The sequence below is a fragment of the Azolla caroliniana genome, unplaced genomic scaffold, assembly GCF_043228905.1.
Source record: "Azolla caroliniana isolate FFs.n. ecotype wild unplaced genomic scaffold, voAzoCaro1.0.p SCAF_3, whole genome shotgun sequence".
Classification (NCBI taxonomy): domain Eukaryota; kingdom Viridiplantae; phylum Streptophyta; class Polypodiopsida; order Salviniales; family Salviniaceae; genus Azolla; species Azolla caroliniana.
In genome coordinates this window covers 961,126-1,022,073 of record NW_028230438.1, presented here as the reverse complement: position 1 = coordinate 1,022,073, position 60,948 = coordinate 961,126, and the positions used below count along the sequence as shown (strand labels likewise).

The 60,948-nt window shown below is 37.5% G+C and overlaps 6 protein-coding genes and 1 long non-coding RNA gene across 13 annotated transcripts; 4 read left to right on the top strand and 3 right to left on the bottom strand.

The window, feature by feature from the left end:
* Positions 1–846: 846 nt before the first annotated feature.
* LOC147865754 (E3 ubiquitin-protein ligase UPL5-like) lies at positions 847–11,555 on the top strand. The gene is made up of 4 exons (XM_087316112.1): positions 847–1,295; positions 1,911–4,642; positions 7,252–7,838; positions 11,023–11,555. Exons 2-4 carry the CDS (start codon positions 2,080–2,082, stop codon positions 11,284–11,286), a joined length of 3,414 nt encoding a protein of 1,137 aa, XP_087172238.1. The 5' UTR covers positions 847–1,295; positions 1,911–2,079; the 3' UTR covers positions 11,287–11,555.
* A 2,448-nt stretch (positions 11,556–14,003) lies between these two features.
* Positions 14,004–14,780, bottom strand: LOC147865753 (uncharacterized). Of its 2 annotated transcripts, none has more exons than XR_015529543.1 (3): positions 14,685–14,780; positions 14,417–14,554; positions 14,004–14,306 (listed from the first exon to the last, which is right to left on the bottom strand). It is a non-coding gene; the product is annotated as an uncharacterized LOC147865753 (long non-coding RNA). The 2 variants fall into 2 exon arrangements; XR_015529542.1 differs by having other exon boundaries at positions 14,004–14,255.
* Positions 14,781–14,860: 80 nt separating this feature from the next.
* Positions 14,861–16,554, bottom strand: LOC147865752 (pentatricopeptide repeat-containing protein At2g22410, mitochondrial-like). 3 transcript variants are annotated; one of them, XM_087316111.1, is made up of 2 exons: positions 16,278–16,402; positions 14,861–16,165 (listed from the first exon to the last, which is right to left on the bottom strand). In XM_087316111.1, the coding sequence occupies exon 2, from the start codon at positions 16,059–16,061 to the stop codon at positions 14,982–14,984; it is 1,080 nt and encodes a 359-aa protein (XP_087172237.1). In that variant the 5' UTR covers positions 16,062–16,165; positions 16,278–16,402; the 3' UTR covers positions 14,861–14,981. The 3 variants fall into 3 exon arrangements, with proteins under 3 accessions (XP_087172237.1, XP_087172236.1, XP_087172235.1); XM_087316110.1 differs by having other exon boundaries at positions 14,861–16,185; positions 16,278–16,373; XM_087316109.1 differs by having other exon boundaries at positions 14,861–16,554.
* Positions 16,555–23,479: 6,925 nt separating this feature from the next.
* LOC147865751 (uncharacterized) lies at positions 23,480–25,881 on the top strand. Its single transcript, XM_087316108.1, has one exon. It carries the CDS (start codon positions 23,594–23,596, stop codon positions 25,613–25,615), a length of 2,022 nt encoding a protein of 673 aa, XP_087172234.1. The 5' UTR covers positions 23,480–23,593; the 3' UTR covers positions 25,616–25,881.
* A 7,227-nt stretch (positions 25,882–33,108) lies between these two features.
* LOC147865750 (uncharacterized) lies at positions 33,109–35,795 on the top strand. Its single transcript, XM_087316107.1, has one exon. The coding sequence runs from the start codon at positions 33,198–33,200 to the stop codon at positions 35,412–35,414; it is 2,217 nt and encodes a 738-aa protein (XP_087172233.1). The 5' UTR covers positions 33,109–33,197; the 3' UTR covers positions 35,415–35,795.
* Positions 35,796–39,942: 4,147 nt separating this feature from the next.
* LOC147865749 (protein NARROW LEAF 1-like) lies at positions 39,943–45,324 on the bottom strand. Of its 4 annotated transcripts, none has more exons than XR_015529437.1 (6): positions 43,935–45,166; positions 42,413–42,556; positions 42,052–42,292; positions 41,303–41,806; positions 40,437–40,888; positions 39,943–40,378 (listed from the first exon to the last, which is right to left on the bottom strand). XR_015529437.1 is itself a non-coding variant. In XM_087316105.1 (6 exons), the coding sequence occupies exons 2-6, from the start codon at positions 44,448–44,450 to the stop codon at positions 40,641–40,643; spliced, it is 1,653 nt and encodes a 550-aa protein (XP_087172231.1). In that variant the 5' UTR covers positions 44,451–44,452; positions 45,167–45,324; the 3' UTR covers positions 39,943–40,640. The 4 variants fall into 4 exon arrangements, 3 of the variants coding, with proteins under 3 accessions (XP_087172231.1, XP_087172232.1, XP_087172229.1); XM_087316105.1 differs by adding an exon at positions 45,167–45,324 and having other exon boundaries at positions 39,943–40,888; positions 43,935–44,452; XM_087316106.1 differs by adding an exon at positions 42,625–42,886 and having other exon boundaries at positions 39,943–40,888; positions 43,935–44,070.
* A 6,452-nt stretch (positions 45,325–51,776) lies between these two features.
* Positions 51,777–60,024, top strand: LOC147865748 (putative sphingolipid transporter spinster homolog 2). Its single transcript, XM_087316102.1, has 14 exons — positions 51,777–51,943; positions 53,524–53,661; positions 53,733–53,834; positions 56,025–56,129; positions 56,424–56,499; positions 56,595–56,669; positions 56,754–56,856; positions 58,379–58,510; positions 58,609–58,685; positions 58,762–58,875; positions 59,032–59,151; positions 59,232–59,360; positions 59,644–59,722; positions 59,884–60,024. The coding sequence occupies exons 1-14, from the start codon at positions 51,885–51,887 to the stop codon at positions 59,985–59,987; spliced, it is 1,413 nt and encodes a 470-aa protein (XP_087172228.1). The 5' UTR covers positions 51,777–51,884; the 3' UTR covers positions 59,988–60,024.
* The last annotated feature ends 924 nt before the right edge of the window (positions 60,025–60,948 follow it).

The window sequence follows — 60,948 nt, the reverse complement described above, 5'->3', positions numbered from 1 at the left end:
CATTTCAACAATACATCATACACATACGAGGGGCATTTGTCGTCCAAATGATGGCCAAACTCACAAGATTTGCTAGAGTATTTCTTTAGCTCTAGGGGGGATGAAGTTGAGATTGTGCTTATGAAGCAATATGGTGCGAGATCATGTCATCGTAGAAGTGTTATAGTGAATACTCCTCCGCATCATGTTATAATGAAGACTTTACGAGGTCACGATGTGGGAAGGAACGTGGCGAACAATCGGGTTCAAGTTATGTTGCTAGTTTTCGAGGGCATTAGTTTTACCAGCAGGAGGCACGAGTTTGAAATTTGACTCGCAAGTTCAGATTCCTATCGGGTGGTTGTCCCCATTATGTGAAGCAGAGCAATGAGCATAACCTGAATCGATTGTTCGAAAGGCAAAGGAATGGTTTGATACATCGAATTATATCTAACGAGGAGATTATGATCGAGAAGAGTTGTTTGTGTTACGGGGGCGGCTCGGCCGAGAGGCCGGAAGCTTCCGGAGACCAATCAGAAGCTTCTGGAGACTAATCGGAAGCTTCCGGCAACGAGTTGGAAGTTTCCGGAGATCGATGGAATGAACGAATTAAACGCAAGTCTCCCGCATCCACCCGCCGGTTGCCACGTGGCAGGACAGGTGGCAGGGGCTTTTTAGAGTAGGGTCTTCGAGAAGAGAGGAGGGGCGCTGAAGTCTGCCGAGCTGGCAGGTCGGCGATGTTCCACGTAGGCAGCCACGTCAGATATCGCTCCTGCCCCCTCCCCCCCCTTCGCCTTCTTGTTTTTTTTCTGCAGGTCTGCTCCTCCTGCTCCTTCTTTTTTCTTTCTTTCTGCTTCTTCTTCTTCGCCATCGCTGATCAGTTCATCCTCTCTCTCTCTCTCTCTCTCTCTCTCTCTCTCTCTCTGTGCATGCATCCTCTTGGCCATCGATGATCAGTTCATCTTCTGTTCCTCTCTCTGCGAGAACCTGCTTCGCCATCGCTGATCAGTCCGTCGAATCGTCTTCTCTCTTTCTCTGTCTACACTCCCTCTGATCAGTTTATCTTCTCTGCTTTCGCGCTGGCATCTTCTTCAACGCCTCCGAGTTTTGTCTGCTCTCGGACATCTCTTCGATTTGTTCCCTGCACAGGTCAAGGTCCAATCCTTCTTTGCTTTTTCACCTGCACAAGTTTAAGGCCTAATCCCTCTCCGATCTCTCTTCGATTTCTTCCCGGCATTGGCTAAGTGCTAATCCATCCTTGCCATCAAAATCTCGCTCCAAAACGCAGGCCTTTTGCATGTGGTTTCGGAATCTCTGTAAGTATATTCTCTTCCATCTCCCTGTCTCTCGCTGTGCAAGTATTTTTTTTGTTCCATGCATTCTTTCATCTCCTTAATTTTGTACATTGATTTAAACTGGTATTTTCTTCGTAATTTGTTATCCGTATGACAACATAACTGAGATTCTATCCGCAGTGACTCTCCCCCCATCTCTTCTTTTTCTTTCGCGCACATTAACAATATTTATTTCTCTGCATATGTAGCCATAGTACCAGAAATATATCCTTCAGAATGCAATTACAGTGCCTCCTCTACCATTGCTGCATTCATTTGCTCTCTCTCTCTCTCTCATATGAAGTAAAAAACGCAATTCTTTTATATAAAGTATAGAAAAGTATATCGAGCACATCCCTTTTTCAGTCTTGTTTTCTCTGCTCTACTCTCTCCGTGATATTTCATCTTGATTGCACACCCTCTCTCTCTTGTTTATTTGCTGCACAGTATACCTTTATCAGATCTTTCTGGATCTGCTGTCATGTCTGTTTAATCCTTTCGTTTGAGTTCATGTGCTTATTTCTTTCTCTTTCCCCTGTTGATTTACTCGTTTGTTGACTGATATTTTCTCCACCTGTTCTTCCATAACACACAAAGACGCAGGTCCTTGCGATGCAGGTTCAGAATTATCACATTCTTTTAGTCAATCTTCTCCTTGTGCCATGAAACCTGCAATGGTGGATTTTCCATGCATCTTGTGGTTGTAGCCATGCTGTGGGATTCTGGGAGGAAATCGGATGTGACTACGTGGGTCGGTACAATATAGATGGTTCTTTCAGGTCTGGCTGATTCTCTGCGAATGCTTATAAGCCATATTGGTCAATCTACATTGAAAACCCTTATCAGAAGGGAGGAAACGATGGAGAACATTTCTGCTGACCATATACAAAGTATTCTTCCACAGGATGATTCTATGATTGTTGAGAATGAAAATGCAGTAGTAGATGTCTCAGATTTGCAGGAAGAACTTTTAATGCACAGTAGGAACACAGGTAATAGGATCGTCCCTATCAAACGGAAGCTAGAGGATCTTGAGCTTGATATAACTTCTCCATCTAGACATAGACGAGAAACTAGAGAAGAGTGCATGGAAGAAGTTGTAACTAATGATTTCAGTATAATGCATAGAGATTGTAATGTTTCTGTTTCTTTCTCTTCTGACTTTAGCGTGGTTGATCTTGCGGACAAAGATGAAGATTTTACCGAGGTAAAATGTAACATTGATTGTGATATACAGCATGATGATAACAAGATTTTCAGTGATGGTAAAAGTTCTCATACATCAAGGGCAGCAAACAAGGTTATTGATACAGGTGATTATATGTCTATGAATGTAGTAACAGAAGATTCTAAGAGTGGTAGGATCGAAAGCTTTGCTAAAGATTCAGATCATGGTGTATCATTGGCCAATAAAGCTAGTACAGATCATCGTGAGATCGAAAGAAGTCATGAGGTGGCAAGGGCAAGTGTAGATTATTCTTCGGAAAGGGAAAATGGCTTAAATGAACGTGATAATAGTAAGAGAAAATTAGAAACAGATTCTGATTCCGTATGCCATGATACGAAGAAAAGTTTTATAGAAAGTACCAGCTCAAGTTCAATGGGACAATGTTTTTGTGATGAAAAATTCTTAAGTATAAGTAGCTCTCACATGCCTCTTCAATTCTTTGTAAAGACTTACATTGATGGTCGTACCATTGTTCTTCATGGAAATGCATTTGATACAATAGAATCTGTTCACAGACAAATTTTCCTAAAGACGGGCTTACCCTTATCTGAACAGAGGTTGATTTACTTTGGAAAACAGTTGCAGAATGACCAAACTCTTGCTCAATGTCAAGTAGTGAATGATGCTACTCTGCATTTAGTTGCAAGAATGCGTAGCACTGCCCTTCCTCATTCATGGCAACTCATCAATAATCTTGTTGCTATGATCAGAATAACATGTGCTATTGAGTATGACGAAGGTCGAGATTCGAAGTATAGAATGCTCCAGGCTCAGATAAACATAAAATCTGGAGTTAAAGATTACCTGAAGCTAGCGATGAAATCTGCACCATTTTCAGAGCACATGCAAGTATTTCAACTTGCAGGGGCTACATCTGCATTGGTTATGTTGCTACTTTCTCCGATTGAGTTAAATTCTGAATGTGCAGAAGAGTCAATAAGACTATTCTTTTGTTCTAATGAAGATTGTTTACCTAGTCATTTACATAGCCATTGTGCACCTGTTCTATTGGACTTTTGCAAATTGTTGGGTAAAAGTGCTCCTTTCCACCCTCTTTATTCTTCATGCCGTAACGCCCTTGCATGTTTGCTTGATACAACTGTTAATGAGGGCTCTTATTTCCATGATGCAAAATCCGAAACTATTATTCAAGATTTTGCCCCATTTGTCCATGAACTCGCAATAAACCTTTGTTCCAATTTGCAATCTGTTGCACATGATCTTAGAATGAAAGAGAGACCAGCACAGTGCTCTGATGTGAAAGATGGACAGGATTTCACAGCTTTTGCGTCAATCTTATGCAAGGCTATGGAAGCTCGGAATGGTGAAAGTGTTTATACCCCACCTTCCAGTGCATTTTGGGTGTTTTTTTCACAGAATAGAAGTGTAAGAAATTCAAGTAAAGCACAATTTGATATGGGTAGTTTTGTGAAGTTAGATGAAGCAGAAGATGAATCAGGATTAGAGATTGGTTTATCAGAATTGGAGATGGGGTCTCATAGATGGCTCAAATGTCTCTTTCATCAACTTTTGCAAGCAGTAGATGGTTGTTTGGCTGCTATTCAGCAATACGAAGGATTTCAAGACTCATTGCAGTTGTCAGCATCTGATGAAGGGCTTTGGGTGCATTTTTTAGTTGTTCTAAAAGGTCTTCATGTTATTGCACAACTGTCTGAACAGTCTTTGAAAGGTTTGATAAGAATGTTACAAACACGGCATTCTGCATTGAACTTCCTAATCAAGCATTCACGGTGGCATGATGACCATTCATGGCTACTTGATTACAAGTTCCTCTTGAATTTTGAATCAAGGAGGAGACTTGTAATGGCAACACTTCCAGAGCCACAGGATGATCATGATGAAAGACAAGAAATCGTAGTGTCAAGGTCTAAAGTACTATCAGATTCTTTTGAAGTTTTGGCATATGCCGATCCAGATGCCTTACAAGGGGGCATTTCGGTAGAATTCATATCAGAGGAAGCGACAGGTCCTGGGGTTTTAAGAGAATGGTTTTCATTGATTTGTCGGGAGATATTCAATCCACAGAATGCTCTTTTCAAATCTTGTCCATGTGATCAACGCAGGGTCTTTCCTAGTTATGGTAAGTAATATTCTATCTTCAGGGTTTAATTGATTGTAGTCATCAATAAGAAATTCCATAGAAATTTTGATTTGGTTTTACCCATGTCATAGTTATGCATTTCACGAACTTTTTCTGATGCAATTTTCTATACTATCATCCATTTTCTATGTATGTAAAATACTGGCTATTTTTTGAAATGCATGTCATTTATTGTATTAGTGCTAGTCTTTCTTATGCCTAATTCTATTTTGAGAGGTGAGAATAACACAGTGCTTTGGTCTAGTACCAGTTATAATGCTAAATGGCCTTAGTCTACACTGGGAACTCATAATGTGAAAAGGAACATCATAACATCAAAGATTTTAGTATGCTTAAAATAGATGAAAATAGATCTATTTATGCATCTTCAGTTGAACTTCACACAGTAGTCAGGGAACTTTCAAGGGCCATGATCAACTAAGGAACTTCAGGAAACAAATTGGGAAAGCCCAACAGTGCGATGCGTATGCTCATGCTTACATGGATCTAAGGGATTGGCACATGGTCCGTAAGCCCCAAGGTTGATGATGCCTCAAACCAAACATGTTGGACTATCAAACTAGTTCTATATGTAGTCCTAATAAACCAAAGGCCATCTGTGGTTCTAAGACACCATTGCTCATTGTCAGATATTGATGGACATTGACAAAGTTAGATGAACTCCAACAGAACCAATACTGTTACTATCTCCATATACTTCTAGCAGCAATCATGCATGCACCTATCTATCACGTTAGAACCTCCACTGTCAGCCATAATATGAAGTAATTGAAATTGGTATCAGCACCCATTCTCGTAGACTAATGGATGTTGATGGCTGCATTGTTAGATCTCTCCTTTATCAGTGCCAGCCTGTTGAAATTGAGAAAGCATGGTTCAATTTCTTCCAGTGTGTTCACTCCCTCCACATATTTAGAGCTGGTGCGACAATGTGATCATAGGGCCATTAGGGCCAAGTGCTTCATGTTCAATATAATGTTGAGGCACATGATATCATAATTGTTTGTTCTATGCATGTCTTGTAAATTTGGCTTCTATCTACATGTGTCTTTTAGTGAATTTGTGGAGTCAATTTTCTCTATGTAATAAGATCAAGTAACCTTGTACTTATTGGTATACAATTAAGTGAATATTGTCAAATCGCTTGACATAGAAAGAGATGATGAAAGAAGAGCTTCATCAATGTGAACTGTTTCCTCTTCTCAACTTATTCTTTTATCAAAGAAGATGCTATAATTTATCTAGTTGTAGCCAGTAGTGTGAATATTCCTTTCAATGACCAAGGAGCTGCCAGTATTTAAAAGCATGAGGTAACTTTTGAAGATGGAATATAGATTTGCCTCTTTTTACTGTCGCTCATTTGAAATGCTTTTTTTCTGTGCCCAGATCTGCCCCCTTCTTTTTCTTCCTTTCTAGTCCTACCTTTAAGATTCATCATCCATGTACTTGCAGCCAGTATCTGGTCCTAATTGTGAGTGCTCAAAATTATTTTTCTCTAATGTTTTTCCTTACAATTTCGAGTTCCTAATATTTGTGATTCCTGGATAACTCATCAATATGTCTAGTTCAAGTTATTATCTTTCATTATGTAATACATGAGTAGCTACAATGTAATTCTTTTCTACAATCTCATTATACAGTTTCTGTTATAAAAATGTGTGGATTGATTGTGCAAAGGTCTATCCTACTAAATAAATATTGAGAATCGACTGGATGGGCATGGGTATATAGAGTTGCACTCTCAAAGATATATATGTGTCAATATGTACTCTCTAATACATATGAGAATAGCTTACATCGGTAGTCCTCCTGTGCAGTCACATCTTAGAGCTTAGGTGGAATCTGGGCTAGTCGACTACAGAGTTAGTTGACACAGATAATAGACACAGCAGCTAGGTGTAGGAGAAAGAGGGTGGATATTTATGTTGTATTTGGTCTTTTTGTCACATTAAATGTGCAAGTCAGTTGATAGTAGCAGGGATACACACCAATGCAAGACAGTACTTAGCAAGTCAATGGTACAAAGATAAAGTACATCTTAACCTGGAAACTGAGAATATTCTTCTAATTGACCTGACTAGTCGATCCCATTACCCTACTTCCCTCTTTCCTAAATATATTTTTTTCGACTGATTGGGTTGCATGGTAGCTTCTTCTCATTTGGGGTGCTACCACATGCACTCTTAAGAATACATGTAGGGATGAACTGACAATTTGGGGGTGATCATTGACTATATCTAACAGTTTCACCCTGTGTTTTCCTGTTCACTACTGTGAACCAGCCTTGTATCCCTGTTCATAACTGTAAACTGTCCTCGTTTCCCTGTTTTCAAGTTGTGGTCTGCACTACTATTTCTCCAAGAAACATCGAGTCTAATTGTTTATGAAGCCAATTATTAACTTAAGGAAATCAAATGTCCTCAATTTCAAGTGAGTATTCTCTGGTGGTTGATCTAATCACACTGTTCATGTATATCTACACTGCACAAAGACTTCGCCATTCAAACTTCATCTAATTTGATTCTTTATTGCTTCTTTTAGATGTCTTTCTTTATCAGTAATAGAGCAAATGATTTCTAATTTTGCAGCTTCAGGTGTTAATCCCGGTCACCTCACCTACTTTCGGTTTTGTGGACGTGTTATTGCATTGGCCCTGATGCATCGAGTGCAAATAAATGTTCTGTTTTCTTTGGCATTTTTTAAGCAGCTTGCTGGACTCTCTGTGTCATGGAATGATATCAGAGATGCAGATCCAGAACTATATGAGAGTTGCAGGAAAATTTTGCTTATGGATGATGAAGAAATAGACTCAGATGTTTTAGGTCTCACTTTCATTTATGAAGAGGAGCAGTTGGGTATTATGAAAACTATAGAACTTTGCCCTGGAGGGAAAGATATAATGGTTGACAGCAAAAATAGATCAATTTATGTAGAGTATATGGTTCAGCAGCGCTTTGTCACATGTGTAATCGAACAAGTTAAATCCTTTGCTCAGGGTTTCTCTGAGCTGATGACATCTGGAAATATTGAGCATTTTTTGAAAGGGTTAGATCCTGAAGATTTTGATTCAGTTTTACATGGGAATAATCAGGATATTGGACTTGAAGATTGGAAATTGCATACAGAGTACCATGAGTATGATCAGTCAGATGAACAAATTATCTGGTTTTGGCAGGTATCTAATTGATTTTGACATTACCGTTTGCTCTTTGTTCTGTATTATCTATAGGAAATTTAGTTAAATTTAGTAAATGGGTTTGATTCAAGCCCAATTTTACACACTAATAAGAAGAGAAAAAGAATATTGAGAAGAAGGGATATTCTCATATTTAATTTATCATAAAGTCAGATAAATATCTGATTTTGTGCCAAATTAATTACTAAAATACCCCTTCTTCTGAATATACTTAAATTAATCTAATTATGATGCAAGCACGTCAGAGTTAATGGGATCTCAGAATATTTAGACCATTCCATAATCGTATTGGGAGTCTTATTTGATTATGGCATCATTTAAGTATTTTTACTGCCCATATGCATTATTAAGCCTCCAGAATATCAGATTATGCTCAAACTTTTTGTGATTTAAATCAAAGCATAAGATGTAATCCTAATAGTTCATTTTTATTGTTAATTTAATTTAAGCTCTCAGAAAAATCAGACTCTTCCATAATCGTATTAGGAGTCTTATCTGATTATTAGATTATTTCTAGTGCATGTATATATTATTAAGCCTCCAGAATATTAGATTATGCCCATAAATTCATTGAGAGTTAAAATTAAAGCATAAGATGTAATCTTGATAGTCAAATTTCATTGTTAATTTGAGTCAATTAAAAAGTAGGATTTTCAGATAATTTATTTAGAAGTTGGGTGTATTTTTTAACTGATCTGATAAATGAGTGCCATTCTTAGACATCTTTTATATGGGTCTGGCCAAACACATCGAACAGAAAAGCCAGATTTCACCATTTAAAACAGTGCACTTGTAACCCCTCTTCATTTCACATGATGGCTGCTCCCTATCTTGGTAAAGTAATGATCAAAATCAGAAGGCGCCCCAAACCTCTCCAGAAATCGTATATTGCATCCTAAATTTTGACCCATAGAGGACACTTTGTGCAAGTGTATCTAGCAATCACTATTTTGTTTATGGTTGTAATAAGGACATTGTTTAGCAACTGTTCTTTTATTTGCTCTGCAAGACGTTTGAACCTGAGCTAGATTGCATTGAATAAGAAGTGTGGAATGGCCAAGGGTCAATGGTGTAGAGGAGGTAACACTGTTAGACACTTGGATTGGTCTCTATATCACATGGTTCTTATGTGTTTGGAGATGTGTACTAATCATAATAGTTTTACCCAAGTGACTTTAGATCAGGCCCTATCTAAGGACACAGGGATATTACACTAACTGATATAGTAGGATTAAGCAAATCATTGTCTAGAAGATATTGCTTGGAGAGCCCTTACTACGAATGAGTTCTAAAATACTGGTTACTAATTGTTATATATTTGATGGTTAATAACTATAACCAAATAAGTATGAGAGTGGGAAGACCATGGTGATAACCAATAAATCATGAAGTGGGAAGGCTATAGTGTTCATATGGTGGAAAAACCTCTAGCTGGTTCTAGAGTAGAAAGTGCCCATGAAACATGTGAACAGAGCTTTTGCATAGGATACATACAAAGTGTAAACACAATTATGTGTTCGTAGAGTTAAATGTTTTGGCCACATGAGAAAGTATTGCCTTAATTAAACAATCATATTCAAGTTCTTTAAATAAGGTTGAACCGCTGAAATGAGAACTAGTCTTCTGGGTCTGTTTGTGAGAACCTGAAGTTTCTCTATTTAAATTCTTTTCTCCAGAGGTGAAATTCTAGCTAAATTGATGGTGATTTTCCCAAGCCAATTTCAGGTATGCGACGTGTTACGGGCATGCCCATAAATTATCCCGTGGTAAGATTGTACCGTAGTATTCTATACACGTGGATAAAGTATGAGGGTTAAAAGAGAGAGTAATGAAGGGATGATTACTTTTAATCCTAGGAATTGGGACAACCCATAATAGCCAAGTGTGAACTTGGCTGGGGGCCTTAGGTCTGGCTATAAATATGAGGGCTAGCTACCCTCATTAGGGGATCAGTCGACAACGTCAAGGCTCTGCTTAGGTGGCGATCAAACTCTTGTAGGCTCGAGTTCGTCTCAATCCCTTCACTCGGGGGTGGTCAAGTGGATCGGCACCCTTCTTTCTCTCTCTTCTCTATCTATATTTATATTATATTTCCTTATCTCACGCTTACATTAGGACTAAGCTCTAACACGATGTACCCATACATTCCATTATCCATAAGATTTTATGGTCTGATATTGTTACCTATTTTTCAATGAGAGCTTCAGGCATGTGATGTACCCACACATTCCGTTGTGCATAAGATTTTATGATCTGATAGCATTACCTATTCTTTGGATTTTCCAAGAATCAGCAATAAATTTGTAAACCAGTCTACAAATGTATATAAAACAATGAATTGTGATTGTGATTCCTCTGGAAGTTTTGCGCTTAAATAATGAAACAGTGAGAATATTCTTGCTTCACCGACAAGTCCTAGCAGCTACCCAATTTCTGCATGAATACCTCATTGCATATTTTGAAGGACGTCATTAGCCTCTTGTCCCTAATGAGGCCAAGCACCCGACTTTGCCTCCAAGATGTGGCCAGGATGTATCTTCCTTTTGTGTGGACAACACAGTACTTCAAATATATATATATATATATATATATGGCTCTAAGAGTAGAAATGTAGTCTGAGGTGGAGAAATTCATTCGTCCTGAAATAAACTCAGGAGTTGAGAATGAATCACTTAGTTGGCTGGTCGTGATGGTCTTATGGATGCTTGACATCATTCCATTTTCTGCACTTTTTTTGAAGCACATTTTCAAATTTACTTCTTGAAAAGGTTAGAGCACAATAGGGCAGGTGCCTACCTCTTTAATTCAAAAGATCTGTATTGAGATTGTACCTGTCCAGACTCCAGCAAGTGTATATTGGTAAGGCATTGGATAATGCTGTTGCTAGGTGGGAAATATAAGGAAATACATGCAAGTGTAATAAAATTCTGTTGGAAAGTAATGCAGAGCACAGTAAAGCAGATATCTAGCTTTAATACAAAAGATCTGTATGGAGATTGTACCTATCCTGACTTTAGCAAGTGTATATTTGTAAGACTTCGGTAATGGTGTTTCTAATGCAGGAAATATAGGGAAATACATTGAGCATATTAAAATTCTGTCGGAAAGTAATATGTGTGGATCATGTCTTATCTAAACAATTATTGTTATGTTTGTTTTGCAGGTTTTGGAAGGTATGACAAATGAGCAACGAAGAAAGCTTCTATTCTTTTCTACTTCTGTTACATATCTCCCAGCAGAAGGCTTTGCAGGGCTATCTTCCAAGTTTCACATTCACAAGGGTCATTCAGATATGTCATGGTTGCCAACAGCACACACATGTTTCTTTCAGCTAATTTTGCCTTGTTATCCGACATTCCAGATTATGTACGAGAGACTGTTTGCTATAACAGATAGACATTTATCTGAAGGTTTTGGATTTGCTTGACATAGTATTGCACTAATTTAAATATATACGTACATAGGTAGTCTAATATGTCAGAACACATACCTCTCATAAAAAGATAAGTAAAAATTTGGGTAGCCTAACACAAGACATTGGGCCCTGGATTGTACTTCGTTATAATATTTGCATACATACATATACATATATATAAATATATATAAATAGATTTATTTATTTAACCTACTGTAAAATTTAGTTCTGATGTAACATAACCATTCCCAGTTTCACCTAACAAATTTTTTAAATTTCAATTGATGAAGGTAATGAAGGTTGCAAAATTTTGTCTATGTCAGTTATATAAATTTTGTAGGGAGATGTCTTTTTAACTAGATTGTTTTGTTCTCCGACTGCTATTTAGGTATGTGTGATGCACATAGCCAGGAAATTAGCATGTTTTTTATGTATGTAGGATTTACATAGCCAGTAAGATAGAATGCATCGAATATCAGGGTACTTGATAACATTGACTAATTGTTTCCTTTTGTTTCAATTGTCGCATTTGACTACTTATTGTTTCCTTTGGTTTCAATTGTTGCATTTGCTCTTTATAACATCATTGTTCAAATGGGGTTTGTTGACATTATTAATCATGTTAAGAGTTTTAAGCTTAATGTTGTCATTATTTATTTTAATAGAGGAAGTGATTTATTGGAGCACATTATGCTTGATGTGAGTATCAAAGGTGAGTATATAATCGAAGCAATTTAGAGGCAGTTGGGAATGGACCATTAATTCTAATCTTAATGACTCAGTGGGAGACCTGAGTAATTCTAATATCAGGGTAATTCAGCCAATGAATTCTAATCCTGTAAATCTAGTAAGTTTTTTGGTATTGTATTTATCTGCTTGTGGCATCTGCATATATCAATACCATCTCAAAGGCATTCTTATAGGCATCCTTATGAGTAATCATTGACAATCAGACCTACTCTTTTGTGCATGTGTTAGATTTCAGAAAGGTGTTCTTATCAGTATATACATTAGCCTAAACAAAATGTGTTTGAGCATTAGGTCCAAATCAAGGATAAACTTAGCGTAAATTGCGTGACAGCAGTCTGTTTCTACCTTGGCACTTATTTGTCAATAGTCTATGTTTCAGTGGTTTGAATCTCTTTCCATTAATAACTGCCTGATTGGGATGCTCTTTACCATAATCTCAAAATACTGCACGGACAATAATCACAGATCTTGCTGCCCAAGAGAATCCACTCAACTCTTGTCAATTGGTATTTAAATTCCTTGCGACTCCTTGCATTACCCAACAACTTCAGCCTCCTCTTCCCCCACTATAAAAGAATCTCCATTTGGAATTGGACTCCATAGTGATAATATCATTATGTTTCAAAAATGATATTATGATGTCTGAAGTTGGAATTCTATGAATTCCATATTCTCATAACCACACATCTGCTAATTTTTATTGAGGAGTTTTTATCTTACAAATTATGTTGCAAACATGATATGTGTGAAGTTGGAACTCCAAACAATGCTATTGATGCTAAGTATTTACTTCTATCAACTTCATATTTTCGTAACTACACACCTTCTAATTAAGGAATTTTCATCTTACAAATTAAAGCACGATAGTTCAAGGCAAGAGGTATTTAACGGCAAAAATCAATCAACCCTTACAAGCTACACAACTTGTAGTTATTGAACAGCAATAAATTTTCATACTAAATTTTCTCATCCACGTGCTTTGGCACACATTCTTAGAATAAGTTTTCATAGCATTATGATGTTTTCCTCAAGTAACAGGATAGTATTGCTAATGATGATAAACTCTACACGAGCATATTATGAACTGTTGATTTTGTATGATTGTTGAAGTAGTTGGGTTCCACAAATTAAGTCAGCAAAGTGTCCCGCTGGCTGCTAGAATTTCATAAGTTTTCATAGCATTATGATGTTTTCCTCTAGCAATAGAATTTCATAAGTTTTCATAGCATTATGATGTTTTCCTCTAGCAATAGGATAGCATTGCTAATGATAAACTGTACATGCACATATTATGAATTGAACAATACTCAAGAAATAATTTCATCTCTTTTTTATTTTGTATGATTGAACTACAAGGAGTTCCACAAATTAAGTTAGCAAAGCCTCCTGCTGTTGATGTTACAGAATTTATTGGTTACAGCTTAAGAGGCAGAAGCCTTGGACAAAGGTATATGGTCCAAAAGAAATGAAGGCGAGCCACATTAAGAAGTTGATGCATCCAAAATCAACCTCAACTTTCTCCACCTGACTAAAACCTCAACTGTTGTACACTTTGTGCTAATTTTCGTGATCATTTTTAGTTCGAAAGGTACCTACCTTTGTGCATCCAGCTTTATTGTAACCTAGAGGCTTTAATGACATTAAAATTGATTTGTTTCTTAATGCAGAACAATGACAACTAGTTGTAACCTAGAGGCTTTAACGACATTAAAATTGCTTTGTTTCTTCATGCAGAACAATGACAACTAGCAATGCACAAATGAGATATCATAATACAAGATTTTAAAACTGAAAACAAGGTCGTGAACAATGTTTACCTAGGCATGTAATAATCATGTATACTCTCCTTGGATTGAGCTACCATGATAGCCTATCAATAAGCTTTGAAATTGGTATTAGATTGACTTCAAAATAGCAACATTGGGTTTTGGAAGTAGATTATGTAACCATGGGCCAAGATCAACTTGCAAATCAAGATGATGATGATAACGATAACGATAACAACAATGCTCCTTCTCCATCCTTGGAGTGCAATCGAAAATACAGCAATAAATATTTTTGTCAACACATGGGCAAGTGCAATCTTAGGCTTCCAGCCTCCAGTTACTACATCTTGATTAAGATTAGGTTCAGATAATGTGCTTGGATAGAACCATCCATGCTTATGTGGCTCAAAACCATTGGTTGAGAGAATAGCAGCACACCCCTAAGCTTTTCCCTAGCACTGCCGCCTTTAAGATAACATGGAAAGCTACCATATATTTATGGGTACTGAGCAAGGCCTTCTCAGAATTGACGAAAAAATAATTATGTAATTAAACGACATAGAAAAAATAATTATGTAACTAAAACATTAATAGAAAAATAAATGAAAATGGGTGTAAGGGCATACCTTCATCAAGTTGGAGAAACATTCATGTACGTAGTCCTGCAGTGAACATTAACATTAATATCAATCCCTAATCAAGATATGCTGACATCATCCTCACACTAGAGGTCAGGTAACACCAGGCCTTTTACGAATATTCTACTGTAAATAAGATGAAATTTTCAAAGCACAATTGCTATGTAAGTATCAAACGCATTTCAGGCACACAGAATTATGACTCGTCCAAATTTCTACAAGACATGCACATTGATGATTAAAAACTAGCACTAACCTAATCAGGCCAGAGAATGTACCCTTTACTATTCCATTTCCATGTCAAACCAGTACCCCTATAGCACACTTGTTGCATTTGCATAAAATGATCAACTGCAAAAGCAAGATAAAGAAAGCTTAAGTAGGTCATTTTCCACGCTAAACACTTTTAAGGAAACAAATTGCATTACCTTTATGAAGTTCCATCACCGTTTTCATACATCTGTACGAATTTTATGTACATTCTAATAGAGTAGTTGAAGTTATTGTTAGTTTTTCAGGCCAAATTTGAAGAGCTTTTGTGGCTGTTTCAACATTACATCATACTTTGAACTTCTAATGGAGATTCATTATCCAACTGCGTCTTCATTCTCAAGTGGTTCAATCTCTTGACATCTTCCCACATCTCTGCCTTGGTATAAACATCTATCATGAGTATATATGCAGAAGAATCAGATGGATCTAATCGGACAAGTTCATCAAAGCAATGCTTAGCGAGAACAACATTTCCATATAATCTACATCCAGCTAGTAGACACCTCCATCCAACAACATCAGGAGAAATAGGCATAGTTTGAAGCAAACATGAAGCTTCTTCTAGAGAACCTGAACGAGTAAGAAGATCAACCATACCATTGTAATGTTCGACATTTCGAGTATTATCACCATCACCAAAGCTCTCCATCAAGTTAAAATACTCATGACCTTCTTTCAAAAGCCCATTTTGGCTACAGGCAGTGACAATACTCGTAATTATAACCTCATCTGGTTCCAAACCTTCTTGTTTCATATGTTTTAGACATAAAAAGGCTCTATCGACATCACCATAACCTGCATATCCAGAGATAAGTGTTCCCCATAATGCTACATCATGATGAAGAACACCATCAAAAACCTTCTGAGCATCAATAACAGTACCACATTTGATATACATATCAATTAGATTACTTCCAATCATTGTATCACATGCATTATCCCATTCTATCAACACATGATGGACAATTCTACCATATCGAATTGCTTCAACAGTACTACAGGCAACAAGGATGCAAGAAAGCAATACTTTGTCTGGAGTGATCAAGCTTTCTCGCATTTTCTCAAAGAGATCAAGAGCAAGGAAACCTTGTCCATGTTGAGCATGACCTTTGATCATAGAACTCCATGAAACAACAGTTCTTTCTTTTAAACAATCAAAAACCCGGCGAGCTTCATCTATACTCAGGCATTTTGCATACATATCAACAATTGAATTCGCAATCATAACATCAACGTTTAGACCAATTCTCACAATTTGATCATGTACATACATACCATATTTCAATCCTGCAGGTCTAGAACAAGCCTTAATCACACTAAGAAATGTGACTTTATCCTCTACCACATCAGTTTTCTTCATCTCTTCATACAAAAGGAGAGCTTCTTGGCTTCTTTCAACCTTTATATGTGCAGAAATGATGGAATTCCATGTGAAAACTGTCGGATTTACAACCTTTCGAAAAGCTAGTAAAGCATCGTGTAAACTCCCACAGAGAGAAAAACAGCGAATGAGATGATCTGAAAGCACCGGGATGGAATCAAGTCTATTGCTGTTGTTAACAATAAGGAACTGTACCTTTCTAGAAGCTTCGAGGTCCTTCTTCTTTGCACAGTGTTGGAGAAGATTGTAGATAATGTCTCTATGGAGAGGAAGACCTTGCTGATCTATGAGAGAAGCCATGGCAAGAGCTTCTTGTAGGTGGTCTGGATCCTTGCAAAGCTCCATTAAGTTTCTGCTGTTAATGTTAATGTTTCTGTTCCTGTTTCTGCACAGACTTGAATTCTTCATTGGAGAGGGAGATGGAAATCCGAGAGAGAGAGAGAGAGAGAGAGAGAGAGAGAGAGAGAAGGTTCCAAAGCCCCCATGGAATGTTCTAGAAGGTTCTGGCTCTCATGGGGGAAGGTTTTGATTTCACACTAAGATGACCGCTTCGGTCTCACACTCGGGTTCCTCGCCCGGAATGACTCTTGCATTCGGCTTTCTCACTCGGAAATTGGAATGACTCTAGATTCAGTTTTTTACGCTCTAGTTTTCTCATCCACGATGGCTTTGGATGCAGTCTCGTCAAGCTTCCCGTTCCAAATGCTACGTTGACTTGGGCGCGGGTGTGCCACAACACGCAAGATCATTGCTAGCTTCGTAGATGTGACATTTGGCATTGCTTTACTTATTTCATGAGCTGGAAAGACTCCTCGAATAAACAAGGCAATCCGAGTGCTTATTGCTTAGGGTATAGGGAGAGAGAAGCTTCCCATTAGTCTGAATTTGGACTATTCATAGATGATCCTTTTCGTTACTCGCTTTGGCGTGGATTTCAGACTTGACCTCTCCATCATCGATTTCTTGTGCACAAGGGCCTAATGTTCTTTCTATTACTTCAGGTTGGGTTAGTTTCACAATCAATCATTCCCTAATGGTTTCTTCAAGACAAACGTACCAAATGTTCTTGTTGTTAATTGTTACAACGAAAACACAATCAAACGTAGAATGGTCAATTAAGAGAGAGCACACTAGAACCATCAATTTGGAGAGGGCACACGAAAACATAGTCAAACATAGAATGGATATGAGAGGACCATGAACTCGGAGAGGGCACATGAAAGCATAGTCAAGCATAAAATAGGTATGACCAAGCTTGGAAAGAGACTACATTCAAGTAGAGGTAGATTGAATGGCTTGGAGAGGGTTTGCAAAAATGGAAGCAAATGTAGTGAATTAGAACATCACCATTTAGAGGACAAAAGCAAAACGTTGACCCTTAGTGGTCTCATGGATATGGCTACATTTAGGCTCCATAAATAGATCAAACAATCATGGATGTTAGTTGGATGTATGATGTGCAGGTTTCATTAGGATGATGTGTGGATCCAAATGAGGATGAGGAGTGGATTAGACTAGAGTTGCATCAATGGGACTAAGATCGTATCATGATGTAGCATATTTGAAGGGAGAAATATGTTAAAAAGTCGCTTTTTATAATGCATTGGAATTTGTATAATCATATAAAGAAGATCAACAACAAAACAAAGTTTAAATGGTAAAAGCTATGCATTGGAACTATTGGAATTTGGATCAATGGTGCATATCCAATAAAGGGGTAAATAGGATCTTTAATGCATGAGGTTGATAGTACATATGTATTTTGCTTAAACCAAGCACCCATGAAACATGAAAGGATAAGAATAAGAATGTCATGTTAAAAGAGATAATGTTGTTTTTATCAAAGAAAACATATTCGGAGCTATATAATTGAGCTCATTGTTAGGTTTGTGGTTTTGGGAATTTGAATGCCCAAGCTTCAACAAGAAAGCAAATTATAAGGGCACGTGGGATGTCAAAATGAATCCAACAAAAAGGATTCATTGCTACATTTATGTACAATGAATGATGAGACAAAATCCAATTCAATGAACAAGGCAACGTGGCCATCTATCATAGACTCACCCACAAAAAAACTCAAGGATATCCATTCAATACTATTTTAATCTTATCTCTTCTTTCTTTTAATAATCCCATCCTATGTAAAAGGGCTTCCCAACTTATATAATCCATATAATTTGATCCATGTTGTTGAATCTATTGTAACTCGATGGGATCTAAAACCGCAAATCTCCATCAATTTTCACTTATTTACCTCTTCAATTCTCTATATATCTTATTGCTTAGCATCTTGTGTGGCTTTGTATAAGGAAAGAAGCCTTGAGGAGGAAAGAAGCCTTGAGGAAAATAGGGAATGATGATTTTCCTTAATTGTCGACAAGTTGATTCAATAAGCTAAATGCGAAAGAGTTATTGGCATCGCTCTCCACATGTGAAATATTTGTTTTCTCTAAAAACCCATGGATACATATTCTCTTATATGCCTAATGGGCCATTCATCATTTGCAATTACACCCTTAATTTGGAACTAAGAATAATAATTTATGGGATGACTCATTAACTATGTACCTCAAGGCTCATATACATATGTCACGACTCACACTCTCTTTTCTTTGAGTTGCTCTATGGGTCAATACTCATTACTTGACGTGTCTCTTGGGTGTCTCTTGGTAGCCCATGAACCCAATTTTATTTAGTAGAGGAGTTTGTTGTGTGGGTTCATCTATATGCTTCTAGTATCATCATATTTGGGTGAGTTGGTCTGAATCTCCTCGTATATAATATATTTATTTCTTCCCACTTAACCACATTGAAGGTTGTGATGGCCAAACCATTAAATTCCACATAGAATGACAAAATGGGTGGGTCCTATATGTATTGATGGTATTCATGAACCAATATCAAATATGCTTTTTACTCTTTGGTAATACTAATACGATGTAGGGGTGGTTTGATGTTGGTGAGTTCTCTCATTATGGTATTTATTAGCTTTCATCCATTTTGCTAGTATGTGGACAGTGGGAGTACTTTAAAGAATTAAAAATTTCTTCTTTATTTTGGGTCGAACCACTAGACAATTGAGATTGCAATTATTGACCCATGAGTATGTGAGTATTCTCCATCGTGGTTAGGTTATTGCAAAGAATTCCAGGGCTTGTGGCGGAATCATTGTTTACTTACAAGAAAAGAATATACAAACATTGGGTTAGGGTAGCTTGAGAAACTTACCATTTACATATAGGGAAATGATCCAAAAGGTTCTTATTCAATTCTTTTCACACAAACCGAAGAAATTATTAAAGAAAAAGGGGCCATGATTCATGCCATATTGTAGTCTGTAGATATTATTATATGGGCAATGATGGGAGAACGGTAAGAATTCTTGTGGCTAGGTGGTAAGTGCTAGTCATAATGAACTAGAAAATAGAGTTTATATGTCAATTAGCCCTTTTGGTGCAAATGTTTCCATAGTACAAATAGCCTCTTTCCATAGGACGCAAATTTATGCGTAGAAACATGCCCTAGAGCTTGTTTATGTTATACTTAAGGCCTCCCAAGGGGCGTACCTTGTTGGAAAATTGAAATATGACATGTCATCAATTGACAGGTAATACAAGTGTGCAAGTATCTAAAGGATTATGCATTAGTGATTTAATTACAATTAACATAAAAGATAGATACATATAATGAAAAAAGGTAGTAGAAAAAGTATTGTAAAGTGAAGCATGAAAATATAGATCAGTACTTTGGAGGGTTGTGTACAATTGAGCCCCTTCATATATTGGGCAAAAATCCACCTCTTGTGGAAGAGTTACATGCAACGAGGGAAGGTTGCACCCAAAGTTGCATGCTAACTTCTTTCCTCTCCCTACAACTTATGTTAATGAAGCATTAAGTTTCAATTAGTTTCATCGTTATGTAGTTTCATCATTTTGATGAGTAGCTTGTTCATTTTTCTCTCTTATAACCCTCTTGATTAGCATGATTAGTGTTGTGAACTTCCTCTGCATCCTTGTCCTTTCAATGATGATCACAATCCAATGTAGATGTGATAGTCATTAATAATTATACATGTCATTGCATTTTGTTGTCTGGTTTTGAAGCTATTATTTTGAACGATATCAAATAAATGTTTGGAAGCGGGTCTAAACACATAGAGCCCGAACAAACCAAGACAATTTTTTTTAGGAAAAAAAAAAACAAGACAAATTAGGAAGGACATATCAATAAGCGATCCAATCACTTATCATCATGTATAACCCCATGCCTAAAACACTAACTTTTATAACCTTTTCAAGCAAGACCCATTTAACCTACCCAAAACAAAGAAATGAAACATGGTGTTTTGTTTTATATGATATGTGATATAAGTGTAATGACATAACAACTACATCTACTTGCAAATATTCATGCAAATCTAAGATGTAGATTGAAGCAACATCATTGCTTATAAGAGTTGGTAGACAAAGAAAACTTAATTGTATTACTTACATGCCCTCACATTATCATCACGTGTGATGTGCATTGCCAGGAGTGTTTCCCAAACACCTTTACAACATCATTATAAGATGTCAATGGAAATTGATATTTTACTCAAGTCAATGACATTATTTTCAACCCTCATATTGTGGAGATTGAAATTCCAAAGTTGTTATTGTTCACAATTTCAAGCAAAAAAACATGAATAAAATATAAAAGTCATTGCTCGAGAATATTACAAGTAAAAACATTGTATTTGCCCAATTATATTTAAGAAGTTTTGGTGAGACCCAAGCTTGTGAATTTGATATCAAGGACCATTTCATTAAATCAAGTAACGGGAAGCACTTATGAAAAGACCATTGACACTCTATTGTGGTTCCCAAGATAAGATATTATGGAACTATTTGAAGTTTGATTTACTTTAGTAGTGTGCTTGATCCCTCAACACAAAATTTTGTTAATTCCCACCCAACCGGTGCATTCCATTGAATATTTGTGTAGTGTGAAGATAGAAATCACAGATTAGAGTTGTTATGTAAAACCATATATTTTAGAAGAAAAATTATAATTTACATATCACGCAAACTAAAAACATGAAGATTTGGAATAATAATGCAAAATAACTCCCATATACTTTTTCCTAACTAATGGGAAAGTAGCTTCATTTTGGAGGAAAAAAAATCCCATATACTTTGGGTTGCAAAGCGTGGTATTAACACTACATATTTTTGCGCATGTAGACCTAAAAAATTCCCACATTGATCCCTACACAGTACACTCATATACTATATTTTTGCTCATGTCGGGTTAAAAAGCTTGCACATTAATCCCTACACTCATAAAAAGACCCACATATTGGTCCAAGATGTATGAAACTATCACCTAGATCTAATTAACTTAGATCCAATAATCCCATGTTTGCATGTGCTTAATTAGATTAATCACACCAATATATTAGCAAATAAAATATTATGGCCTTTTGGTTTTTCTAAGTTGTAATTTGATTCACAAAAACAACAATGGCTCAATTACAAGAGTGATGTTAAGATTTTCTAAAGTCTTTTGATAAAAAAATTCCAACAAAGAGGGAGAATGAGCATGTATACCAATGCAACATAGAGTGTGTCCACTTCTTCCTACATGTCTTCCCTTTGCTATCATTTCTTTTAAGCCTTACTTCAAGCTCTCAAACAATAATTATTCACAAGCATTGCTTAAAGGGAAAAAGCCCTCTCATGATCCTCATGTGGTGTGATTATGTTGGTACACTTCCCATGAGCGAAAGGATGGGATGTATATGTTATATTTTTGTGACGTAACGATTAACTTATTATCATGTTTCAACACCCATACGTTGTGGGCCACATATGTACCTTCATGCTTGTTGAGCTAGTAGAAGTTAGTGACAATATCAAGGACCATATAGATCAATATTTATTCCACAAACAAGGAAGAGAAAACGACAAAATCATTATCTAGCAAATAAAGTTAGACCCATATGGATTCCATCAAATAAATTGAAGTATCTGAATGATTTAATAATCACAATGACAACAAATCTTTGTTACTCAAAAGGGGGTCCTCACAAAGTGCAAAGTAGCTCTTAATGTGAGAGTTTCGAGAGCCACGATTAGTCGTGCATACATTGGACCACCCCGATATAATGAGACACGAAACTCAACATCAATAGAGCATACAACTCGTTACAAAGACTTTTATGTGGGAAGTTTCTAAGATACTCTTCTTAGGGCTATAATAAAGTGCCCCTACATTGCCATGAAATATGACATATTCGGCTCTTTTTGCCCAAAGGCTTGAGGGAGTTCCATATGGAGAGAACGAAACAAGCATGAGAACGTGGTGCACGTGAGGTATCCTTGGGAAAACTATATGTGCTAGGAAGGGTTTCAAGCTAGGCAAACATTGAAAGCACAATGAATGACATCAAAGCTTTCGATCCATGGAATCCCTCACACTAGATCATTGACGAGGCATGCCGGACGAACATCATTGTCATTAATGCGTATATGAATGAATGGATGTATGTAGTATGTATGTATGTTTGTATGTTTGTATGTATGTATGTTTGTATGTTATTGTTTGTATGTATGTATGTATGTATGTATGTTTGTATGTTTGTATGTATGTATGTATGTATGTATGTATGTATGTATGTATGACGGGCGATGGGGACTTTTTCATAGTATAAACAAAATTCCCCTAAATTATAGCAGCAATAAATAATAAATACGGAATAAAGAGTTTTTAACTATCAATCGTCTTTCGACTACATATTCAAATAATAATAGAAATAATAATGTCGAGATAAATTAAACGAAATTGAATGATAAGGTGCGGGGCCACAGCGTGTGTGTGTGGATGCGGGCCTGACACGTCGGCATATGCCACGCTAGCACGTCCCCCTAGCCGGGCTTTCCACCAGGCATCCACGTCATCCGCCAGACCGACGGTATAGCACTCCGCGGCTGCCACGTAACCTCAGCTGTCCACGTCAGCGCGTGAAATGGCAGTAGAGCCACGTAAGCATGCCTATGCCGGAGTGCAAATCATCCACGTGAGCCGTTCTCTTGCCACATCAGCAACTCCACGGAAGCGCCACGTAAGCGTATTATTCTTAACGTGGCTGCCGTCCACGTCAGCGCGGTAAATCGCCAAAGCATCCACGTCGCCGACCGCTTGCCACATAAGATACTCGCCGCCAGGTGGCAGCGCCACGTCATCTTCTTCCATTACGACGTCACAACGGAAAATCGCAGAGGCGCCACGTGCGCTCCCAAGCGAGCACCAGGTCGGAGAGCAAACCATCCACACCGGCCTATCGCGTGCCACATAAGCTATACGCGGCCACGTGGCGGTGCCACGTAAGCTTCTTCTTCGTCTTCTTCTTCTTTCTCGTTTCATTCGACAGTAGAAAAGAAAAAAAGAGATTGTAACGAGGCGCAGATTATGTCTTTCATGTCTAGGGCAGTCCTCTGATCAGCTGCATCATCTGTCAAGGGCCCCCTTCCATGGTCACGATGAAGGAGGCGATGATGGCTATGGAGGAACTGATGAACGACATGGCCATGACTGTTTCTGCTCTCAAGAGATCCTACATCCATATCCAGAGCTCGCTGCTCCATTACTACCACAACCACCACAGCTACTACTATTCAGCAGCTCATGATCATGATCATGGCTATCACCATTCGCAACGTCATGAGAAGAAGCTGGTGATGATGATGATGAAGCAGGCAGACAGAGCCATGGTCCATCATCTTACAAACCTCTCCCACCTCATCAACACTTCCTACATGCAAAACATGTCTCAGCTTCATATGTTGCTGCTACGATTTGACCCTAGTAATACAAACCTTTTTAGTAACCCTAAACCTAGAAATGATGCTAACGCTAGGAATCCTATTGATCCGAAAGTCAATAACCCTAACAGTAGTATCCCTAACCCTATTAACTCTACGCCTGCTAATCCTAGTAAGCATACTAAGCCTAACCCTAACCCTCGTATTGGTCAACTAGCTGAGACTTCTTTACATCGTGGTAATGAATATGATCATGATAAAGTCGCGATGCATGTGTTGAGATCACATCCACATGATGATGATGATGAAGATGAAGACATTAATGTTGGTGATCATGATCATTATGTTAATAGGGTTCACCATCATCATCATGATCACCATGAGATCTCGGACAACAGATCATCCCATCTATTATACAATGTGAAGAGTACCATGAAGACCACATCATATGATGATAATGATAACGATGCCGATGATGAAGAAGGTACTCTGAATGATTTGAATCACCAGGATACTCCATGGAAGAAAGATGAAGAAACCATACTGAAGAAAACAAGAAGTAAGAAGACAAGAAGGAAGGAGAAGATCGGAAATCTCCCTACAACTTTGTTCCCGCAGAATCGAGAGGAGATGTTAGAAGTAGAAGATCGACGGATGAGATCTTCAGTCCATGATATGCGAACAGATCAGAAGCATCATTTGATCAATGTTCCGGATCCGAGTGTCCGACCAGATTCCCTGACACCGACACCAGAATTGTTAGAACGTGCCGTGTTGAGTGCATCTGAAGCATCGAGGAGTTTTACGAAGCTTATGATCTCCTTCATGAAGAAATCGGGTTGGGACCTGCAGCTCGCATCGAATGCCATCGAGCCCGGAGTGAAGTATATGCAGAAGAGGCACACCAAGTTCGCGTTCGAATCATATGTGAACCACGCAATGCTTAATGGATTCGAGAGCGAGAGCTTCGATTATCGTCATCGCATTGACAATGACAGTGATGTTAATGATGGTCATCATGACAAGAAGAGGATTCAAGTAGAGTGTTATAAAGATTTCCAAGATCTGATGCCAATGATGATGATGACTACTTCCAAGGATATAGCTTTCATGGATCCTTCAACAATCAAGTCTGGTTTATTACTCAATGATCATCATGACCATAGTAAGCTGGCCAATATGTTGAGCATTGATGAATATATAAGCCATTATGATGCCATCCTATCTAATCCAAAGAGCAAGTTTTCTCTGTATTGCATGCACAGGTTCCTTGATGTGGTTCATCCCAAGATGGAAGAAGCCTTCTTTGGTAGCTTGAATGATCATAGGAAGCAAATCCTAGAGCATGGTGCTCACCCAAAGACTCCATTTTATCATAGCTTCCTTAAGCTTGCCATGGCTATGTGGATGCTTCATAAGCTTGTTTTCTCCTTCCCTAATAAGGATGATGAGAATAATTGTGCACACATATTTGGGGTTGAGAAAAATGCAAGGTTTTCTTCACTATATATGGAGAGTATAGTGCAAAACATACAAAACTTAGATGAATCAATGGGCAAGAGCAATGGTAAGAATGATATTGATCATATTGATAACAATCACAAACAGGATGAGTTTGATGGTACTCAACCAAGGACGGTCGCATTTACGGTTATGCCAGGGTTTAGAGTGGGAGAAATCGTCATCAAATGCCAGGTTTATGTCGCGAATTTTAGCACAGATAGGTCATGAGAATGAGGATTAAACAAGAAAAGACTTTGCATGATCACATGACATGAGCAACACCATTCTCAATATTGGGTTTTTTCATCAGCTCATTCATGAGTATATATATATCACACAATTTCGCGACGATATGACACTATTTGAATGCCATTCGATTGCATTACCTCATTGGGCAAATACTTTGTAACATGATAGTATTAGGAGTTCTTGGGTATCATTATACTCATATTGTTCAGTCAAATTCTATTATCAATTAATCAAACACAACTATATCCAAAGTTTCCAATGTTTTGTTTATCTCGTTAAAACACATTGCAAAGTTTGAAAAATGTTATAAATTGGATTCATTAATTTTCAATGTGGCTTTGGAGATTTCGACATCTTATTAAAACCATTGGAAATTTCTAAGATTCCTTCGGAAATTTTGTTGCCTATTGCAATTATTTGGAGCTTGCCATTGGGTCGTTTCTATGTGTCTTTTAGTGTGTTAAATGTTGCAACTTTAGTTCACATTGACGCTTTATTAATGTTGGGCAAGGGGTTTACCATTCAATGGATCTTGGACATATTGAACATAAAACTACCACCACTAGACATGTCTACTTATGTTCGAATATTTAAATCATAACCATTTGGGGACATGGCCACAAGCACGCTAAACGTGCACGCGTGTGTGATATAGCCATCATTATTATGTGGTGGCTTGCTTTCACATATTCTAGTAATTTAGGGACCACACCAAGATTCACAATCCAACTGTTCGACTATTTGATCTTATATTGATGAGGTGTACATGTGGTTAAAGTTCAAATACAAAGGGACGCATACGAATCTCGGATCCATTTAATATCTTCATCTGCCAAATTGATTAAAAGGCTTATCTATTTTTTCTGCCTTCCTTCTTTAATTGGTTGAAAATTGAAACGGCCTTGGTTTTTTGAATTCCCAAAGGGTGTAAGTCCACTCTGCCACTCACCATTGAGTACTCATTTCTATCTCACGAGGGGAGGGTCCGTTAATGAAGAGATTCTACAATTTCGTGAACCATGGTTGAGATAAAAGCAATTGCCCCCAAAAGTGGTGCACGTGGTCAAATCACACCAAAAAGCAATCATATTGTCTACACTCTCAAATAACTCAACTTACCTCATGACAAAGGAAAGGAGTGCCCATGCCTTTCTCGAGATAGATCTCACAAGACTTCATAATAGATCTTACCCAACAATAAAAAGGTAGGTTCACAAAAAATAAATATAGCAATTATTCATGTTCTATAGTGCCTTAGAAATTAGGGTGGACATTTAGATTATTTTCAATGTTGTGTATAATATGTACATTCTTGTTACAGTTGGAGGGTTACCTAAATGTGTATGTTTTCTATGAAATGTCAAATCATAAGGGTTGTGGTACATCACATTGGGAATCGAGAATACCATAGACATCCATATGAATGATGCTTCATCAAGAATGATGAGGGACAATACCTCACGCTTGATTATACTAGCTAGTTGTTCTTGTTTAAAAACACTTATTTGCACCTTTTGTGTTCTACGAAACAAAATTTATTGGCAGAAATGTAATGTATAGTGAAATGTGGAGTACCATCTACTAGGTTTTCTTATATGCATGTATGGCTATCAATCCTATTTGAGGAATCTTGTGTAGTTTATTAGGATTTAAATTTTTGTGATCACGACAACCATAGTGAACTATTGTGTCATCTAGCACATTGATAGAGATTTTACTGTATCCTTTGAAACATCTTCATGCTCAAAGTCTCCATAAAATGACATTATTGGGTCAATGCTTTACAATTCTCATACATTGTATATCCACACAACAACATACGCGTTCAAGCAAACTGCTTGCTTTTAATGCGCTAAAAACATAGACAAAGTAAAAGGTCACACCTAGCACATAATAGTGTATAGATTCTCAAAATGTTGACATATTAAAAGTAAAATGCACTTATATTACCTTCTTTTCAAATGCACGTTCTCACATTGAAAAAGTGTTGAAATCTATTTCAAATTTCATTGGTCATCAACAAATCCAAAAATGTTGGTGTAAGAACCCGTCAAACTTTGTTAGTAAACTCCAACGCTCCACAATGAGTAGTGTGGTAGTGTAATGTAAAAACGGTATCAACATAATAAATGAGAATTATGAGATTGCATTGTATGAAGTGTTGTTGAAGAGTGTTGTGAACATATATGCAATGTATTTTGACGTCATCATGGAACACTATAAATTAATGAACAAATTTATGTTTGTTGAGAATCTTATGAAGCTTTGATGTAATGGACATAATGAATATGTATATAAATGAAGTCATTGTGTTAAAAAAATGTAAATGTCGATGTTGATTAACAACATGCATTTCATATGGTGCTCTTTTGTTTGATACTCACCGAGCTTTAGCTTATGAAGCTCCATGCATAATGCATCACACTCTCAAAGCTTAAAAATAAATGATTTCCTATCAAAGTTGAGCATTTTCATGTCCGATAAAAAATGATACGGTAAGAAGAGCCTAGGTCTAAGCAAAAAAGTGTTGCCTATACACAAACGGCCTCGTCAGTTGATGAGAAACACAAATTAGGACTATTGCGTGCTGATGTAACAAAAGTCTTAAACAATGTCCAATATTTTACGTGAAAAGATGTCCTAAATTATGATATTGTCCTACATGGAAAACCTCATAACTTCGTGAAGATGTGTGAAGGATGATATTATAGGATTCATATACATAATTCATCAATTCATAAGCAATGTCAAACCTAGTTTCATGCAATAAAAGCCAAGTACCTCTTGTTGTCCAAACAAATGTGAAACATATTTACACAGAATCAAAGGTGATGCATTTTGATCGAGTAAAACTAATATGTGTGAACTGATCTCATCTCCATGACATAAAATATACGCTCTTGGTCACCACATAAAATGCAAAGAAAGTGTCATCGTATAAAATGCACAAGTCTAATAAAATGGGACATTAAAATGTGATCTCTTTGGCATGGATAGCCACTTAGAATCACGTGGATTGACAATGCTTTCAAATGCTTAACCATCTTGTGAAAGGCCACAAGTGAATATAGCTATATGAATAAACTTGTTGTTCTCACGAGAAAGAAGTTGATTGAATGTGGTGCTTAACGCACATGGAATGTGGATAATTAGAACTTTCACAAGTAGGTTCTAGTTTCATACAATGATGGTGATAAATATATGCAACTTTATCTAGCATCCACAACAGAAGTTCTTGATTAGTTATCAAACAAAAAGGAACCCCACATGTTTATGTGGTGGGCATCTTATAAATTAAGTCGATCATGTAAAGCATATGGCTAAATATCATTCTATATGTTTATAAATTATGATAATAAACTTGCTTTAATGGTCTTTAGTAATTAGATCAGTCATCCAAATATGTTGAGAAATGCATGATTGAATGCATCTTATGCAAAATAGTTATTTAGTATCTACAAAAAAATTATATTTACAACAATAACTATAAACATACTAAAGGTAATTAGTGATCGAAAGGAATGTGCATGTGCACCAGTTGGAAAATTGTTGGATCTTTCAAAGCTTGATATATGATATGTTTGTACACTTTTGCGGCATGACCTTAATACTAAGCCATCAAGCTTGCATTCAATGACCTAAGATGTATATTTCCCCTTTGTTCGGTCATGAAGAAAATCCCAAAATTTTATTTTATTAAAAAAACTCCTTCCATTAGTTATAGAATTTTACACACGAGAGTGTTATATACAAATCCCTGTAGGGACGCAATAGTTCCATCTTATGTGGTTGCCCACCAAGTCAAGAAAAGGAGAGGACGACCATTGTTGGATGACGGCTAGTCGTTGTCTTTCAACTCCATTGGATCCGCCCGTGAGGCCATCGTATTGGCACTTTAGAGTGGCTGCAACTTCACCCCATGTCTCTTGCATTAACATTATTGGATGCATGGTTTGGTTGGAGAAGACTCGTCTACACCGTCGTTTCCATAGAATCTAAAGAGTTATTGGGCTGACCAATTCCAACACAACTTGAGATTTGGCATTAATAGGAGTTGAGTGGATATTGTCGATGGTGGAAAAGAAAACCTCTCGTGCTTTTATCACCAAAGTCATCCCCTCCTCCTGATGTTCGCACTTGTCAATAGGGGCTTGCCATGATAACCAACAAACATTTCCCCACTCGATTGTCCCTTGCATATGATATAATTGCAATAGGCGCCCAACCCCCGCCATATTCGATGGGTCTCTGGGCAGACCCACAACATGTGTCAGATTGATTCTGTTGCATTTGGGCACGCTACACAATTAGGAGAGCTAAGGTTCCTATGCTCCCATGCTCCAACCAATAGTGACTTATGTATTAAAAAATCCCAAGAATAAGATCACCAAAATCTTTCCTCGAAATGATACCGAATTGCCGTAAGGAACTAAATATCACAACGATCTGAATATGAAGGTTATGCTACATCAAGCATAAATTTCCTTCTTTGTTACCAACAAAATGACGCGAATTATGAAAAATATATATGACGATGTTTAAAACACAGGGTTATCAAGAAGAGATCATGACGATGAGGATGTGTTTACAGTACCAAATTGCCGTAAGGAACTAAATATAACAACGATCTGAATATGAAGGTTATGCTACATCAAGCATAAATTTCCTTCTTTGTTACCAACAAAATGACGTGAATTATGAAAAATATATATGACGATGTTTAAAACACAGGGTTATCAAGAAGAGATCATGACGATGAAAATGTATTTACAGTACCCATGCATGAGTTTTGGAAATTTTGGGGAATGACCCATGACATCGTCATCACAGAAAACGCCAAATGTGAAATCATCCCTCCCAAAACCTAGGTTGGGGTGAACAAAAGCTTGTGTTCAAGGTAAAACATTTAACCACCATCAAGAATCCATGCATTCGGGAAGGTTCAAATCATTGCTCTCCAACCTTTTCAAGTCTATATCTCCTCGTGAAACAACTTTCACATATAGATAGATAGTTCATGTGCCCAAAGGATAAGCTCTTCCCAAAACTTGGGAATGCAAAATATCTAGATTTGATGAGCTAGTGGCGCCTTCAGCAATGCCATTAGTGAGTCATGTCATGAAACCTTTCACATGCAATGATAATAGTTGTGGCAAAGGTGGTGTTATGAACTTTATTTTTAGTGGAGATAACAATTATCATAGTAGTGTTGTATTACTTGACGTGACGACTTGTTAGCCATCCAATGGGGAACATGTAGAAACAATGACATAAGTTTGGTTAATTAAAGGATGTAAATGGAAGGTTAGGAAATGTACGTACCTATCAATTGATTAGGATGCAGAATGGTATTCGGAGGGATTAGAACTCAACCTCCTAATCAATGACATACCCTCTTGTCCATAGGGAATATGAAAAACTTGAACTCCTGGGGGATCAACATCCACTAACCAAGATTTCAGGCTAATGAGGCTTTCATGACTAGGTAAAATAGGGTGGAGTGGTTGACATGGCATCTGAAGTTGAATATTAAAAGATAACGACAAAACTTAATTACATTAAATCATCCTAATCGCATATTGCTCCATACTTGAATACTTTTTATTGGGCTTGGACAATTGTTGATCGGGATTAAAATTGGGTGACACCAAATTAGCTTGTAGACTTGCATAAGCACATTGAGGATGGTGATGTTTGATACATAAATGAGTATGTGGAATTCTTGAGTCAGGAGATTGTATAAGTGGAGCTTAGGAAAGGATAAGTTTTGAGGCTTGGAAAGCCATACCTTCAAAGGAAGTCCGGAAAAAGTGAGTGTTAAGCACTTGTGATATGTAACATGACCCATGAAGACATCAACATCAATACTAAAGACTAACTGCAAAACCAAGAAAAGGGGAATAAAACTAAGGTGGCTCTAGAGCTTTTGGCCTAGCGCTCGCCCCAATATGAAGGGGGACAACCTTTTTATAAGGGGGTAGCTATAAAATGTCACTTTTGTGCCTCTTTTAACTTCTCCTTGAAGGTCATTTTGCTCTTGTGAGATCTCATGGAACCGAACAAGGTCATTTTCCTCATAGTGGCAAATTAAAATTATTTCAATAGGCTTGTGGTAGATTTAGCAATTTTCAATTAAATAAAGTGTAACCAATTAATTGCTTTTAATTAGGTGTTAATCATAGGTTTTCTACGTGAGTGATTAATTACCCTTTATGAGCGATAAATCACAATTATGTGAGAGCTACTCTAAGTGAATCGGGTATATAGAGTAAGAAGCAAACTTGTCTACCATACCCTTCCTTCGGTAGAGAGTAGCTTTTAGGCAATTTAACCTTGTCTTCACTCAGAGTTGAATATCATTGTTCAAAGAGCTCCCTTACAAACCCACAAGTAACAAAGAAATATTATACACAATGCCATGGAGAAAACTGCAACTAAATGAGGGAAACAATACAAGATAGATTCACAAAGTAGCATTGAACCAGAATGGTTTGACCACAATGATGAGGTTGATGGACAAGAAAATGCCAATTTGTTTGGTGTCCCATTCCCAACAGAAAATCTCGATGTGGCCAAGCTGAGAAAACCTAGCGAACTTTTCATTAGCATCTCTTTGTTAATTCTAGACATAGATATAGGGTACAAAGCAAATGACACTAGTCCAATATAGACACATGTTACATTTTCTCCACCATCAATGTGATCGCAAGTGAAAAGAGAAAGGATGTATTCAGGGACGGAGGCTTTAATGATGGATTTGATTGATAACCTTCATCATAATCTAATGACGAAAACGTCTACCAAATGGCCCTGCATCCTCAGTTTTTTCCTTCACGTGCTATGCAATACGAAGTTTGTACAATTTGCAACAAGCAAGCAAGAAGGGCTTCATGCTTCCTCCTTTCTTAGCGCATGGTTTAACCAAACACTTTAGATTTTCTTGACAAGTTCCCTAGCTCTCTCAAGCATGAGAGTTGAGGAACGAAATTTTCCGATAATGCATGCCGGCCAGGGATTTACGCACCATTGCTATCATGTGTTTACCGTTCTAATCTATCTTCATAGCCATAGCTTGCTTTTTTCCGTTGTGTTTACCGTTCTAATCTGTTGTACGCCTTTTCACTGCCTGAGCGAAAACAATACAGATCCTGTGTGGCCGTGAGAGGAGCGAGCGGTGGGTGGGTCGGGAAGTGCAAAACGGACGGTCGGGGGCGGAGCGGAGCGCGGAGATGTCCGCGGAGCGCCCATCAGACATTGTTTTGGAAAGTCAAAGAAGTGATGGGTCCCCTAGAGAATCCAATGGATGATGGACCTTCTGACTTTGACTGTAAGGCCTGGTGTGAAGGCGGCCACATGGACCCTTCTGTAAAACCTAGCCTTTGAAAAAACCAGAGAAAGAGAGGGTTCAGGTTTAATTCTCAGTATATCAGAAAGGCTTCTTCATTCATTCATGAAGAAGAAGACGAAGAAGAAGACGACGAGGCCCTCCCCTCTCCACGACTCTCTGTGCCTTCGGCGGATCCGCGCGCGCAAGTAAAACACACAGGTATGCCCCATAGCTATGTGTGTCACTAGGCTTCTTGGCCTCCACAGGAGGATTAGGGTCTCGCTCTCTGTAAGTGAGGCTTCCGGGTCTTCTGCAAGCAGGATCGTCAATGGATCCGCCCCGTCTGTATTAAATAAGCCTGGAATCTCTCCATTGCGATGGTTTAGACCTTATCATTCCTCTAGATGTGGCTCAAGATGGTTTGAAATGCTTGCGAACGAGGCTAAACAGGCTTATTCCTTCCGTTTTAATGGATTGAATGCTGTAAAAGGAGTAGCGAACCCCGTCAAGTCGCAGCCACAAACCGGGTTAAGTTTAGTGAACAGGTTAAGATGGAAGAACAGTATTCGTGTTTTGCACAATATCATCACATCAAAAGGTATGTGTTTATCAAATGGTGTCTGGCCAATGAAGCCCACCATTGCGTCAAAAGGTGTGCTTCTATACAATGGTATCCGGCCTTTGAAAGGTATTTCTCTATCAATTGGTGTCAGACCGTTGAGAGGTATCTCCCTATCAAAAAGTACAATCATGCAGTCGAAATGTGGTTTTCATACTTCGGCAAACATAAGATATCATCCTGGTTTCAGATGGAAAACCGAGATTTTGTCTTTGTGGAAAAATGCATGGAGGAGAGTTAATGCAAAGATCCCTTCTCGATCTTCAATAGGCTTAGTTATGCGAGCAATTAGCCTTGCATGTGCAAGATCACACCTCCCAATAGGCGTCGTGACACTTCTTCTGGGAGGCAGTGTGAACCACCCCTTAGCTGAATCTCAAGGAGGCGGACTTTCTTCTGCAACCACGTCATCATCTTCGTCGAATAATTATCTTGTTTCGAGGTTCTTCACAATGCTGGAGTTTGGTAGCCTTATTGTAAGGTTGTTATTCCTGCTTTTTCTGTTCATGCCAGTGGTTGTAACTGCCCCTATGGCAGATTTCTTTGACAAAAGGTATAGGAAGATGTGGCTAAGGCTTTTAAGGCATACTTTAGAATTTGCTGGGGCCGCATTCATCAAATGGGGTCAATGGGCTGCCACCAGACCTGATTTATTCCCTAGAGACCTTTGTCGAGAGCTTACAAAATTGCACACAAATGCACCCGCACACAAATTTGCATATTCCGTAAAGACAGTTGAGCAAGCATTTGGCAAAAAATTGCATGAGATTTTTGAGGAATTTGAAGCGAAACCTGTTGCTTCCGGTAGTATTGCCCAGGTGCATAAGGCAACTTTGAAGTATAGTGGGTCTTCAGGTGCAAAACCAAGGCCAATTGTGGTGGCTGTGAAAGTTAGGCATCCTGGTGTGAGTGATGTAATTCGTCGGGATTTTGTGATAATCAACTGGGTAGCAAATTTATCCACTTTGATCCCAGGGCTCAGATGGTTAAGGCTTGATGAAAGTGTGAGGCAATTCGCAGTTTTTATGCTTACACAAGTTGATCTTGCTAGAGAAGCTGCCCATCTGAGTCGATTTTTGTATAACTTCAGGCATTGGACAGATGTATCCTTTCCTCGGCCACTCTATCCTTTAGTTCACCCAGCTGTGCTTGTTGAAACATATGAACATGGAGAGAGCGTTTCTCACTTTATCGAGCTTTCGGACAAGAGTTCGAGCAATAGCCGGATCCTCGCCCATATTGGGACACACACTTTCCTGAAAATGCTCTTGGTTGATAACTTTATTCATGCTGATATGCATCCGGGTAACATACTGGTCAGGGTGAATAGCAAAAGGAAAAGTAAAAGTAATGATGGTGGGAAAGACATGTCAAGGTCTCGACCACATCTTGTGTTTTTGGATGTGGGTCTTACTGCGGAGCTCTCACAAAAGGATCGTCGGAACCTTCTAGAGTTTTTTAAGGCTGTAGCTCTTCGAGATGGGAGAACAGCAGCTGAGTGTGCACTTTCCTTTTCACGTAATCAGTCGTGTCCAAATCCAGGCGCATTTATTAAAGAGCTTGAAACTTCTTTTACCTTTTGGGGTTCTAGAGAGGCTGACCTTATCCACCCCGGAGAATGTATGCAAGACCTCTTAGAACAAGTGAGAAAGCATAGAGTCAATATTGATGGTGACGTTTGTACTGTGATGGTAACTGTGATGGTTCTTGAGGGTTGGCAACGTCGGCTGGATCCTGACTACAACATTATGGACACCCTCCAGAAGTTGCTTTTTAAGAAAGATTGGGCTGAGTCACTTTCTGACACAATCAATGGAATCATGGCACCCTAGCTAATCATATCATATTTGAGCTTGAAGTTGTTATAATGATTATGGTGGTGGTGGTGATGATGATCAACGATGGTGGTGATGATGACAATAACAGCAATGATGTTGATGATGATTATGACAATGACGATGATGATCAGTATCATGATCATGATAATGATGAGGATGAGGGTGGTGATGATGGGAGAAGGATAATGATGATGAGTTGGTTGAGGTTTGTCCTTCATGGTGATTTGTGTGTCCTTTTTTGCTTTTTTATGGGGGGCAAATATTTTTGCAAAAGAATTATGAGTGCACTCATGGGTCAAGGTGATTAATAAATCAAATATTGATTGTACAATGAATGTAATGTCACATATTATCCGATGTTCGTTTTTTGGTGTATTTTTTATGTTATCTTGCAGATTATCACCTTTCTTTGCTATATGATTCTTAACTTTCTTACCTTAAAATAAATTTTACCTTATAATAAATAATGAATACAAACGTATGGTATTTACCATACTGCGAGGGTGTTTAGCATACTTGAATGATTGAAACATTCTCGAATGTGAATGCACGTATAGTTCATACTATGATTGTATTGTTGCACTATGGCGCATGCGCATTTGAGAATGTTTCAATCATTCGAGTATGATAAACACCGTCAAAGTATTAACCTAGCTTAATGGGGTGGTTGCACCTTTCCCTTATAATTGGATTCTTTCTCATCTATCTTATGTTTGAAATTAAAGTTTCACTTTATGCATGGGTTTTGAAGATGAAAGAATCGGTATTGAGGTATACCGTGATTGATTCAAGGAATTTGTGGAGATGTTGACTTATGAAAGATGAGTGAGCCTCTCTAAGTTATATTTGGAGATATTATTTTTCTTCATGAGAAGCATTTTGTCAGTTGCACATATTTCTCATCCTCAATTTATGCATGCGTTTGCATGTACATGAGAAGGTTTTCATCCATGTCCTGTAAATGTGATTAAATCTTGGAAGCTTGCTAATAAGCTATGCGTGAGTGCTGTGATACAGCAATATCATTCCAAATTTGTGATAAAAATAAGCAGAACATTCATAGAACTAGTGCATTTGGAGAATTAATCGTGTCAACATAATTACATGGTTGCGGAATTGGAAAAATAAAGTGAGGTTATTGCAGAAGATGTTTTATTTACACTCTAAGCATTTCATACCTCAATTAAAGGTGGGTGGCTGCTTAATCTTTTGGTGTTTTGTCCATCATAACAAAAGCATGCCAAAATTTCAATGGAGATGTGGGTTGGAAACATACTTGTGATATAGTAGCCTGTGATAAAGTTAAAGATGTTTTAAAGCAATGTCAATAATCTTGTATCCGTAACATTCTCTCTTTTATATATTAGGCCAGAGTCATCACCATCTAAGAATATTTTTCTCATTTCAGAGAGATGATGATGATGACATTTTTTATGTCCTTGAAAACCAGAAACATTGCATACAGGTTCCAAAAAAGAGCATTATAAGCGAGTATATCTTCTGTTCAAGCAAAGGGTGCAGCCGCATGGACATGGCAATCATAGAATACTTACACTCTGCCATTTGCATAGATAGCACTACCACTACCATGCGATTTAAGCGTATAATTTCAAAAGTTCACTGTCAATGTCTTAACTATCACCCTTTACTTCTGCATGAAAACTCCTAACATATGTCCCTATGTACAATCAAGAGAGTATCACATCACTAGGGGCAGTTGGGTAAATATAAAAAATTCATGGGCATTTCTCTATTTCAAAAGCTCACTATCTTAACTATCCCCCTTTACTTCTCCATGAAAACTCCTAACCATAGTATGAACCATACGAGTATGGTAAACACCCTCAAAGAATGATAAATACCATACTTTTGGATTAACTATTTATTATGAGGTAAATAAACCTAAAAAAAGGGAAAAAAAACACAAGAATGTTTGAATAACATTCGCATTCGTTTTCCAACATAGGAAAACGAATGTTATGCTAGACGAACACGAATTTTACGTACTATGCTCCTAGCATATGTGCAGATGTACAATCAAGAGATATCGCATCACTCGGGGTAGTTGGGTAAATATCAAAACTTACATGGGCATTTCTCTATTTCAAACAATTTGGTTTTCCTGGCGGGAGACACCTTAAAAGCTTAGACAAATAAAGGAAAACCAGGTGTGTTCCTTTGTCCCGACAGACCGACCGACCAATACCACTCCGGGTTTTCCCATTGGGAGATACCAAAAGCTCAGGGGCATTTCTGGAAATAAAGACAAACTTGAGGGTATTGACAGAACAATTATCCTCATTCTGTCTGTCTTGTCTTGTCTTTGTTCTCTCTCTCTCTCCTTTTCTCTTCCTTGAACCCAAATCGATAGAATTATCTGAGAAATGGCATCTAGCATTCGAATGATGGGGAGTGGGCCAAGAACCCATCCTGGCGGTATCTCTGATAGAGAGTGGAGAAGCAACCAACGCCGTCAGATCAGATCCATCCAGAAAGAGTATCGAAATCAACTGCGCACAGAAGCCGCACAACGGCGTGCCTCTTTCCAATCCCTGATTCAAAGGCTTAAAGAAGAAGAAGAAGAAGAAGAAGACATTGAATCTCCGCAAAGATTTAATGGTGAACGGTACAAAACCCTGGATGGTCGAATTTCTCATCGATTCCTTCCCCAGAATGCCTCATTTAGTACTAGATTGTATTGTAAAATAGGTCTGGAGTTCGATCCTAGCCATCTTTTGGGTGATGAACAGAAATGATGTGGTAAACTTTGGTATGTGCCTCATTCTGCGATGCATATGAATTAATGTTTGCAGTCATTTGTATGTTTTTAGCCTTTTGTCGATTGGATTGTGGTAACCTTTGGTATGTGCCTCATTCTTCGATGCATATGAGTGAATGTTTGCAGTCATTTGTATGTTTTTAGTCTTTTGTCGATTGGATCGTAAAAGCATAGATGTGTCAGATGTTGTTCGAATCCGCATCGATGCTGGATTGCTTTTGCCTTTCTCATCTCACCGACCATATACATAGTCAAAGAATTGTGTGTGTTTAGCAGTGATTGATGCTAAATAATTGTCATGAAGTATGGATTCATAGATGCTCTAGAATGTTTTGTAAAAATTGGTCGGGCTCAAATCTCATCTTTCAGATGGAGAAATGCTGATAAGTCATGTGTAACTTGCTAGTTGAATTTGATGCCGAAAGATATGTGAAACGTACTCCTTTCTTTCGATGAGTCTTAAGAACTTGAGTGTGCAAAATGGAGGGAGTCGTGAAGTATGAGAAAGTGATGGGCAGATGATTGCCTTCAGATAACATTTCAAAATAAAATCGCAGAGTTTAATGACAAAATAAGAGTGTAACTTTTCGAAACTAGAAAATAAGTTATGAATCTCCGAGGAATTATGAGGAAAATGTCTGGAAAGATTAATCAAAACTTCCTCTATATATTTTGGAATGTTCAAATGAAATTTAGTCCAATATTTCTTACCTTCAAAAGTAAAGAGTTTGTATATACCCCAATTGTTTATAGAGTTATTGAGCTACACTTTTTTCGTGAATATCGTAAATTTTCCCAATTAAGTCACTATTGATTTCCAACCTCTTGTAGTACCCATGTCATGAATGCCTCAACTTTTGAGCTAACTCAAGTTGGTAAACGCAAAACTTTTACTCTAATCCTAAATTAACCTTTACCGTCTATCCAAACTAACATTAAGAGAAGGACGTTTGGAGATATTACTAGCAAGCTCACAATTTTCATGCTTGGTTACCTTTCAATAATTTGGAAGCGATTGGATTAAAAAACATATCCTCTTAAACATTGGGTGTACTAACCATGTAGAATGCCACAAACACCTTAACAAGTTTTAGTATTATTCATCCTGCTCCTCAAATTTATTTGAATTCATTTTAGGGAAAAGTACCATGATACCCCTGGAAGTTCAAAATTTACTAGAATGCCCCTAGAAGTTCAAAATTTACCAAACTACCCCTATGTCGAAAAAATTACACTTTATAAAGTAATTATACACTCAAATCTACAAGCCCTATTTACCAAAGATAAAAGAAATGGGACCCAAACTAGCCCTATTTACCAAAGATTTGAGTGTATAATTACTTTATAAACTGTAATTTTTTGGACATAGGGGTAGTTTGATAAATTTGGAACTTCCAAGGGCATTCTAGTAAATAGACGAACTTCCAAGGGTATCTTGGTACTTTTCCCTTCATTTTATGCTTTGTTTTATATAGCCACAATTATCCACTTGTCAAGTGTTGTTTATAATTGGCTATACCATACCAACGTTTTCATGATCAACATATACTATAAATGATCAACCAACAGTTTTTCACATTCATTTGAGATGAGCCATATACATATCCAATCTTGAATTTGCAAATTTTTAAATTTGGAGTCCAAAGACCATTTCCCAAATATCATGTGCAAAACGAAATGCGAAGCTCTATTTGAAGGGAGTTAGTTGATGGATAAACAATGCCTCATAGGTCAAATCCACAATAATAGGAAAATTATATACATTATGACAATAGGAAACAAAATACACTATGAACCAATCAATGCATTTATGAAATCCTCAATGAAAAAGCTTGCCATTTCAAGAAGGCATATGGGCAAAGGTCCCTCTCTTCCTGTTTTGCACTTGGTAATCAACCAAATAAGGTTCATTAAGATTCTAGATAGATTGGGACAATGACTTATTAAACATCGCCCATTTTAGGGTAGAGTAATATTGTTACCCTCTCCGTGGCCCAAGAAAATCACAAGGCACTTGAGCAATGGATGGACATTGAAGTGCCATTTGGAGCAAATAATATTAAGTCACTAAACAGCATGCATGGTAAACCACCTATACACATAGTTGTTATCTGAAGGATATACCATGAAAAATCTAAATGTTGTTGCATGAATGTATGCGTATAACGTACACTTTGTGCTTATAATGTATTGATGTGTGTGGATGTATGTATGTATGTATGTACGTACGTACGAACGTGTGTATGTATGTGTATGTATGTATGTATGTATGTATGTATGTATGTATGTATGTATGTATGTATGTATGTACGTACGTACGTACGTACGTGCGTAGGTATGTATGTATGTTCCCATATGCGCATGTGTAATAAATATAGGCACTGGTAACACCTTCCCTTCCCATTGGGGGGGATAGAGAGATGCTGTTGGCGGTTCCTTTTTCAGTAAAGCCGTCTCCGCTTCACTTCTTGCTCATTCAGATAAAGGCTACATGATACTTCCTCACCACCAAGAGGAGCCGACCGTCCATTGTTTTGTATGCCGAAATCTATCTCTCTTATAATGGGTACACCTCCATCAATTCCTGCCAGAGTAACATCCCCATTACCCTTATAGTACTTCAAGTCCATTATCAACGTTTGCTCCTTTCCATGGTCTAAACTCGGACTCCTTACAGATCGCACAGCATCTAGGTACACATCATTGATCCAGTACACAATATGTTACATTGAAGTACACATCATTGATCCAGTACATTACCTATGTTAGACATCGAAGTACACATCATGCATCTAGGTACACATCATTGATCCAGTACACAAAATATGTTACATCGAAGTACACATCATTGATCCAATAGATACGGCAAAACATCGAAATAACCCTAACTTTCTGGATATCTACCTGAATACCTGAGACGTATTATATATTACCAGAATACCATCCCTGAGCGGTAAAGTTTATACTATGCAGGTATTATGATAAAAGAAATTAACTCAGGAGTATTTATTTTGGTGTGTTTCCTGGTATAAATTACTTTCTTAAAAGTTCATTGATGGATACTTTCAAACTGCTTGAACATGAGAACTGAGTTTCAGATTACCTTTGAGCATTGCATCACTTGTAATTAAATCCAGCTGAAGCCACTCCAGAAGGTTGCCGAGATCCACACCACTTGTCCAATTTTCGGGTCCATATCCATTATGCAACTTCAAGCACCCCCGATTAGCTGTGCCACCCCAAATCATCCCCACTGGACGAGGCTTATCTTCTTCTTCTCCTACCATCAAGATAAGACTCCCACTATCCCCCTCTAAGTCAAAGGCTTGCTTATTATGTTCTCCAATAACCAAGAAATCTGTGAATAAACAAATGCCCTTTTCATCATTGTACTCGAGGCCATATGCCATTATGGTACCTCTAGTTAGCCCTGAACTTCTTCCAACCTTCACAACTTTCTTTCCTACTATCTTAGAAACCGGATCTTGGAGATCTATGGTGAAAATATCTCCCATTTCACCCAAACCCTTCACTTCTGTGGTCACCTTTGAGAGATCAAAGCTACGACTAAAAGGAACAAATGCCCCATCCACACGAACAAATGTCTCTGACACATAAAAAGAAAAAGGATTCGGCACACATTAACATTGAGAGAGACTATAGTTTTCAAAGCCAAGATTGGTATTAGAATTTCCAGTTAGAAAATTAAAATTTATCTTAATAGAGGGGTCAATTGCCATTTGTAACAACCAAGGCCAAAGTCAGGTGTTGAACTCCTGGCCCATGTCTTACAAGGTAAGGCTCGGAACCACTAGCTCAAAACATGGTTTGGTTTAGAATTAATGAGAAAACCTGGATTTGTGCTTGCAAAGATGTTGTACCATCCTTCATCTCTGATGAAGGAAGTTGCTCTTTCCACTGCACCCAAATAAACACCTGGTCCTATGTTAGGAGGCAAGGGATGGAACATTTTCTGGCTTGGTTGATCAAGATTAACTGCGACATGGCGATTTGTTAAAAACCCAATTTGTCGAGTTCCAGTTCTACTTTGCACTATGGCTCCGAGGGTTCCTATAGTCTCTTGACTTGAAACCTGAGTCATCGTCATTAAAATATTTCAAAAAATATGCTAAAAAGGATCACAAATAACGGAGGTTATAACTGTGATCCTATTCTTACTATCAGCTTATTTCAATACACTGTAGCCTTATACCTGCGATCCTGGACCTATGTAAGGATCATTTCCTCGCAACCCTTCGGCTAGTTCTGTATAAACATGCTCTTTCGGGGTAAAAGCTGGTGTTCCATAATAATGGAACTCTACCACATCCACATCACACCAGATGCCCCCAGGTCCCTGGAGTTCATGCATAATGTAGGTTTTATAAGCTACTTTACAAACATTAACAGCAAACCAATACATACATTCCAATCAATCCAAGAACTGAGCTTTGTGAACCTAACGTTTGTAATATTGTTTCCCATTGATGCATCACGGATAACCTTCTTGGGTGGATGATCACGGCACTTCTCAGGTAATCACTAAACTTCGTTTAGAAATCTTCGATGTTTGTGAAATGATGTCGGTATAGATTATAACTAGATTATTAAGGGTTAATTAAGACTAGAGTAAGTCCATTTTCTTATTATCTTCAGACAGGTGTAACGAATATCGATGATCCAGAAGCTGTACACCACCATTGATATGGAACAGATTCACACATAACAAAGAAAGATATATTAAAATCTATTGAAGGCCAGAATGACTTATGACATCTAACAAGAAAATGAATCTGAAAATATTGTTCCATCTTGAAAAACATGAAAAGAATAAGTAGAAATTTGCAGGTCTGTCCAACAATCAATTCGCCAACAGTATCAACACTTTAAGATCATGTAGGAAGAACGAACAAGATAGCCGAATAGTATAGAAGGATCGCGTACCATTCAGATATCAATCAATCTTACGCTCATTGCGCAAACCATCACATTCCAAATGGTGGTTTTCTAAATGTTTGGTTAGTTTAGACAGTTTATCAGATTAAAAGAGCAATTAAGATAGTAACGTCCTAACAGTTTACAACTATTATTCCAGCCAGACTTGGGAAGCACACTATGGTCCACTTCCATCCATGTTTATTAATAGCTAAATCATGTAATTAAGGGGCTGGATGTCATGTTACTTTATTCCTCAACCCTAATCAAAACCTATACGTAATCCTAAAGCTTAGCCCTCTTTTGTTTTCATCAAGAGAAACTTTGTATACCACACATTTGATTAGCTATTCATGTTTATTGGTAAAGCATGTGATTCAAAGATGAGGTGTGTCTGATTCCAGAAGCCTTTTGTTTTCATAAAGCAAAACTTTGTAAAACCGCATGTTTGAAGAGTTAATAAGCATGTTGATTAGGTTAAGCCATGTAATTTAAGGTGTCATCTACTTTTACCTCGAGGTAAGTCAGGAATATAAACTTGACGGGGTAACTTGTAGGTATGTTTAATTAGTTAATTTAATCATGTTAATTACACAGAAATACGTAAGTAAGCGGTAAAGTGGCATTCTACATCAAGGTAACCCGGAATCCTTTCATTTTTTTCATTAAGCCATACTTTATATGGCCACATGTTTGATATATTAATCAGGTTAATTGGGTTAATAGGTTATTTTCAGGAAGTTCATACATTACATTAGTAGATTTAAATATGCAATTTATGGGGCATTATGTCATGTTACCTCAAGGTAAGTTGGAAGCCTTTCGTTTTCATTAAGCCAGACTTTATGAACCTTGCGAGCTACAAAGACTATAATGGCTGGGATATCAGTCGGCTCCCCTCTTCGTGTCCGGAACCCCACAGCAGTTCCAAGGCTAACTTTCCTTAATAGCAAACTATTATAAGCCCTTATGGTCATCAAATCCAACAGAGTAGTAGCTTGTTGGCCACAAGGAGATGTGTCATTGAGCTTAAAATTTGGATCTTTTTGAAGACCTTTGAAGTAATTTTCTCTTTCTTCTGCACTTCCATGAGGTCGAGAGTTAGTAGGCCATAGAAAATAGGCAGAACTTTCATCAGTAACTTGGCTAGCCATGAAAGAAGAAGTGTTTTCCTCTTCTTCTTCTCTGAACTTTTTAGTATAATCCCAATCAAGATCGGATTCTTCTGAAGCAGGGGCTGAAAATAAGCCTCGGGTTCCAACCATATTCCCTGGCTGGGATAAACCCTTCTCTTCAAGAAGCTTTCCATTAACCATTTCTGAATAGAAAAGAAATAGACCAAAAAGGGGGCTCTTCAAGAAAACCCTAATTTTAAAACTCCATAAACTATTTTAACTGGAAAAACGACAATAAGTTCTACAAAAACAAACTAACTTGAAAGCTCGTTAACATTTATGAGTTAATAAAAAACAAATAAAGAAGGCCAAAAAGGCTAATTTGAAAGCTCCATGAACCACTTCTAAGCCTAGAAAACAACCAGAAGGAACTCTTCAAGAAAACCCTAAATTGAAAGCTCCCTTTTCTATCAACTCTATGTTTTCAACAATGAAATGCAAAAGGGGCTTTATCAGAAGAAAAATAATTTTGAAAGCTTCATTAACACCCATTGTAGACCCTCTCTATTGACCATTTCTAATGACAAAACCTCAAGGTTGTCTTCAAGAAAAACCTAATATGAAAGCTTTCAAAGAGCTGAACATGCTTCCCCAGGAGAGGAAATTTGGGTTTTCCATTTTATTTTTCTAATTTTCCCTTTTTTTTCTTCTTCTTTTAAATTTTTTTTTTCTTTTTTGCCCTTTTCTCCTTACTTTATTCTCTCCTGTAGATTCTTCTCGAGGGAAAATGGGTCTGCCTCCTTTCTATGAAATGATTTTCAGAAATTTGTTCTCTCTGTAGGGATGAATAGACCTGCGTTTTCTTTCTTTCTGTCTGTCTTTCTTTTTATTTTTTGCAGGAAAGATTCTGAGAGTACCTTCAAAATTTTCTTCCTCGAGAAGCCGCCTAGAATCTGATGGTCCAAAGCAAGGATCACAGCTTCTTAGTTCTCTCCATGGCTAGCTAGGAGGTCTGTCTGTCTTTCTCTCATAGCTTGTCTCTGTGCCATGAATGAATGTGGGCTCCTTTGATGAGAATGAAATGAGAATGAAATGGAGTGAAATGAAATGAAATGAAGTAAAGTGAAGAGAAATGAAATGGAGATGAGACATTGGTTCTCTTCTTCCTTTCACACTTGGGACAATTTTTAGTAGCTATTTTCCTCGTGACACCAGGGCACGCATCGTAGCTCTGAAGACAGGTTCATCATTCCTTGTGGTCAATGTAGTTCCAACACCTTGGAAGGTATGGGTCGTCACTTTGTCCTTTCCATGCTTGGCTTGTTATCACTGGGTTACTACACTTAGAGAGGACATTGAAGTTGGAGATCTAAACTTGCTACCTTGCGCCTTGCGGCTAGCTTCGAGTTCAGGGCACGATTGAAGCTTGAGACACGGCCTTCTATGTTCCATAAGAGGACATTAAGCTCAAGACATGGTTATGTAATGTTAACACGTGGGTTATTGGTTATTGCACTTGGAGAGGACATTGAAGTTGGACATTTGAACTTGCTACCTAGCTACTAGATTCAAGTTCATGGCACAATTGAAGCTTGAGGCGCGGCATTGTGCACTCGATTCTATGTTCCATAAGAGGACATAGAGCTCAAGACATGGTTATATAATGTTAACATGTGGGTTATTAGTTATGATGGTTTGGCCACATTTGTCACTGGTTCTTACACTCTATCACCGAGAAAGGTTTAATATCATATATGGGATGTGAATGAATGTGTCGCCATCTCTTGTTGAAGGCTATAATTATTTTATGAGACAAAAGCAAAATAACATTTATACTTTCTTGAATTTGGGCATGTGTAGGCCCTTTTTTCCAAAACAAAACATTGTGGATAGAATGAAGGTTGGCTATGTCTATTGGTCATATCCATTTGAACAACTTTGATGTATTTGAGTGTGAGTTTTCCCTATCCACACCTTTGACCAAGCAATAAGCATACGGTATTTTATTGTGCACTAGATTCTAGCACTATAAAAGGGGGCCCAAGCTCTAATATGGAATTGGTATTGTGATGTCGCCATCTACTTTAAGTCATGGAGGAAGTGGTAATACCAATAAATCCTCGAATTTTCTTAAGTTGAGACATGTCAAGACCTCAATTACATAAGGACTGTCACACAAACCAAATCACTTAATGTCTATACGCTCGTTGATGTCAAGAACCCTTTCGATTAGTTTGTGTTTGTATTATGCAAGTGAGATCAAACGAAGCATGGTTACGTTATGAAAACACTTGGTCATTTGTTGGGTGTTGTGTTCTACAACAAAGAGTATGTAGTTCTCGTGGTTCATGATAATGGCATATAACCATCTTATTCAATCCTATATCTACGGGACATTAGTTTTTTGTGCCCTAATGGAATTGACAAGAACGGCATTGCTGAGAGATGAGCGTAGTTCAAAATCATGTATGATTGTGACACTCACAATAACTTGCCATGATTGTTCCTCCAAACCTCTTTACTCTTGTGACTTGTCAACCTTTTGCATGATCTTTGATCAATTAGTTCAATCTAAAATCACCGAGACATTAGTTTTATTGTGTTTTAATGGAATGGGTAAAAACAAGTCATCATTTAGAGATAAGTGTAGGTCAATATCTATGGTCTAATTGTCACATTCATAATTAATCGTTTTTACTTTCTTATCGAGACCTCTTTACTTCTTTCAAACACTTACATAATCTTTGATCAAGGAGTTCAATCTAGCATTGAAGAGTTTATTTGCCAACTTGTGTCTAGCTTCCTTCTTAACCCACATAATTTTGTTTTTCCCTTACTTCCTCGATATGATCTTCTTCTATGTATTTTTTCTCTTGCTTATGTTCTAATTCTCAACAATACTCCATGCATCGTATTGTAATGATTTTGAACTTCCATAATCCAAGTATTACGGATCTCTATCAGATTCTACATCCCAAGTGAGTACAAACCCTCTCCTTGATAACATCATAGATTTTACGAGGCTTCGTTATTTGGGATGTATTTTATGAATGTGTAATTATTGCTCTTGGTTTCCAATATTGTCCTCCACCTATCAAATATCATAACCTCGTTGGTCGACAACATGATGTTGTAACAACAATAGAAAATCATCCACCTATAACTATAAAGCGTGTGGAGCGAGCAAGCAAGCTCAACCGGATCCGGATCGGTTGAATAAGCCTGAGCCGGATCGGCATCCGGAAGGATGAGCCAGATCGGTATCTAGATGGTATCCGGAAACAACCGGCCGGATCGGAGAGCCGGATTCAAGTGGGAACCGGAAGCGTAGTAGTAGCCTAGACTACTAGGTAAGTATTGTCTCGTAATTAGTGTAAGTCGCACGTAGGAATATTGAAGTATGCAGTACTTCTGACTATTCTTTTATGGACTTGTATAAATAGTGTTGTTATAGCACATTGTATGTACAGAGTGTTTTTATTATTTTGAATCTACGATTACGTTCGGCTCTCTCTGTCTCTCCTGTGTATACTCTCTTGTATTAAGCTTCTCCATTAAACCTACATCTTATTCTCTGTTGCTATCCGATTGAGCCGATTTTGTCTAACGCTTCTGCACATTAACATTCACAAAGCAGCCTAATTTAGTAATTATATACATACACATAATATGAAGAAGATCATAATCAACCTCATAACACAAAGGACAAGCTAATAGATATTGAGTACTTAAAGGACCAAACATGCTTCAATGAAAATCAAATAGGGTGGGTGACGGAGGTACCATCTCAACCCATCACCCATCTCCATGGAAGCAAGGATAGTCAACTAATGGCAAGAGAGTGAGTGAGTGGTTAGTAAAGCTTAGTTCTTACTTGGGTATTTTTCTTCCGAACTATTTTGAAGTGAGAGAAGAGGAGAGGGAGATTCACATTAGCAAAGTTAAGCCCTTTCTCACTGTTAGCCTACTTCCATTAGGAGTCTTGGGTGTATTCCAATACTAGAACATTTAATGTGAGATATCCTACATATACTTAGCAATGGCCTAACATAAGTATATAACTAGAGAGGAACAAAGAGGCGTTATGGTCTATGGTTACTCATTTTACTTGATATAAATGTTGTGAGTACAACCATTACTTTGTTGTTTCTGCCTCTTATGTTAAACTTCAATATCTATCTATGAATTAAGTGGTAATCATCAAGTGATAAAATGTGTAAGTTAAATAAAGAAAAACTAGTAGTAATATATATCAAAACTTGCTTCAAATGGTCGCATCCTAGAAGCCAACTTCCGGTTGACACTTGGCCAACCACCTCCACAACCTTCCACTATTACTTATGAGGCTAAGATACTTAAGGAAACAAAAATGAACAATTCTCTTTGCTCAACCTAATGGCCAAGTTGTTGTAGCCAACTAACCAGTTTGCATGGTGGCTTTCGTGTTACCACCTTTGGCGACCTAGAGTAGCCAAGCGATGACACCGCCATGGCCACCAAACACATGCACATACATATGTTGTTGAATATCCTAAATTTGTGGTAGTTCTCTTGTGGTAGTAGATACTTAGTAGACTTTATGTGAATTTTTGGCCTAGGATGTAAACTACGGTGTTAATGAACTTGTCATAATAGAGATGGATTAATTTTCATTATCCAAGCATAAATTTTTGCAAAAAATGTTTGGGTATGTTTTCTAGATGTAAGTATCCTTAACAACACCCTCGAAGTCCTTCGTGATATTTTATAGGGGATTCATTATGTAGTGCTAGGAATTACAGGAGAGTAGAATCTGAACCCGTGACTACAACAATAATGAGATGATAGTGATCGGAAATTCAAATTCTTGCCTCATGATATTTTTCCTTTAATAGTGATCGTAATGAAGCATAATGCAATACAACCTTTATTATAGTAGACTACGACTTTTTTGAGAGATTTCTTGTCCCTTCACATTACTTGGGTAGTCAATGTATCTCTCTCTCTCTCTCTCTCTCTCTCTCTCTCTCTCAATTTTCTACCGTGCTTACATAATAGAAAACAAAGAAAGCGAATCATGTCATGAAAAAACAAGCACTTGTTAGCTTAAGGAGTAGAGGAAGGTTGCAAGCTACACTCTAAAAGAATGAGAAAGGGATACCAAACAAGAAGACAACAACCTCATTATTTGCGGGTCACAATGTGTCCTTGTAATTTTTTCCCCTAGTAGCATATTCCCCAACAAAAATTGTCAAGAATCAAAGAGTCCTATGATCTACTTTAATCCCATAGGGCCACTTCTATGTTTGAAGCTTAATTAAAGTTTTAAGTATATGGTATATTGGCCAAAACTAATACCCTTGAATTTTCAAGAGTCTCTGGGTTTTCTCTTCATAAAACAAATACATTATTATTTGATTTTAGGTCCAAATGATCAAAATGCACATGAATTATGTGTAGGGCTTCTAGCAACGATATGAACACACCATATTCTTAAATAGTATGTAAAGTCAAGGATATTAGGAAATTTAATTTTGTTATATTTCATTTTAAATTATAAATGGAGAAGATATTATGAAAACTCCATTGCCACAGTTGAAAATTTCATTGAATAAAGAACTAGAACAAAGAAGGTGTTATGAAAGCTCCATCACGACACAATTGGAAAATTCATTGAATAGAGATTGAGAGTTGTCACATTAATATTATTATATTAATCTCTCTCTTTTTTCTTTCTTTTTTGTCGAGAACTAGGGATAAATCATTTTGTCTCTCTTGTTGTTGCCTTAGTGGTTTACACCATATCATCAAATCATAAAACCAAGAGGACCCAAGTTCCATATTCCAGTGGGCTAGGCCACATCTCATAGATCACAATCAATCTCCTTGTGGTCATTTAAAATACATTATCTATCTCTCTAAAAAGCAAGGATGACAATAGATCAAGCCAAAGGAGCAAACTAGCTTAGAGAATATTCATCACCTCGTCCATGTCTCTTTGTTGCCCTAAAAACCCGTTTCGTAGATTGTAATCAATCTCCTTATGGACATTAAAAAGATATTCATCCACCTCTTTAAAAAGCAATGGTGACAATTGATAAAGTCAAAGGGGTAGGCTAGCTCGATGAACATTCATCACTTTGGCTTCCCTTGGACACAAGATGATAACAAATTGGCGGGTAGTTAAAACTACATCAACAATATGCTCTATTTTTCTTTCGTCCTCCATGTCACTCTTTGATCCTCAAGGACAATAACAATGTCCTCCACCATTGCCACCACGAGATGGAAATATGCGTGAGATGCATGAGGAGAAATGCAAGGATCACGTGACATATGGGCTAGCTCACAACTTCAACAATTACAGGTTTCAAATTATAGTGGACACCCATTGAATGTGGGAAATTATATAGATGAGTTAGCAATGGATATTGTATTATTATTGATCAAATTAGGTTGTTAATCTTAGTTGACAACAAAAGTTTATCGAGATGGTAATCATAGTGACTACGCAAACTCCCCCACATACAAAACTATAAAGATGTTATGGATATTTCTCTAGAAAATACCCCCGAGACAACATAATGTTTTTACGAAGCACCGATCTTCATTAACTCATGTGCCAATATTTATCATTCAACCACATCTATGAACCACTCATTGACCATAGACTAATAACTTCCTCCAAAACTTAATGGTCATCTTTATTAACATCCTCATCTCTCCATATCCCTCTTCTCATTGTCTTCTCGTATGGGGTGACTTGCATGGCCTAATGATAAAATTGAATGTGAATATTCACTAACCTTAATACAAATTGCATTGGGAATGTGTAGGTGCACAAACGTATGCATACATTCCCATGCATTTATTGCTAATCTATCATGAACATTAAGTGGTCCTTCGTGCTATTTAAGGTTGGGTTCCAATTTGATGTTTACTTCATTACGTTTGCACATCTCCACCATGATGTGTGGAGTCTTTGAATCGACTCTGCAACTACAACTTCCTAAACTCGGATCGATGCTTCTATTTAGACGCTAAAATCTATTGAGCCAAGGGAGCATAATTCCAACACAATATCATGTTGTCCGCGAACTAGTATATCATACAAATAGATCCTCAATTTACTATTTTAATCATCATACAAGTAGATCATCACGTAAATGGACATTCTGTTCAAGATTTGTTTCGCATTTTATACGTTTATATATGAGCATGAATGAACGATAGAAAAACGCGAAGAGGGGAAACCCTGGAGCAAAAATGAGTAATATGGTCACCTTCACGAGCAGAGAAACCTCAGAGCGCTATGAGCCTCCAATCATAATCATTATTTGTTGTAGTGAGTCAGATACCCATGAGTGTCCAAAGCAGTGGATTGGGCTCAAAAAGATCATTGGACAAGACCAAGGGCATTTCGGGAAATAAAGAAAAAGCAATAGCCTTTGGGAGGGAGGACTCAGGAGGGGTATCGCGGGGAAATAAAGGAAACTGGCAAGGGCCCGATTCTGATGATATGTCTCTGTGCGTTCGAAATTCAGTCCTCTGCGTGTCGTGGTTATGGCGAAACCCTAAGATTCACTCAGAGAATCGATCTTCTGTGCCACAGCTTACCCATTTTCAGGAAGAGGGACGTTTTCTTCCTCTCCCCCAATGGCGAAACCAGAGAACTCCTCGGAAAGAAACAGTAGCGTCTGCTTCACTCCCGTCAGGTATTTCTTCTTTTTCCTCTCTTTCTCTCTTCTTTCCTATCCGGACATGGCATATTCACTCAGAAGATAATCTTGTCTCGTGAAAACCAATACTGGAGTTTTTGTACATGATTTCTGGACCTTTTGACTTACGTATATACCGATTTTTGTCATTGTATATGATACGTGGAGTAAGTAGACCATGAAATTACCAGAACCTTTGTGGTTATGCACATATCAATTCTTCTTCTGTGTGATAAATTGTCCACGAATAATATCCTGCATTATTTATTTATAATTATTGTTGTACATCGTATGAGGGGGGTTAAGGACAGTATGAGATCCTCAGAAGCTTTTCGCAATTATGTGTATATTGATTCCTTTTCTACAATATGATATGTGGTATAGAAAGATAATGGAATCATCAGTGGGTTTTTTGTATTACTTAGGTGCTGGTATTTATGTGCATGATATGTGGAATTCTAAGAAGCATCCGAGTTAAATACTTCCTGTAGGATCAACAAGCGTTTGGTTATGAGATCTCTTGGAGGAGTTATTGCCAATGATTGCTTGGTTCTAGGATGAGTGATTGATCACTGATCGCATGATTATAGGGTCTTAATAGTACATATCAATCACTCGATCAGTTTCAGAGTCCTCGGGACTCTTATTGGTTATCTTTTCCTTGATAAGAAAGATTGACAATTGCGTTTGACTCCTGAAAAGCTTAATTCCTCGCATATGTGAAGAGATTGATGATCAAACACTTTCTGAAACTTTAGAAGCATTCGATTTATGTGCATATCGATTCATCTTAAACATGACACATGGTGTCCAAAATTGATCACTGATGGATTTCTAAACCTTCAGAAGCTTTAGAGTTTCATATATATAGGTAGATATCTGGATTCTTCTTGTATATGATATTTGGAGCTGAGGTTGATCATCGAGCGCTTTGTTATAAAATCATTTAGAGTAGAAATTGACCACTGCTTGTTTTTTGAATCCTCTGAACGTTTTTACTTATTTTACATATGGGTTCTTCTTGTATATAAGACTCAGATTAGAGATTCATTACAAATAGCTCGGCTATTAGATGATGTGGAATAGAACCTGTCTCTTTTGATACCTTTGTGCAAATTTCACTTCTTCCAGAAGTTTTTGATATATATACGGAGCAGAGAGGTCACCGATTACACTACATAGCTGTAAGATAATGTGGTTTATAGATTTAGCACCAAGTTTTCTAAATTGTAATAGCGGGAGGGAGCAAGGCAGTGACAATTTGGGGATTGTCATTGAGCATCCCTTGACGCCTGAGAAAAGTAAGATACTTTCTTAGCTGCATGTTTATAAGATAATTTAGTGGAGAGATTGATCATTGATTGCTCTATTTTTCTATCTACAATAACGTGATTATAAGATAGTTTGGAGTAGAGATTAATCACAAATTGCTTTTGGGTTCTTTCTCTAAGTGCATGCCTATAAATTTATTTGAAGTAGAGATTTATCATCGAATCAGTGTCTAATTGTATTATTAAATGATAATTTGGAGTAGAGATTTATCATTGATCACACTCTGACTCTTTCTTTAATTACAGAATGCTGGTTGTCCTATGCCTTGTGAATCTTCTCAACTATGTTGATCGAGGTGTTATCTCAAGCAATGGTGTGAATGGGGCTGCAGCTGACATTAAATGTAACCCAGGGGAAACTTGCAGTCCAGGCAGTGGGATACAGTAAGCTCATCTTGTTTAAAATTATACTCTTATCATCACTTGGCAATAACCATTGTATTGTTGTGTTGCAGGGGAGAATTTGGTCTTAGTAATCTCCAGGATGGCGTTCTATCTTCAGCCTTCTTGGTTGGGCTTCTATTAGCATCACCAATATTTGCATATATGGCAAAAACGTATGTAGAGAGAGAGAGAGAGAGAGAGAGAGAGAGAGAGAGAGAGAGAGAGTGTCGCGATGCCATAATGAAGTATATAGCCCAATATATTAGGCTTCTAGACCACCATGCATCGTCATGTGTCATAGGTCCTCTTCCAGGTTTGTCTCAAGCCCTAGATAGCTGGTTTCCTCTTTATCCTACTTTTAAACCATTAAAATTAGCTTTAGAATTGATCCCTAAGGTTTATGTTCATCACCTATGCAGACTACCATTGAACGTTCTCCACTCAAGCTAGACCTTTGTTTGGTGCATCTATGTAATGAGGAGGATGCTTTGTCCCACCATGAACTGTTCCATTCTTCCTAGGTGTGTCCAAACTGCTCCATTGCAGTTTCAAATTGTAATTTGTAGCTCTGATTCTGTAGTCTCATTGGCTGCGAATCCCTATTCGGCCTTGCCATTGATAATGTTGGGATAATCTGGGTAAACGATGTTCTTGCCTTCCTTGTGTGCCTTGAATGTTTCTTCTTGGGCGTGCCTATAATGCTCTGTTGCAGTCTAGCATGTAAAATCAACAATTAAAGCACAAAATTGAAAGATAAATGGTATAATCACTACATGTTGGAGAAGCAGCAGTGGAAACTAAGTTATTCACAAGTTACTAGGGCATCATTTGTTAGCCGATGACCTCCCATACAAAATGCTTTTGTGGAATTTTGGGAATATGGTAGACGTCCTTGAAGCCTCATGGTTGTCAAATAGTGCTTGACAATTTAAATTTTCAGAATTGATTTTGGTTTAACACTCACTGCTCTCTCGGCAACAAAGTTATTGGGATAGAAAAGAAAGTCTCAAGTCTAAATTTAATTGTATGGTGAAGCTTGGCTTGTAGATTGTGCACAATGCTATTTTATGCCACACAGATAGAGCATGGGATCCAGAGTTCTGCGAAGCAGGTTTCTTTCATGCACCTATTCTTTGACAGTCATTATCTACTTTGCCTTTCTTGTGGCCCCTATTCTGGATTTGGTGGTAGACGAGATGTTGAAAGATTGGCTATTTGACAATAAAAAATCAAGACTTGCAATGTACATCAACGATGTCTACTTTTAGTAGATTGAAGATGGAGTGGGATAGAGCTTCATCAGTGGTGAAGGCATTGCTTTCATTGCATATTACTGATGAGTATGACGATGGTATTAGATGTTGGGTGTAAGATGTCAATCACATCTTCCATTCTGTGTGAAAATGTTCTTTGGTGGGCAATGGTTGATGGGTTGCATTTAGAGTTGTCCATAAAATGCTTACAGATTTTAGATGGGACATGGTCTTTTTGTATGATTATTGAGGAGGATGCCAAGCACAAATTTCATACATGCCTAGTTTCTAAAACAATTTGGATTGTTATGTTGCAACTTTGGGCATCGTTAATTGAGATAATTGTCATCCTTTCACTGGGTTTCTGCTCATGGAGCTATAGATATACCCTCCTCATTGTACAAATTTGACTACCTTAGGTATTAGGGGGTGTACGAATTGATCATCTCCATGGAGTACCTCAACTTTGCAGACACTTTGAGGAGTTGTTCATAAGTTAGCTAGTCTAACATCTAGATGGTTTACTGTGCCATAAGATCGTCAATTGAAGTAGGGACAACCAGTTCTTTTTTTAATACTGTGACATTGTTTTAATAAAGGAGAAAGAAAGAGAACTTATTGTGGGTGCCCATTTAACTTAAAATGAGAACACTCCATATTTACGCACACAAATAGAGGGTATTGTTTAGGCCCAATATATTTTGCTGCCGAGAGAGCCAGAAGGTCATCTTTGAAAGATAACCTCTAGCACAATTTCAAGTACTGCATTGTGGAATATTTTTAAGAATCAATGCTTTCTGATGCTTGGCATCAAGACATAGTCTATGACAAAGACGTTAGCTATTATATGATTGAGTTGATCCTTCCAACTTGGTGTTAGCGGGAGACCAAGGAAAGGTGGCAAGCCTTAGTGCTGCTTCGGTTCATTCTTCCTTCGATCAATTCTCATGCATGGCTCTTCGCAGAATTCCTACACCTACTTGACGTAGACTGTTTATAAATGTCATTAGTTTGACTTTGTACTATCCTCAGGATTATGGCAATGTGGAAGAACCATTTGTACAGTTAATTTAAAGTCCCTTTTATTAAGAAAATTTAATATATTTGCAGACATGATTCCTTCAAACTTATGGGGGTCGGCTTGTCAGTATGGACTGTTTCCACTGCTATGTGTGGATTTTCTTTCAATTTTTGGTCAATTATGGTTTCACGAATGTAAGTTTCCTTTTTCAATTTCTTCAGTATCCTTAGTTCTGTATTGTACTTGCATTTGAGAAAATATTTCAATGGATTTTGAGCCTGTCCGAGTCATAGATACAAGGCTTTGTTTGTTCACTTTTATTCTCTGTAGATTTTAAATGAAGAAGGATAATAATTGAGTCTCTTGCTTCAGGTCAAACGAGGCAGTTAGGTTGTTTGGCCTATCTAGAGCATTATATAGGTTGCGTCTGCAATATATTAATCTTGATTATCTTGAGGTCGTAATGTAAGTAGTTGCTTAATCTGCAGGTTAGTAGGTGTAGGAGAAGCATCTTTCATCAGTTTAGCAGCACCATTTATCATTGACAATGCTCCCCATGATAAGGTAAACCTATCCACTCGTAATGACATTGAACAGTTTTGCCTTGATCTGTTGCCACATTACCATGCTGTTAGTAACGTTTATGTTATGTGATGCAGAAAGCAAGCTGGCTGTCATATTTTTACATGTGTATTCCAGTTGGGATGGCCTTGGGTTATATATATGGAGGAGTGGTAAAGAGAATACTATATACCAGCCTGTTTGACTTACTATTTTACAGTCTGAAGTTTTGATTTGTGCATTATTTGGAAATTTAGGTTGGGAGTATGTTATCTTGGCGGTTTGCCTTTTGGGGAGAATCTGTGTTGATGCTTCCTTGTGCATTTATTGGATTTGCATCAGCAAATGCACATCTGAAAGGTATGCTCATAATGATTAGTTATTATTTTCACTTCCCTTTACTTTTAAAAAACATAATTGAACTAGATCTTCCCACTCGAATTAGATTTTAATTGTTAACATGGAGAAAACAAAGATGATGGCAATAAAGGCAACATAACCAAGACATTATCCCACTTTTACATACAAGGGAGAACCAATGCAAGTGGTGCAAAGATTCAAATATCTTGGTATTAATGTCCCATTGATAAATGGGTGGAATGCATGCTATGCGTCTAAACTTCAAGCGGGTTGGAATAGTTATTATATGTTCGAGAATCAATAGAACCAAAGGGATATGGTGGTTCAGACTTCCATAGCTATACATAGTCTAGACTTCAATGTTATGGTGGTTCCAATGTGCTTTTTGTAGTTGGAGCGTGGGATGCCCCTATCTCACTTGGTGCATGGAATGAAATAGAGAAAATAAAAAAAATGTTCTTACGTAAACAATTGGGGGTAAAATCCTTAACATCCTATTCTAGCATGCTATTTGAACCAGTGCTCGGCATATAGAGGTACTAGCCATGCTTGTTGGAGGGTGGCAGCTCCAGACCTGCACTCTCTTTCATCTTTATTATCTCTGTACTACATTCTCTCTTCCCAGATTCTTCTCTCTAGAATCCGCAACTCTTTAAATGCATTCTCTCTCTAGAATCTGCAATGCTTTAAATGCCTTTTGTCTCTTCCACTTTTTCCAAGATATTCCCTTTTTATTCCTAGTTTATTGTACCTGTTTGGTGGTACAAGAGTCTCTTAACTACCAAACAACCATTCCCAATTTTGTATAAATAGGCTTATACCAGCCTCTTTTGTAATGAGATTATTTTCTGCTGCTACTTAGAAACAAGCACAACTCTTTGGCTGTGTCTCTACTCTTTGCAACCATTTTTTCTACTGCTGTCTAACAGCCTTCTCACAGCTTCGCTGTATCTATTTTGTTCTAACTCTTCTGCTGCTGCTATTAACAGCTTTTCTCACAATGCTAAGAGTGTACAAGTATATCACGAAAGTTAAGAATATGCCCGATCATGGACCACCCAAACAAGCTTGGAATATAGAATGCAAGGTATAAAAGACTAACAAGAGCAAAATCGTCTCATGCGGCTAGGTTCTTGACAATATGAAATGATTTTAGAGATAGGGAGTAAAAGTTCTATTGGAGCTCTCAAGTGATGCTATCAAGTATGTGATATTATTGATGATAGATTACGGGAGGCACTAGGGATGAAGTGGTAAGATGCTAAAATGTCAAAATTGGAATACTACATTGCAAATATTAAGGGAAAAAATGCTAGAATGTATCCAATTGCATCTCACTACTGTCATGACCCTTGGGGGGTTTCGGAGAGCATTAACCCTTCTTGGAACTCACTCACACAAGTTAGGTGTTAGAGGTAGTATCATAGACTTGAAATGCCGATCTCTTAAAAGTTTATGGTACGTTTGTAATCATAGACTTGAAATCTGTCTTGATCAAGAAGGTATTCTTATGTTCTTTCAGATCAGGCCGATAAAGACTATGAGGAAGAACCTAGCAAATGTGTCAGCAATACTTTCAGCTCACACTTTGGTGCATTTGTCAGAGATGTCATGTGTTTGTTTGGTAGTCCGGTATACTCTATCAATGTGGCAGGTATGAATTTAGTCCAATTATATCTCTTATTAAGGAGATTTCAAATAAGAGCTTATTCTTAACAGTTTCTAAATGGAAATAATTCTCTTTTTGAACAGGTTCTGTAGCTTACAATGCAGTACTTGGTGCGTATTCATACTGGGGTCCAAGGGCAGGCTATGCCATATTTAATTTGGTAAGGTTTAGACTGATCTTATTCTGCAAATTGTATGATCAAAACACACTCATGTTTTGGTTTATTTGTTGAGAAGATGAACGCAGACACAGTTTTTGGATGCATGACAGTAATCTGTGGAATTTTTGGTACTGTTGCTGGAGGGGTAATTCTAGATAGAATTGGCGCAACTGTTTCCAATGGATTTAAGGTTTGCCATTTTCACTTTATAATCCTCATCTTAAATACTGTATACTAGCAAAGTGTTCATTTGGCTAAATACTATGTACCTGTATTATTAAGTCTTATAGCTTGGCACAGTAGACATAATGTGTAATTTATTCTGTTGGTCAAATATGTTAAACAGCTTCTCACAATTGCAACATTGGTTGGAGGGGCTGCTTGCTTTATGTCCTTTTTATCTGGGACTTTGGTGGGCTTTATTCCTTTATTTGCATTGGGGGAATTATTTCTTTTCGCCACACAGGTATTGCTATTTTTTCTTTTCATAAGACAATCCTATCATCATATTTTCTAGGTTCTGAAGGTGATGGCATGGGAAACTAGGGCCCTGTAAACACTTTGATACTAGGGAGTGCCCCAGAAAAGCTGCGGCCATTGGCAACTGCTGTATCAACAATTTGTCTCCATGTGTTTGGAGATGTGCCATCGTCACCTATTGTGGGGGCATTACAGGTTTGTGCACGTTCATACTCCGATAAATTCAATAATTGCTTGTGATAATTAGAACCAGAAAATATATCAATGTAAATTCTGATTACTTAATCAATGACTCACAATACGTCAGAATTATACACATACTCAATACTAAAACACTAATTAAAAATTAGGTATAAGCTCTGACTCCCCTTTCTCCCTTCAGAATTATTGGGGTACAGAAGTATAGTTTAATGGCATGGCCTTCAAAGCTATGTATTTATACAGTAGTTGTATAATTGATAGCAATATATGGATGCAGGACTATTTGAATGATTGGCGACTCACCACACTTATGCTAACATCCATCTTCTTCGTGGCTGCCTTGATTTGGTCTTTGGGTAATTAATTGTTTTCCTGTTCACTTTGTTGAACATAACTATTGAGTTATCTTTAGTTGTACATAATTGTGTTTTAGCAGTATTATCAGCTGTACAGAATGATCTGTTTCCATTAAAAAGTTCAATTCTATGATGTTAATTACGAACACTTTCTTGTGCAGGGATTTTTATACCATCTCCACCACAATCATGTGAATGTCCTGATATAGAGACAAATGAAGTGAAAGTTCCCCTATGCGAAAAAGTCTCACATCAAAATGAATGACTCTGTTTGTAATATTTATAACATTTTTACGCTGTAAATTTTCTCTCGACGAGGCTGTAAATATTTGTAAAAGAACTGAACCCTTGTATATCAAAGAAATGCAAGGGATATTACAGTTCATATTGTACATAAAAATGCAAAGAATACTTACATTCTCTTTGTCTCCAGATACCTTATGTCCTCTTGAACGCACATTTGTTTTGAGTTAGTATTCAGAGTGAACAGATTTTACCTGTATAAGGGATTTGGAAATTAGAGGAACTCGACTGTGTGCGCGATGATTATTAGTTTGTAATAGTCTTCTTGTTTCAGAAGCACACGTTCCATTTGTAACATCCTTAAGAATTCCAATAGAATTGTAAGTGACAAATGTAATGCTCAATTGTACACTGTATTTAGAATTCATCACCCTATGGTTTATGACTCACATTAATCAAAGGTACGCGTTTCTTTGTGATGTACTTAAATCAGCAGGGAATTCAAGTGATTTTGATTGCATAATTTTCAATGTGGTTCTGTAAACTGGATCATTATGTCTTATTACACAGTCAAAATTGTGATCACCTACTCTACTGCAACTAACAGAAGAGGAAACTCTTGGTCATGTACCTATAACAATTCAATTTATTTTAGTAAGAGAACTTGGTTTTAGTTTTGAAAGAGAATGTGGACACAATTTTCTCGATTGTTCATGTGGGTCATGTGTGCAATTCAAGAATTGTGTCAATTACTCAAGAGTTCTGTGAATTTGTGTGGTTATTCATTGCTGTTTTTCTCAAGAGGCACGCCATCCTATTACCTTGATAATTGAAATTATCAAGGTAATATTTGAAGGCTATGGTTACACCACAAATTCCCAACAGTTTTTTCATAAGAGGCTAGACATTCATGTACCTTGATGATTGTAATTTGGAGTAGCTACCAAACTTCTGTTTTCTGATGGTGCATATTCATAAAGATG

Excerpts from the sequence above, each read along its gene's own strand:
- LOC147865754 (XM_087316112.1), top strand. The coding sequence starts at position 2,080 with ATGGTTCTTTCAGGTCTGGCTGATTCTCTGCGAATGCTTATAAGCCAT. Across the intron at positions 4,643-7,251 it reads CAGGGTCTTTCCTAGTTATG|CTTCAGGTGTTAATCCCGGT; the intron begins GTAAGTAATATT and ends CTAATTTTGCAG. Across the intron at positions 7,839-11,022 it reads AAATTATCTGGTTTTGGCAG|GTTTTGGAAGGTATGACAAA; the intron begins GTATCTAATTGA and ends TTTGTTTTGCAG.
- LOC147865752 (XM_087316109.1), bottom strand. The coding sequence starts at position 16,490 with ATGAAGAATTCAAGTCTGTGCAGAAACAGGAACAGAAACATTAACATT.
- LOC147865751 (XM_087316108.1), top strand. The coding sequence starts at position 23,594 with ATGGTCACGATGAAGGAGGCGATGATGGCTATGGAGGAACTGATGAAC.
- LOC147865750 (XM_087316107.1), top strand. The coding sequence starts at position 33,198 with ATGTGTGTCACTAGGCTTCTTGGCCTCCACAGGAGGATTAGGGTCTCG.
- LOC147865749 (XM_087316105.1), bottom strand. The coding sequence starts at position 44,450 with ATGGTTAATGGAAAGCTTCTTGAAGAGAAGGGTTTATCCCAGCCAGGG. Across the intron at positions 42,557-43,934 it reads GGCTTCCAACTTACCTTGAG|GGACCTGGGGGCATCTGGTG; the intron begins GTAACATGACAT and ends CATGAACTCCAG. Across the intron at positions 42,293-42,412 it reads ACATAGGTCCAGGATCGCAG|GTTTCAAGTCAAGAGACTAT; the intron begins GTATAAGGCTAC and ends ACGATGACTCAG.
- LOC147865748 (XM_087316102.1), top strand. The coding sequence starts at position 51,885 with ATGGCGAAACCAGAGAACTCCTCGGAAAGAAACAGTAGCGTCTGCTTC. Across the intron at positions 53,662-53,732 it reads AGTCCAGGCAGTGGGATACA|GGGAGAATTTGGTCTTAGTA; the intron begins GTAAGCTCATCT and ends GTTGTGTTGCAG. Across the intron at positions 53,835-56,024 it reads TTTGCATATATGGCAAAAAC|ACATGATTCCTTCAAACTTA; the intron begins GTATGTAGAGAG and ends ATATATTTGCAG.